The sequence below is a fragment of the Poromitra crassiceps genome (genome assembly GCF_964638095.1).
Source record: "Poromitra crassiceps genome assembly, chromosome: 30".
Classification (NCBI taxonomy): Eukaryota; Metazoa; Chordata; class Actinopteri; order Beryciformes; family Melamphaidae; genus Poromitra; species Poromitra crassiceps.
Window position 1 is genome coordinate 2,062,296 of NC_139652.1, and position 72,089 is coordinate 2,134,384.

Here is a 72,089-nt window from a genome sequence, read left to right on the forward strand (position 1 = left end):
CAAGATAGCAGCAATAGTTTCAACAACACACACAATCAAATATTAAAAAGCACATAGGTCAAAGCATACAGTGACAAACTGCAGACTCAAAAGCCTAAAAGGCAGACAGGAACACACAAACAGCACATAAGGAAACATTAAAACACATAAGTCAAAACATGAAACAAAGCACAATAAAACAAAACTAAAAGTAGCTAAAAGTAGCAGCTCGCAGAATCCTATGACTAGAATTAGAAGGAGAGGGGCTTACCTTTGGAAGCACTCACAACCTCCATTTGAATCTATCAAACCCTTCACTAGATTTTTAAAAGTGCTAATGGGGACCAGCTCAGCTAGCTGCAAGTCTCTCTGCAAGTGGTTCCAAGCTGCAGGGGCAGAGAACATAAAGGCCTGCTTGGTTCCAAGCTGCAGGGGCAGAGAACATAAAGGCCTGCTTGCCAAGCTCAGTGCGAACCTTGGGGACGGACAGTAAGAGGGTGTCACTTGAGCGCAGACAGTAATTACTAGTTTTTGTGGTGATATACCTACAAAGGCAAGAGGGAAGCAGACCAAGGATGGACTTGTAGATAAAAGTGTACCAGTGAGTAAGTCTGCGCAGGGCCAATGAGGGCCACTGAACTCTGGCGTACAGGGTGCAGTGGTGTGTGAGAGCTTTGCAGCCTGTCACAAACCTCAGAGCACTGTGGTACACAGTATCCAGGCGATGCAAGCATTGGGAAGAGGCATGCATGTACAGCAGATCGCCATAGTCAAGCAGGGGAAGAAAAGTAACTTCTATCAGTTTTTTCCTGGCGAAATAGGAAAAACAGGATTTATTTCTAAAATAGAAACCTAGCTTAAGCTTCAGACATTAACTTGTCTGTTAATAAAGTGATGATGATGATGATATTCATGTCTGCATCTGCCAGCGGGCCATCATCATGCAGCCAGTAGGCATATGTGAGTTTGGAATGGGAAATACCATGCAGCTCTGATGACGTGACGTCACCGTCCCAGCTCATGTGACCTTTGAAGTCATAAGATTACCAGTCCCCATTTATAAAGGAATGCATGATTACTATGGCTGAACAAACTGACATTATGCAATTCACACCATAAGCGACTTTGACCGGGGCACGGCATGGTTGTTGGTGCCACCCTTCTGAAACTGCTGATCTCACAACAGCCTCAAGAATTTAAACAGAATGGTGCAAAAACAACAACTTTGGTCAGCAGAAAAGTATCTCAGAATGCAACACGTCAAACCTTAAGGCGTTTGTCACTTTGGTAGTCGGTTAACACCGAGCTGAAAGCTGATACCTAGTACCTACCCAGTATTAGTCTGGTGTTCCAGTAAAGTCCTCAGTGAGTGTAGCTATACTGCCAGGTCAGCTTCTGTTTTGCCCTTGCACATTCATTGCTGTGGACTCCATTGTGTTTTTGAGTTGAGGTTTGCCAAAGTGAAAGGGGTTGGATACTTCAAACAGCACATATTAAAATTTTAATTTTCTAAAAAGTATTTACTACTGGACTGGCTATATTAGTCGTGTAGCTGCTGCTGCTGGTGGTGGTGGTGGGGTGTGTTCAACCACTTCTGTGAGGCACTGTATGCATGTCACATATTGATTAGGGGCTGAGCCCCCCTAGAGGTCTGGAACTACAATCGCCCCTGCTCCTCATAACACAGAGATAAGTCCAGTTACCAGCAGTCTTATTATCAGAGCTCATCTTGACCAGTTACTTCTAACATTAGAAAATTACATCTATAGCCTCAGGCCTCAGCTAATAGCTGAGGCTATAGTTCAGTGATGATGTCATCAGTGATGATGTCATCACTGATGACATACATAGGCATTGTGACATCATTGTGACATCACTAATGATGTCATCAGTGACACACATACACACACACACACACACACACGAGAGAGAGACTGAGGGAGAGGGAGAGAGAGGAGGGGAGAGAGGGAGAGATAGAGGGGGAGAGACAGGGAGAGAGATAGAGGGACTGAGGGAGAGAAAAAGGGAGACATTGCACGTGCCAATAGGGCAGGCGAGGCCACACAGCAGCCGAGCTGCGGGCAAGGGCGCGGCAGCGTGTGTATGCGAGGGGGCCAGCTCGGCGAGCTGCAGGGCAGGCGAGCCTATAGGCCTAGTATTATACATTTCCGGAATCCTTAGTCCTCCTGTGAGCATTCCAGTTTTTGTGTTTTGTGTTTCTGATGTTCCTTGATGCCACAGGGCTAAAAGAAAGTCCTATAGAATTTAGGCGAAGATTATGGAAAAATGTGTGTCATTGACGGTTTGAAGAGCTCTGCCCCACTACTGCCCTTAAATAAAAGCTAAAAAGGTCCCCTTTAAAATAGGTCCAAAACACAATTATAAGACATTGAAAAATGTCTTCTATAAAGTTTTTTCAAAATTATCTCCCCAATTGTACTTGTCCAATTCCCCCTGCTCTGCTGGTCATTGCTCCACCCCCTCTGCTGATCTGGGAAGAGCTGTAGACTAGCACAAGCACATGTGCAGTAGCCATCCGCTTCTTACGTGACAGCGAGGTGTTTCACCGGCAGGATGTAGCACGTGGGAGGATCACACTATTCCCTCCAGTTGTGTTTGTATAGGAACAGCTGACCAAGCTGGAAGTACCACTGCCGGGAATTGAACCCAGGACTTTGCGGTGATTTGACCCCAGACAGTCAGCCTTTTTGACTGAAAAAGACAGACACCTGCCGAAATGTCAGGCACCCCCTACAATAAACCCCCTACAGACTGAGTGCTCCGGGTAGTATGTTTAGCAAATCTAATAAAGTCCCACTCTCTCTCAGGAGGTGAATCTAAAGTTGCAGCATCAGAGTGGCCTTGCTGACTTAAAAGTCAAAGCCATTATATGGGCAAGTTTATATTTGATTCTGTCTGAGTCTATTTGCATCTTCCTGTTTGTCTGTCTATCTATGTAATATTTGTCTGTCTCTGTTTGTCTGTCTGGTTGTCTCTGTTTGTCCACTAGGGATGGGCATTTTAAGTAATATAAATACTCGAGTACTCTCGCTCTATTATGAACGAGTAATCGCATACTCACACGGGGAGGGGGGGTTAACCCCCCCCATGCGGTTGATTAACGATAAGCCGTGTCACACACTCGTTATTACCTGAAATGAAACGATCCCGTCATATTTATTCTCTCCTTTGGATCATTAAATTTAATCTGATGGAATATTTTGTTTGATTCTCTCTGTCTCAGACTAGGATCAGACTGAAGCTGACATGGTTGAGCACAAGGAGGAACTAGTTGAGGGGGGAGAAAGGCGCTGAGGGGGGCATGGACCTGGACCACGGCCCCTCCACCGTGCCGGTACCTGCACCCGACGAGCTGCCACCGGTCAAAAGAAAATGAGGGCGACCCCCAAAGAACCCCCACAAACCTCCCCCCACCAAGTCTGGCAGGGTGACTACCGCCAAGCCCTCCACTATTCGTGGTTCGTACAAAGTCTTGAAAGTTTTGAAAATGCTTAAATATAACAGTCATGTGTTCAAGGTTAGGAATATGCTTGACTTTGAATATGCTCCTTGAAAAGTGCTTGATATTCAACATAATCTGATGTTTCATCTACACAGTCACTCAGTGAACCAAAAATATTTCAATAGTCATAATTTTATTGTCTCCTGGCGGCTCACACAAGACGCAGAGTAGACGCAGAGTAGGCCGGAGCTAGATTGACTGACATGGGCTCCGAAATCAAAAGGAGCATTTTTCCATTCTGCTCAGCTCCACGTCATATGAGGGTGACAATCTTCTCTCAGCACTCTAAAGTGCTTGAATTTTACTCCTAAAAAGCTACGAACCCTGCTGGCATGTAAAATAAGAGGTTGCTTTCATGACTGTGAACATTTACCATAGATAATGTGGTCAACACATTTTTCTGACGTTTACAGACCCATGATGCTACTGCATGTTTCTGCAAATGGTGATGAGATTATCCACACCAGTATGAAGACTGTTTAATAACGATTACTTTTTCTGTTCATCTGACCGCCTGTAGGCAACGTGTACCTTGCCCGATGTTCTGCTTATCTGGCTGCTGTTGAGAGGTCTCTGCCTGCATCACCTGTGGTTCATTGGACTGTGTTGCTGTGAGAGTTCTCCTGCCTGCATCATTCATTGGACTGTTGCTGTGGAGGCCTATGCTAATCTGCTGTTCATCCAGTGGATGTTGAGAGACATTTCATGCCCGTGCTACGCTGCTGATCACTGCCCGTGTGTAAGACATTGAGACGACACAGAGCAAGCTTGCCAACTCACCAGGAAATGACACTGTGAGTCTTCTTTTTGGGGGGGAAATGGTCTGCCATCACTGTAGAAAATGTCTTCAAACCTCTTCGATTGTTGTCTGAGCTTCTCAATTCTGATGTTTAACAATCATGTGCTGTAGTTTCCCCCACTACTGTTTCTATGTTCTAACAGTCTAGGTTTTTCATTTTTTGAAAGGTTATTTTATTTAAAAAGAAAATATGCTCTTGGGTCCATAAGGGAATTGGGCCTCCTTGTTCAGCTGCTAAAATAAAAATAAAAATGCTGAAAATAAGAATGCTTCTGGTGCCTTAATTTAAGACAAATTCACTTATTTTCATTATGCTGTTTGAAGAAATTGTGTCTTATTGTAAGCTTTTTTGAGCTAATTATGCCGCTTAGATTTAAGATAGAAATTCTCAAAGTCAGCTTAATCAAGAAACCAAAAACGCAATTTAAGGAAATCTTTCTTAACTCATTGAGTGCCAATGACGACTTTAGTCGTCAATTGCTTTAGTAACGTTGAGTGCCAAAGACGACTAAAGTCGTCAATTGCGTTTTTTGACGGTGGGACGTGGATCTAAGCCTCTTACATCGCCTCTTACAATATGGGAGCTATTGAATGTGTGTAACCTATTTTACCTTAGGTAAATCATTCAGTATTCATAAACTACTGAGTATGATGCACCACTTTACAATAGGGTACACAAAAAGATTAACTAATGATTAACTAATACATTCACGCACTGACATTTTGGAATCATTAAGTAATGATTAACTACTCTATTCACAAGCTGACATTTAGTAATCATTAGGTAATGATTAACTACTCTATACTCAGGAAATTAGATACTAATCATTAACTAATGACTACCTACTCATTAACTATGATTAACTAGTGATTGACTAATGCCAAATTTTTCATTAGCTACTCATTAACTGGCTATTAGTTAATGGTTAGTTTACTAGTAACTACTATAGTATTTGTGTACGTTATTGTAAAGTGTTACCCCACAAACATTATGGGTCCTATTCTCCCACAGGCCTTCAGCGCTAAAACGGGCCTTAAATGCAAAAAAACGTGCCTTGCGCCTGTTTTGGGACGATATCAATATGGCTTTACGCTGCCAAATGCGCTTTAGGCCGAATGGGCGTGGCGCAGTCCCAGAATGGGCCAGAGTGGGTGTGTCGGCCTTAAATCTCAGCGTAATGATATCTTCCCACCTGGCGTAAATTTAGCGCTTTGCGCTTTTGAAAACCAGGCCTATTCAGTGCGCCAGTTGCAAGGAGCGCTCTTCTGCCTCTCCCCTGTCACCCTTCTCTGTCTCTCTCTGAAACCAGGCCTATTCAGTGCGCCAGTGCTCTTCTGCCTCTTCTCTGTCACCCTTCTCTCTCTCTCTCTGACTCCCTCGCTTAGACAGGCACAACACACTTCCCATATAGGAAAAATAAGTTGTAAGTTGCCTGGCATGTCCCAGCATGCATTGTGCTTCTCCATTTCGCTACTAAATAGCAACCAAATGAGGCGAAATAGATATAAAAGGTCGATCTAAATTAATGTGTAATGGTAACACAACCTGCAATTGTACACATTTCAATATTGGACCAAATGAAACATCGAAATGAATACACCACCCTATGTGAAACATATATGTCCTCCTGGGCCTATATATATCTCTTGTGGAATTAACGTGATTTAGATAAGTGACAGCGGAACGCGCTGCGGAACGCGCTGCGGAACGCGCTTCTACTGTCATGTGCTATACTGTGATGTCCGCTCCAATAACTTGGCCCTACTTCACATTTAGTTTTACAATAAAAACACATTTATGCAATGACTTTACATAATGTAGGGTATATTTATGTGCATCATTCTACCTGCAGCAGGGGAGAGAAAACGATATCTTTCTGGACAAACTTTCACCAATATAAAAGTAATCTCATCATATAGGGATAGGCTATATTTTTCTAGCTGATGCCTTTAGAACATTCTTTTCACTTTGATCTTGCTATAGTGTAGCGTATTTACATGCTTGCAGTATTTAAACTGCAGTTAGATTGGTTTGAGAAGCACCATAATATGGAATAATAGCCGATATATGGAGACAGACAGACGGGATGAAGGGAGGGGGGGGGGAGCAGAGGCTTGGGTTTGTCTGGTTTTACTGGACCACTGGAATTGGAGCTTAAAAGGCAAGCTTGTGGTTCGTTTATTGCACTTATCCAATGAACTGACGGTGCATAATTTTACGCTTAAAAGGCGTGGTTGTAATGCGTTAGGCTGAGTGGAGCGCCAGCACCAAGATATCAAGTGCGCTGGTCCACGCCCACTGATCAGCGCTGCGCCAGGCGCTCGGCCTAGAAACTACGCCGATGCAACGATAGGGGCCCTCGCCTCCAATAATTAGCCTGTAAATCTAATACATCAAAGTAAACAATCAACAAGAGTCAACTTTAAACAGAAAGGTTTACACAATGCTATTGTTTAACCCCAATCCTCACCATGTCAGCCTCTGATGTCACTTTATTTGAAACACTGATGCAAGGATCTGATGCCGTATACATATCGTATGCAACAATTACATGTCTTTTCTGCACCTGCTATACTACAAATAAAAAACATGTCTAGGTCAAACTAAACGTTTTGTGAGCTCTTCCAATAAAAAGGAAGGTCTAAACTAAGTTAGACAAACTCACACTGCCACGGTGTGATTTCTTTCTCACCACAGCTCTCTGTCTGTCTCTTCCTACACAGAGGTTATAAGCTCACTCTGTAGGAAGTGGAACAGTCAGTCAGAAGCAGAGGGACAGAGTGGAGCTGAGCTGGATGTGAGGATGGGGTGCACCTGGTTCTGTGCTGGGCTCCTGTTATTCTGTGAGTACAACACTGACTTTCTGTCTTCCAATGCTGCAGAATAATGACAATGTTGTGCTGAACAGAACACAGCATCAGTGCTTTTTCTCATGTCACTGACAGTTTGAATATTGTTTATTGTTTATTGTGGATCCCCATTAGTCTGCACCAAGGTGAGACTACTCTTCCTGGGGTCCAAACACATAAGATAAAAACATAATACAGTAACATTGTTGATAATTATAACAACAAAGACAAAAAAGAAAGTGAATCAGCTCACTCTATTACATATCATACATTTCAGAAGTTTATGAATTAGTACAGTGTAGTGTTATATAATATAACATAGCATATTGCAGTACAATACAATACAATTCAACATATGTGTACAATAATTAATAACCTAAAGTTATCACATTATTCATCACTGCATGTTTTAACTTTTTTTTTTTTACAAAAATGTGTTACTTGCCACCGTTGTATTACTAGGTAGATTATTCCAATACGCAACTGCTCTATACATTACCCTTCTCTTCAGAGCATTGGTTATTGGTAGAGGTAGAGTGAATTGAGCATCTACTGCCTGTCTTGTAGTATAGCCATGTCTACTCTTAGTGGGATACAGATACATAAAAAAATGGGAAACTGATTTTAGTTCTTTATTTTCTGGAAGTGATTGCCCAGTAGAATGGGATGATTGTTTTCTTGTAGAGAAAGTTGATCTGAAAAATACAATGGAGGCTAATATGAAACAGGATTTTTACTCTGTTAATCAATATTTAAATGTTTGCATTTCTGAAGGGGAAGTCAAAAGTGCAATTGGTAGACTAAAACTGAGGAAAGCAATGGGTGTTGATAACTTGTCAAATTAATTATTGAAACTACCCTGTTTATTTCAAACTTTATGTAATCTGTTTTCTATTTGTTTTGAGTATGGCTCTGTCCCCTCAGTTTGGTGTAAATCCATTATAAAACCAATCCCTAAGTCAAAAAATAATGATCCTAGAGTTCCTTTGAATTATAGGGGGATAAGTCTCCTTAGTTGTGTTCATCAAATTTACTCCAGTATTCTCAATGAGCGATTATCTTGTTATTTGGAAACATTTGGTCTGTTGGCTGATGAACAAAATGGCTTCCGAAAGAAAAGGGCATGTATTGATCATATATATTCTTTATCTACTATAGTTAATGCTAGAATACAAGAAGGGATACCTATTTTTAGTTGTTTTATTGGTTTTCAAAAAGCCTTTGATTGTATTAACCATGATCTTCTCAGTTTTAAGTTACTGAAATCCGGTATAGATGGTAAATTTTATAGTGCCTTAAAAGCCCTTTATCGGACCCCAGTGGCCTGTGTGCAGGTCAATCAGTATAGAACAGGCTGGTTTCCAACTCCATCTGATGTACTCTCTCCCACGCTGTTTGCCGTCTATATAAACGATCTTGTTTTAGAAATTAAGCAAGCAGCTATTGGGGTTAGATTGGGTGACCTTACGGTTGGCTCTCTTCTATACGCAGATGATATAGTCCTCCTTGCCGAGTCTGAAAATGATCTTCAAAGTTTATTAAATGTTGTGTGTAATTGGTGTGGGAGATGGAGGTTGAGGATCAACAAGGATAAAACTCAGGTTATGCATTTTAGGAAGAAGGGACATTTACTTTCTGAGTTTGCTTTTTGTTTTGGTTCCGCACCTTTATTCTACACTGAGCATTACAAATACCTAGGACTCACACTAGATGACCACCTTACCTTTGAAGAAGGGGTAAAAGTTCTGTCGGACTCTGCAGGTAGGGCTCTGGGAGCGATCCTTAATAAGGTTAAGTTATGTAGAGACCTTGGTTATAAAACCTACACTCAATTATTTAATTCTTGTGTTTGTCCCATTTTAGATTATGGTGCAGGGGTTTGGGGTTACTGTAAGCAAATAAAATGTGACACAGTTCAGTACAGAGCTATGCGCTGTTTTCTGGGTGTGCATAAAATGGCCCCTAAACTTGCAGTATATGGTGACATGGGATGGGAGCCATGTGAAGTACGACATAGGGGTGACATGTGCGACTGTGGAATAGATTTATTAATATGCCCGATAACAGACTTACTAAACAAATTTTTCTCTGGGATCTTTCAAATAATTACTCTTGGTCAAGTGCGCTTGAAAATATATTTGATATGTCAGGTCTTCAATATATATAGAAATAAATTATCTTGTTCTGTTAGTCAAATTAAAACAATATTATTTGAAAATTATAAACAGAAATGGTCAGAAGAAGTTCTGTGTAAACCAAAACTGAGAACGTATAGTCTGATTAAACACATTTATCACCCAGAGCACTATGTCACCCTTAACCTGAGCAGAGCTCAGAGGTCAGTTTGTGCCCAGCTGAGATGTGGTATCCTGCCTCTGGCTCTGGAAACCGGGCGCTTCCACTCAAGGACAGAAAATGTCACCTGTGTGATCTGGGAGAGGTTGAAAATGAAATGCACTTTCTGTTCTACTGTCCGTTATATCACAATCTTAGACATAGGCTTTTCTGTAAAATTTCTCTTGATGAAGGTCCTGATTTGTTTTCTATGTCTGATGATTGTAGACTTCAGTACCTGTTTACTGAAAAAGTGTTCCAGGTTGCTCAGTTTGTGTTAAATGCCTACCAACAGCGTAGGATGGTACTTTATGTTTGAGGTATAATCTTTTCTTTCATTGTCTGACATGTTTGGAGATGTATCATATTCTGTTCTTTCATTTTCTTTTTCTTGCTCCTGTATGTTTTGAAACTAGTGTCTTGTAAGCCCATGTGGGCTGGGCACCTTAATGTGTATGACACTTTGAAAAATAAATAACTAACTAACTAACTAACTAACTACAGTTGTGAATGTAAGCCCTGTGGTTTCCCAGTGTTCCAGATGTTAAACAGAAAGGTTACCAAGCTACATGCTATTCTTTGTTCCACTTTGATCCATGACAGTGCGGCATGCATCCCCTCTACACTGCTCCTCATAGAGCAGCGGAGAGTGAGGCGTGCCGCCCTGTTCTGGGCCAGCTGGAGTTTGGCCAGGTCTTGTTTAGAGGCGCTAGACCATACTGTTGGGCAGTAGTCTAGACGGGATAAGACTAAAGATTGTATTACCAGTTTAGCTGTACTACAAGTCAACATCAGATTAGCACACCTTCTGATCATTGAAGTAGTGCTGCTCATTCTAGATACCATGCTATTAATTTGTTTTGAGCAAGAAAGCGTTTCATCAATTACCACCCCCAATAATTTAGCATCTCTGACCTGTTCGATATCATCACTATCCAGAGTAAGATGTAGTTTCGGATGTGTTCTTAATGTGTATTTGATAGAGCAGAGTCTTGTGGCTGTAATCAATATGTTTCAATACATTGATGAAACACAAGCTGTTTTAACTTTGTTGATTGTCATTTTGACAGTTTGATAGTGTCTGATGAGGTTTCAATCTTTATTTCAGTGCTGAGTACACTCCTCTACGCTGGACATGCTCAAGGTGATGACAATTTTCTCTATTCTCTTTCTCTATTCATTCACTCAAGGTCAAATACACAATTTTTGCAACAGGTGGAAATTACACTTTTCCAGGCCTACTGCATGCAAAAAACGGTGTGGTTCTTGCCCAAAACTGATTCAGATGAGCATAAATGTGGCATGTCTGTACAGGGGAGGCTTGTGGGTACCCATATAACCCTTGCTTATTGTTTTTGCACTCATTGTTATATTTGTACTATGTCGTAAACGGAGTCCACAGCACAAGAATTTCACACGTGATACTTGTACCATGGAGTGACAATAAAATCTTGAATCTTGAATCTTGAAAACCCATTTCCATTCACATATATTGAGGTGACAGGTCAAGGGACCATTTGGAATAGGGTGATGGCCGTTTTCCCCTCGCCAAAATGTTGTCTAACTTTAAATCATTAGTTATTTAGCCCCCTTCCTGACAAGCTAGCATGACAAGCTTGGCCCCATTGGAAACCTTAGGTTGTGTAGTTTCAAATGATATCCCTACATTTGACCTCGCTCAGAATTTGAGCATGCCACAGTCTATGAAAGACAGTCTCACCGGCGTTCCCGCCGGCAATCCCGCGGGTCTCATAGGGGTAATAAAACATTGGGGGGAAAAACACATTTTGGACAGGTTTTTTTCTTGGTATTATCAAAATCTTTATTTTAGAGGTCCTATGGATGCCAAAAATCCAGACTAGAAAAAAAAAGGGGGGGGGGGGGGGGGGGGTTGCGCGTGGACCCCTCAAAAAGTGCCCTACTATGAAAAGGGCTAAAGAGTTCCTCGTTATCAGCTGTTGTCATCTCCATTCTTCTCCAAAACTCGTGCACTGTTGTGCTCAGTGTGCTCATCTCTCTCCAAAGCGGAAACCTGACGTGTCATCGCATGTTTTTTCATTGGTCCATTTGCGATCAGTTCATAGCCTTTTGGTTTGCATGTTTGGATTTACATTCATTCAAATTGTACTCAGTACTCAATTATGATTTTATAAGTAATGAAGTAGATTACATAGTGAGAGCCATACTTAAGTAAGAGTAAAATTACAGACTTGAAAAAAGTACTCTTAAAACTACAAGTACCCCCCCCCCCCCCCCCAAAAAAAAAGACTTCATTGTAGTAATTTGAGTAGTTGAAATTAGTTACTTCCACCCCTGGTCAGCTGTTATAGACGGTTTTCACCAGGTGTGTAGTGCTATCTGGAGAACTGGGGGAGCACACCTACATTATATGAGGAACAACCAGGGGTGAAAGTGGTTTGAATTTCTTGCAGGAACTATAGGTTACTACCTCAACCTTCATCGTTTCATATTGTTCTCCTCCCACCCCCATCGCCTGTTCTTTCTTCTGAGGAGGGACCTGCTGCTTCTTGTTGAGTCTCCTCTTCCTCCCTCTGGCCCTCAACTGTTTTAATTAAATTAGAATAACATTTACAACTAAATTCATCAACAGTCTCTGTCTTTGAATTGTCAGAACAGTGGGCAGATAAATTAATGAACAGATTATTAGTAAAATAAAATATCTCAAAATGTATCCTACAATGTGTAGGATACATACAAAATGTTGTACTGTATGCACACAGACTGTGTTCACTTCTGAGTAAGCCACTGTCTAGTTTGCTAGTAAGCTAACTTCATGTCCATTCTCTGGTCTAAATTTGCATAATCACCTGTGTTTGCATCTGGGTGGGTTTTCATTTTGCAGAGGCTCTGCCTCCCCCCTCTGGCCCTCAATTTGCTCTCTTCTTCTAACTTTAGCCACATTATCTGCTTCTTTATCTCTCTCCTTCCTCTTACACATTTGAGTTATTGTTCGTTGCATGTTTCTGCTCCTTTTGTTCTGAAAACAATGGCAAACATGTTGGGCTCGTTTATTATCCATCCTTGCCCGCTGCCCGGTGCAAATTGCATTAATAAAGTAGGTGCATTTGGTCGCAAAATGTCCGGGAACAATAAATCAAACACCTTTATATAACAGTTAGTTCCGGCAGAGTAATTTGATTGGACAAGAGTTGCCTACCGCCATCCATTTCACGTTAACACGCCTGTTAAATCGCGTTAAATCGCTGTCCGTTCTCAAGAGCTATTCAGTTGGTTCATGAAATCGCTGGGCTGCGTGCCCTCCAGTGTTGCTCCTGGCCAATCCCGGCGCCACAGGGCGTGGTTATTGCTTATCCTATGTGGGGTTAGAAATCACGCAGCGCTGGCACTTCACTGTGTGTGTATCACTCGATTTCACTGCGCCTCCTCCAGCCTGCTGTTACTCGCCCCACAATTGCCACAAAGTAAACCCATGCCTTGCGGCACATCGCTGCCTCTCAGTGGTTGGAAATATTACCGTTTCTGCTTGCTTGCTTGCTTGGGAACTACACTCGTGCAATCCTGGGGGAACTTTATTGTTGGCGGAGCGGAGGCAAGCCGCAAGCGAGACCAAAGAACTTTTATGGAAAGAAATGACAGCTCCATATTGCCCCATTGCAACATCAGCGCCCAGCAGCCTCCGCCATTTTTTATTTTTGGAAGCGTGACAGCGCCAAAAGAACCTCGCACAGGCTCGCAGTGGTCAGCTGCGGTAGCGCTGGCCCCTATAATCAGCCTCTCTAAACAGTAACTCAACGGGAGAACACTCTAAACTTTGGGGATTCACATCTTTTCCGGGCGTACTGCAAATCTTGATTGAAGTGGTGTAGTGCAGGGATGTAAAACAACAACCATATTGTGGAAACTAAGCAAAATTTTTCGTTTTCTTTGTTTAGTTTTTTCAAGATAAATACCTAATGAAAAGGACCCGAGGTTCAACTCCCGTTGAGTTACTGTTTAGAGAGGCTGATTATAGGGGCCAGCGCTACCGCAGCTGACCACTGCGAGGCGCATTCTGTTTCCAAAAATGGCCGGAGTGTCGTCTCTTTCCTTCCACGCTCTTTGGCGAGACTAGACTTGACACAGCCCAGTGCAGCAGCAGCAGCGGCATTCAGGAGCTGCGTGCTGGAAGCGCAAATCAGCCTACACAGCATGGATTAAAAACCACTGACAGCCAGGTCTAAAACACAGAACAATTTAGAAGTAATTTATGAGAGAGACTGTTGTTTATTAGTAATGACATAACGCCAGCCATGCATTTCCTTTTTGGAAATTATGGATCGACTGCATTCTGCAGCAATCGGATTTTGATTGACAGGGAGCTGCATGTCTTCCCCCAACGGCGTTCAGGCACCAAAAGTCTTACCGGAACTGCGCACCGGACGGTTCCGGCCCACTTTCACCAGTGGGAACAACCTCCCCCCTATTTTACTATTGTAAAACCAAACCCTTGGAGAAAAAGTATGGGAGCTCTGCTGCCCTGCACTCAGCACTGCCACAGCACTCCTGGTTTTCACGGAATTGTCAGTCCTGCTCTGCTCCTTCTTCTTTTTTTCTGTCCATAGCAAACACTGTAACAGGAAGTGAGCTGGGGTTCAATTTCAAATGTTTTTGTTGTTAAAACCGTCTATAGTGAAAGAAAGAACGTGTGGAGAAAAAACTATTACTATGCAGCACTCTTGCTTTCCTTTCCAGGCTGTGTACAAACATATGAAGCAGACATCTTCTTCCTGATCGACCAGTCAGGAAGCCGGCGCTTTGATTATTATTTCTGGCCTTCAACTTGGCCTCGGTGTCTTAGCTCACCTTTGGCGTAGTCAGACTTGGCACATTGGGAGTGCCACAGAAACACAGGGTGTGCCAGGGGGTGAACCATTTGGTCACCACCCCAAAAAATGTGGGCCTTTTCAAGCCAGATTTAAAGGAATATTAAGATAAGACCATATGACCATAACCATCAATGTTTGCTCCTTTTCACACTCATTATTAGCAGGTAGAAGCACAACCTGTGTTAATATGCCCCCAGTCTCTCAGTCCTGCTTTGTTAAATCTTCCCTCTTCACATCAGTGCTGAAATGGCAGCAAGGCTGGCAAAATACAGCATCGACTTTAATGCTGTACTCTAGCCAACTGTATCTGTTGTTCCATTTAGCTGAAAAACACCTACTTTTTCCGAGTGCTCTAGTCGGAAAATAATGCATGTTTGGTTGTCATGCAAGTTCGTCTACTGCAGAAAGATCTGTAGCGTTAGTGTCCTCTGACTCTGCTGCTGCACAAACCACTGTTGTGTTTTTGGCTGCGTCCCCTGCTGTTAACGTCATTGTTTCGGCTGCATCATCTTCATCATCGTCTGTCTCCACTGTCCACCACCAATACAGTGGCGGGAACGGGTGCACTAAAAGCTGCACTTGTTGAGGGGGAGGGCGACGAGTCTTCTTCCTCGTCAATGCAACGTTTCTTGCCTTTGTCGAAAAAGCTTAAAAGTGAGCTCTGTTTTATGTATTCTTGATTTGACGCTGCGGCTGCATTTGTTTACTTTACTAGACAGCTTAGCTAGTTTCCCATGATGCTCTGGCCACAGAGTCAGCGGACTGTCGGACACTTATGACAGGCTGTGCATGACAGCTGATGTGTTTTGCATACAAACAAACAAAAAACTTTTTCTGGGTGTGCCAGGCCAGCTGCCTGTGTGGGTGGCACTGGCACACCCAGGCACACCTGTAGCTACACCGTTGGCTTTGACTATTTCTGGCCTTCGACCTTGGCCTCGGTGTCTTACGGCAGGCGCTGGTGTCGTTGCTCAACATGTGTTACAGCCGGCGCTTTTTTGGCGTCTTATAGCCGACATTCTCTCTCACACATTCTTCCAACTTTGTTTTCACAGTGTATCCATTTAAAACAAATAGAACATATCTTTTCTTTATTCTTTAGGAGGAATTTTGGTCAATCTCATTATTTCTCAAGCTTCTGATTTGTGACTTCTGATAAAATGTTGGTCATCAATATGTCTGTCTTACTGATGATGCTTTTTGTCAAGCGTGTAACTAATTTCAGCTGTCGCTGATATGTGTTGAATGAACCCTATGAGCAAATGACTCACTGTCACACCACACATCTTGACCAGTAACATACATGTTTTAATCTGTGTCCGTGTTTGAATTTCCAGTACTTGATTTTGAATTGATCAGATGTTATGTCTTTTCAGGTGCATCCTGTGGTGGCTACCTGTCCAACCCCACAGGCAGCTTTAACAGCCCCAACTATCCAGGGAACTACCCAGACTACGCAGACTGTGTATGGTACATCAGACCAAACAGTGAAATTATACAGCTGGATATCTACATTGTGAAGTAAGCATGTTCATCTGGGTGAATATTGCAGAAACGTACAAAGTCTGAAATCCTGTCCCATCTGACTTTAGGAAAGTAGACTTTTGCCATTACAGAACCAGGACCAGTTAACTATAATTAGGACCTTTGTCTTATCTCAAAGGCATTTAGGATTTGGATACTACAGAAGGGTCATGTGTGTGTGTGTGTGTGTGTGTGTGTGTGTGTGTGTGTGTGTGTGTGTGTGTGTGTGTGTGTGTGTGTGTGTGTGTGTGTGTGTGTGTGTGTGTGTGTGTGTGTGTGTGTGTGTGTGTGTGTGTGTGAACTTTAGGACAGCTCAGAACCTGGCCTAAAAATGAAGCATTGCGTTAGTTCATGCAGGACACAGAAGTCATAGGCCTGCGCCCCAGCTGTAATCAGCTGACTGCCGCTGATTGGACCAGTGTTTAATCATTCACCAATCAGTGCCATTCTCACAACAGGGCGCCAATTTAAATATGGCCTCCTTTTACACTGGGATATATCTTCAATCTGCGAAACGGTGTGCACTGTGTGCTACGGTTTTCAAGTTGATGTTTCCTTGAAATGGTGTGCAACGGTGCTTTGAGGCATGTTGTCTCTTGTTGTCTGGCCTGCCAAAAAAAAAAAAAAAAAAAAAAAAATTTGCAGGCCAGGCCAGGCCACTCACTGAACAGCAGGCCAGGCGCCGCCTACTGGTTTACTAGTGGTTTTATTACTTTATTCAGGTTTAAAGTGGGTGCATCTCATTGTAAAATTGGACTTGGCCCAAATTGGGCTTCAAACGGCCCAAATCGGGCTTCAAACGGCCCAAATCTGGCTTTAAACGACCCAAATCTGGCTTCAAACGGCCCAAATTGGGCTTCAAACGGCCCAAATTGAGCTTAAAACGCCCCAAAAGCGCGTCGGCCCGTATCGGCCTGGCCTGCTTGGTATCTAATGCCCGGCCTGAATTATGATCCCAGTCCGCCCCTGGTCAGAGGTGTTACCCAATCAGCAGCCAGGTTTATATAAACCCTGTCGTTTAAAGAGGCACAGTGGATCCAACAGATAGGTGCAATGCTTCACACAACAGGGTGTTCAAAGCACCGCCGTTTTCATTGAAACGGTTTGTTTGCTACGTGTTGTCAGGGCTGAACTCAACCCATCTTTGCTTCACCTATGCTGCCACACATTGCTGCTGCTTTGCCTCCACCTTTCTAGTTGAGTCTTGCATGGCTCAAATGTTCAACATGTATTCGATGTCTTGCTTTGGCCTCACTCCTGTATAGGGAGCCAAAGTGAACGTCACTTCCTGCCTCTCTCAGCGTACCAGCGTCTGAGAAAATAATGGTGGTGAATGGAGATAGACGTGACTCTTTTTGATAGCGTTTGAATTGTGCCACGGGGTACACATATCATGTTTGTCAATGTAAACGATAACTTTGCAAGTCAACAAAGTCACAGTTTGTGGCAAAACTGTAGCACTATAAGTTATAAATCAGAAAGACTACACACAACCAGTGGCATAAATGTCCTCTCTCCCGCCAGCCACATGTTGTTGATAGTGTGGAACCGTAGTCGATTGACAAAACTAAACCTTACGTTTCAGTTTCAGGACAAACTGCGACTTTCTTGACATGGGATCAAAAAGACGCTTTTTCAGCCTAATTACAACTTCCTACCTAGAAATGCCACCTTTAGGCAGCTTCCTTGTGTTTCAGACACAGCGATACAGTGTTTGGTCAGTAACATGGGTCCTCCACTCGGCAGTATACAGAAAATACATTTTCTGCTATCACTTTTATCCAATCAGGAGAGAGGATTGGACAAATGTCTTTTCTGTTGACAGAGCGGAGGGACTGGGAGACACATGTTACTGACTAAACACTCTATATCAGTGATGGCTGTCAAAATGTAGAGCTATAACACTGTGTCTTATTTAAAAAATCACTTACAGCCCCTTTAATGAACCCTGCTGATGACATTAATGTCTCTGCTGACATGCTCTGTGACCTCGGCCCAAAAACTCAGGAATCACGTCACCACTGCTGTCACCAATGCCTCCATCTTGTCCCTTTGAATTGAAAGCAAATTATTCTTTTCTTGTCTTAAAATAACCATATTTTGACAGTTCTGATGCTTCTGTACAGTTAGTTCTGCATAATTCCTGTAGTTTCAGACTAAAATTAATGATGTTGTTTAAGATGATTGCAATAGGACACACAATTACAATGAGTTGGGATTTAGTGTAAGGTCAGGATTATAGGACTTGTTTCTGTGATGGCAAATGAGGATTTGTTCTAAGAGAAATATGATAAGACCAGCAGTTCAGACTGTCTTCTGTAACGTTTTTTTTTTTCCTCCTAGAATGATCAAAGGAGTTATGTGTCATTAACCACCTGGTTCACATTATAAGATGAATGATACCTGTGAAGTAAGATGACAGTGAACCTTCCATGCTATCATGGAATCCCCACAGTCACTGCTACTGTTTCTGTTTCTGTGCTGCTTGAACTTCACCCTCTGTACTTCTTATGCTCTGATCACAGACTTGAAGGCAGCTGTCAATACGATAGCATTTCTGTCTATGATGGCCTCAGCACCAGTTACAGGCTTCTGGGAAAGCTGTGTGATGGGCAGGCCTCCACCTCCACCTTTTACTCCACCGGTAATTCCCTGACTGTGCGCTTCACAAGTGACCGCAGCCTCACCTACCAAGGATTTAATGCCCAGTACCGTGTCGTGGGTAAGTCACTGTGATTATGACAAAATACCATTTCACCATTTCAATGCTCTTTAACAAACTCCATGCCAAAGTTCAGCCTTCTGCTCCTGCCAGCCTGCATTTCCCCCACCCCCCCTCACACACACACACACACACACACACACACACACACACACACACACACACACACACACACACACACACAAGCACGCACGCACGCACACACACACACACACACACACACACACACACACACACACACACACACACATACACACATACACACACACACACACACACACACACACACACACACACACACACACACACACACACACACACACACACACACGTATGACTTATAGGAGCTACAGCTAAAAATAAAGATATAACCCTACATGGTAATAAGGAAGCAGTGTATCATATTGTTATGATTATCAGCAACCAGTCAGTGTGTAGAATTCTTCATAATTTATTTTAATTTATTTCAGAATGCTACAAAGGAAATCCTCCTCATGCTGTAATTGCCGGCACTGAAAAGCAGAAATACAAGAACAACGAGCAGGTCCAGTATTACTGTGTGGGTGATTATACAGGAAGCTTTACTCGTACCTGTGGGAGAGATGGTTGGACCGGGAGTCAGAACTGTAGAGGTAAGAACACAGCAGACAACACATCCAGTTTGTTTGTTACCCTATGGAATCATTCACTGTGTAAAGGGATGAATATTTCCAAATAGTGTGCTAAGTTAAAATAATGACTTTTATCCATATTAGTCATTCATTCATATTGTTGTTCATGCTTTTGTTTAGCACTTTGGTTGGAGAGTGAAGTAGCTGCAGATCTGTTCTCTATTGAATTACAACATATATAATGGTTTCTACCATGGAGATAAAGGGCCCTATCTTCGTACAGGTGATATCCCCTATTAGTGCTTGCACACCTGTTTGCGCGTGTCTTAAAGCAGGGAAGATTGCAGTCCGCTGTCCAGGTGTTATGCCGAGTTTTTGCACCCCTGCCCGGCAGCATCCCCACCTCACGGGAGCATATTGTAAGATTTATACAGAAATGTAACTGTTTAAAAGTGATATAATTGTCTGTGTGGGTAGACGTGACCTCCCTGCAGCCTGTTGCACCAGCTGAACGTAAGTTCTGTCTTAAGTTAGGGTGTAAAGTCCACACTAACTGCTACGTTCAAACTAGTTAGTTTGACACTAAAGTTGTGTCTTTGTTGAGTTGCACCACGGAGACGTAAGATACATCTTAACTAGTAGTCCTTAAACCTCACACTAGCCAAAATAGTGTCGCAGAAAATGACGTGTACAGTATCTGTGACCAATCGGTGAAAAGCACGGTGGAAACGGTGTTTATTTACTGTTGTTTAAGTAAGTGGAGTGAAAACAGGACATGTTGCCCCCCGCAAATTAGTGCTTTCATATTTCATCAACACTAACCAAATGAGGACGTTATTGAGTAACGTTCGTTTAGGTTCATATTACTGTTAACGTTTATCTGTGAGCTCTTAATCAGTATTGTAGGCTAATTTACCACCATCCTGCCTCGCTAAATTGTTGCGGTTATTTTAATTTGTATGCAGTGCTGCAGCTTGTGGGAAACAAAAGCGTGAGTCATAAATATCAAAGGGTGTAATCATTTATCACGGAGAACACGTTACCGACACAAAACAACGATGCGCCACGGTGCCAAGTTGCAATTTGTGCCAACTGCTATTTTACGGAGGACTTTACACCTAGTAAGACGTAGGTGTAAATTTTAAGTTCTAACTTATGCCTACGTTGTAACTATTTCACTTGGTGCAACCCAAATATTTTTAGTAGTGCGTAAACTCGGACTTAGTGAGACTTTACGTTCAAACTAGCTTACGTTTCAACTTACGCACAGCTGGTGCAACCCACTGCTGATTTCTAAGTTAAAACAGCCCCGAAATATGTTGGGGATGCAATTCTCGGCGGGGATGCGGAAACGATCACGGCACGTGTCGCAAGTGCAAATTGGAGCCGTGCCAAAATCATCTGCGCCCCCAAATGCCTGCGCAAACGGGATTTGGGCGGTCTTAACTACCAGAATTATTCAGGGGTGTGGCCAGGCAATGCTGGGCATTACGTCAATCAAAACCAATCAGATTCCCGTCTCGCAATGGCTGTTTGCGCAAGGCATGCAATATGCTGTAATTCTCTCCATGCATAATAGAGTGTACTCACTCGTGCGAGGACAGAGAGAGCTTATTGACAGATCGTCTGTGGTGCCAACGACCCTCCGGGTTATGGAGGTAAATAACCTATGTCCATTGTCCAACAAGTTTTCCCAATTAATTTCCCTCTTTGCGATGTGATAAAAGTTTCTCCATGAGTTATAGTTGATTGCCTCACTGAATTATCTGCTAATACCCAATTTTAGCAGCATAATTTGATGTCTAGGCGTGGCAAGGCTGTGCGTAATGACAGATCCAAAAGGAATTATTTTTTGCACTGCGCTGCGCTGCACGGAGATTACGGTGCGCTCCCAGCGCAGCGAGGTATTTGCTCGTAAGAGGTCCTTTTCAAAGCTCTTAGCGCAAAGTAATTGCGCTCTGCTACTGTATTGATAGGATAATGCCATCTATCCCCACATTTTAATGCTGAAACGCCTTCTTTGGCATGTGGCATGCCTATGCCCATGTACAATTATAACAAGCATGCGCTTGTGCCCGCCCCCAATTTGCATTGCGCACGGCGTTAGACGAGTGCAAACGCTAAATTAGTGCTTTTGGGCAGATAGGGCCCATAGAATTATAGCTACTCATGACGAGTCACTGCTGAAACTGGATAATTCACTCAGTACGTTTACATGCACTTAAAAAATCGAATTATTGCGTTAGTCCGCCTAAAGCCGGACTTTTGAAATGCATGTAAATAGCTCGACTGAAATCAAAGTTATAAAAGTCCGACTAACACACCCAGATAATGCGATTGGGAGTCGATTTACTCCTGCATGTATACAGGCCAGTCGGACTGGAACTGGACGAGGCGATCAGCGCATGCGCTAAAGTTCTTTGACCTGGAAGTCAAACGTGTAAAACTGTTATGTTAGCGGCCATCGAGCGATTAGCTAAAGCTAAATGTGAAGTTTGTTGATGTAGTAGCTAAATCCGTGTCAAGGGGCAGCTTTGTGTTACGTGACCATCCCTGCGTTTGAACGGTTTATCGGCGCTCTCTCTCTCCACATAAACACAACCTCGCTCGACCACATGAACACAGAACACAGAAAAACAATGTCCGATCACTAAAATACACACAGGGCGAAACGTCTCTCAACATAAACACACTGCCACACTATTATATGAGCCAGAAGTGATCGTTTTGACGCGAAACGTTTGTATAATTATCATCTTTTTTTAATGAAATAGCTGCATTATTAAGAGACTTGCTGCTACCAGTTGTTAGAATTGGCGGAGCCTGCGCGGAAAGAGTGCATATCGCCACCTATTGTAGCGGAGTCAACATGATTCCATCAAAAAAATCGATTTCCCACCCGTCCTTGTATACTGGGACAAGACAGTAGTCTGAGTAAATAGCCTAATCAAGCTATAAGCATAGCTCGACTTAACTGTGCATGTAAACGTACTGACTGCCTCTGCCATCCTGCATTTCATCCCCCCCTACACACACACACACACACACACACACACACACACACACACACACACACACACACACACACACACACACAGACAACGTATAGGACTGCTGGCCACAGCTAAAAATAAAGATATAACCCTACATGGTCATAAGGAAGCAGTGTATCACTGTTATGATTATCAGCAGCCAATCAGTGTGTAGAATTCTTCATAATTGATTTTATTATATTTCAGAGATAACATGCCAGAAGCGAGATGTCACTCATGCTGTAATTGTCAGCACTAAAAAGTGGACATACAAGAACAACGAGCAGGTCCAGTATAACTGTGTGGGTGATTATACAGGAAGCTTTACTCTTACCTGTGGGAGAGATGGTTGGACCGGGACTCAGAACTGTAGAGGTAAGAACACAGCAGACAACACATCCAGTTTGTTTGTTACCCTATGGAATCATTCACTGTGTAAAGGGATGAATATTTCCAAATAGAGTGCTAAGTTAAAATAATGACTTTCATCCATATTAGTCATTCATTCATATTATTGTTCATGCTTTTGTTTAGCACTTTGGTTGGAGAGTGAAGTAGCTGCAGATCTGTTCTCTAGTCTATTGAATTACAACATATATAATGGTTTCTACCATGGAGATATGGAATTATAGCTACTCATGACGAGTCACTGAAACTGGACCATTCAGCCCGTTCTCATTCCAAACCCATCAGAGCCCCTCTTTGGTACTGTAAGTGACCTCCATAACGTTATGCGGAGCCTATAGTGTTTTATGGAACGCAAAAAGCGCTCTGCAGCTGTGGGTTCATGGAAAGATCAAACATGCCCTCAGGCTCGCTTTGCCTGTGTGTCTCTCCAACCATTCATGTTAATCCTCATGTTAATCCAGGCTCGTCGTCCAGGACGAGTTGGGAAATATGGTAGTACCGCCCAGGGGACGGTACTACCACCCTGGTTTTGAGTTAGGGGTTTGTGGCTGGAAGAACTTTCGGCTCCCAGCTCATTGTGGATGACGAGCCCTTGATCATTCCCACCACAGACGCTTGACAAAGCGATTCTGTGAGATGAGTTCAGAGTGAGAACATGTGCCATAATTCCTTGAAGTTGCTTTTAAGATGTGAAATATGTGGTTGACATCCATCAGAACAGTAATATCAATACAGCTTAAAGAGCACGGTGCAGGTTACAAAATAATCTGAATGTACATTTTGGGCTCATGATTACAGTGAAAATACTAAAAAAAAAGACAGTGTGTAGAATGGCTCATAATTTGAATTAATTTTATTTCAGAGATAACATGCAACAAACAAGATGTCACTCATGCTGTAATTGTCAGCACTGAAAAGCAGAAATACAAGAACAACGAGCAGGTCCAGTATAACTGTGTGGGTGATTATACAGGAAGATTTACTTGTACCTGTGGGAGATATGGTTGGACCGGGACTCAGAACTGTAGAGGTAATGGTAACATTTTAACAAGGGTAAAGTGTAATGGTAACACTTTACAATAAGGTACACAACATTTTCAGTAGTTACTAGGGAACTAATAAGGAAGGAATGAGGAACTAATGATCAGTTAATGCCAGTTTGTGTCTATAGTAGTTAATCATTAGTTAATGATTGGTCAGTTCCTGATTAGAGTAGTGAATTATTAGTTGATGGTTAGTTAACTATTAATTAACGAATAGTTAATGATGAGTTAAATTCAGTTTGCGAGTATAGTAGTTAATCATTAGTTAATCATTAGTTAATGATTAGTGGGTCAGTTCCTGAGTAGAGTAGTTAATCATTAGTTATTAATGGTTAGTTAATGGTCAGTTTGTGAGTATGGTAGTTAATCATTACTTAATTATTACCTGTCCATAGTTACTCTTTTTGTGTACCATATTGTAAAGTGATGCATCATACTGAGTAGCAATCTGTGTATCATTCATTCTTTTGATATTTAATAAAATACTCCAAAAAAAAGACAGTGTGTAGAATGGCTCATAATTTGAATTTATTTTATTTCAGAGATAACATGCAACAAACAAGATGTCACTCATGCTGTAATTGTCGGCACTGAAAAGCAGAAATACAAGAACAACGAGCAGGTCCAGTATGACTGTGTGGGTGGTTATACAGGAAACTTTACTCGTACCTGTGGGAGAGATGGTTGGACCGGGACTCAGAACTGTACAGGTAATGGTAACATTTTAACAAGGGTAAAGTGTAATGGTAACACTTTACAATAAGGTACACAACATTTTCAGTAGTTACTAGGGAACTAATGAGGAAGGAATGAGGAACTAATGATCAGTTAATGCCAGTTTGTGACTATAGTAGTTAATCATTAGTTAATGATTGGTCAGTTCCTGATTAGAGTAGTGAATTATTAGTTGATGGTTAGTTAACTATTAATTAACGAATAGTTAATGATGAGTTAAATTCAGTTTGCGAGTATAGTAGTTAATCATTAGTTAATCATTAGTTAATGATTAGTGGGTCAGTTCCTGAGTAGAGTAGTTAATCATTAGTTATTAATGGTTAGTTAATGGTCAGTTTGTGAGTATGGTAGTTAATCATTACTTAATTATTACCTGTAAAGATATAACCCTGCATAGTAATAAGGAAGCAGTGTATCATATTGTTATGATTATCACCAGCCAATCAGTGTGTAGAATTCTTCATAATTGAATTGAATTTATTTCAGAGATAACATGCCAGAAACGAGATGAAACTCATGCTGTAATTGTCGGCACTGAAAAGCAGAAATACAAGAACAATGAGCACGTCCACTATAACTGTGTGGGTCATTATACAGGAAGCTGCGGTGACCCCCTCGGTGCAGTCAGCGCCAGCGATTTCGCTCAAGCATAATTTGCGCTTTAGGTACACAAAATGTACAGTAGAGGAACGAATGAGGAACTATTAGTTAATGATTAGGTAATGCCAGTTTGTGAGTATAGTCATTAGTTAATTGTGATTAGATTAGTTAATCATTAGTTAGGGTTGCTGCTGCCCATTGTCACAAATCCAATCTATCTATATAAAATGGCGCATGTGGGCAATGTTTCTGTTTGTTTAAAATGTCTAGTCTGTCTAGTCTTAATCTAGTCTGATTTAGTCTGTGGGCCTAGATGGATAAATGCGTATTGATCCAAGGAATCCCTGAGAAGTGAAATTTTGAGTATAGGACACACGGTTCAGAAGATATGGACCATAACGCGAAATGGTCTGTTATAGCGCCACCATCTGGCCAATATGGGTAATTTTTTGTTTCTGAGTAGTGAGGCACATTTCCAATCTATGTGCCCAGTCTGGCTACTCTAAGCATTACAGTTTCTGCTGTACATACAGTTTTACCGGAGAAGAATAATAAAAAAAATAATCGGAACAGATACAATAGGGATCCACGCACTTCGTGCTTGGACCCCTAATAAATATAGCCGCAAGCGGCGATGCGGGGTCCAAGCTTCCGGTGACTTGGGGGGTATATGTCAGATAGTGCACATTTATTTAGTTTGGTTGAGATCCGGTGACCTGATGGTTTCCAAGCAGTACTAGTAGTAGTAGTAGTAGTAGCAGTAGTAGTAATAGTAGTAGTAGTAGTGTTGGTAGTAGTGGGAGTGGTAGCAGTAGTAGCAGCAGAAGTACTAAGAATAGTAGTAGTAGTAGTGGTGGTTGGCTGTTATAGCGCCACCATCTGGTGGATTGGTGTAATTTTTTCCTCTGAGTAGTGGGTGATGTCTTGAAACTATGTGGAAAGGTGGGTGATGTGGGGCGTATGGTTTCTGAGATCCACACACTTTTAGGGCAGGAAAAGAACAAAAGCAAATACACACAAGTTTAGACATTTATCATTTCAAAACGGTTTCACGTATCCAAAATCCTTTAATAACTTTAGGTCGGGGTAGTCCATAGATGACCCAGAAAAAGTTTCGTGTGATTTGGCCAAACGGTCTAGGAGGAGCTCGCAAAAGTAGGTTTTTGATCAAATTCAAAATGGCGGAAAATCTAATAGACAGAAATGGGCGTGGCCTAGTAGGTTAGATGCATGATGCTCCAGGGAAACCAGTAGATGTGGAATTTTGATTCTACGGCTCGTGGTTCAGAAATTATGGACCAAAAAACGTGAAATTGGCTGTTATAGCGCCACCATCTGGTGGATTGGTGTAATTTTTTTACTCTGAGTAGTGGGTGATGTCGTGAACCTGTGTGGAAATTTTGGGTGATGGGGGGGGGTATGGTTTCTGAGAGGGCTTTTTAGGGCAGGAAAAGAACAAAAGCAAATACACAAAAGTTTAGACATTTAGTATTTCAAAACGGTTTCACGTATCCAAAATCCTTTAATAACTTTAGGTCTGGGTAGTCCATAGATGACCCAGAAGAATTTCTGTGTGATTTGGCCAAACGGTCTAGGAGGAGTTCGCAAAAGTAGGTTTTTGATAAAATTCAAAATGGCAGAAAATCTAGGCACACGCAAATGGGTGGGGCCTACATGGATAGATGCGTATTGATCCAAGGAATCCCTGAGAAGTTAAATTTTGAGTATAGGACACACGGTTCAGAAGATATGGACCATAACGCAAAATGGACTGTTATAGCGCCACCATCTGGCCGATATGGGTCATTTTTTGTTTCTGAGTAGTGAGGCACATATACAATCTATGTGCCCAGTCTGGCTACGCTGAGCATTACAGTTTCTGCTGTACATACAGTTTTACCGGAGAAGAAGAATAAAAAATATATAGCCGCAAGCGGCGATGCGGGGTACAAGCTTCCGGTGACTTGGGGGGTATATGTCAGATAGTGCACATTTATTCAGACTTGGTATGTGCACAAGTAAACAAAGTTTGGTTGAGATCCGGTGACCTGACGGTTTCCAAGCAGTACTAGTAGTAGTAGTAGTAGTAGCAGTACTAGTAATAGTAGTAGTAGTAGTGTTGGTAGTAGTGGGAGTGATAGCAGTAGTAGCAGCAGCAGCAATAGTAGTGGTGGTTGGCTGTTATAGCGCCACCATCTGGTGGATTGGTGTATTTTTTTCCTCTGAGTAGTGGGTGATGTCTTGAAACTATGTGGAAAGGTGGGTGATGTGGGGCGTATGATTTCTGAGATCCACACACTTTTAGGGCAGGAAAAGAACAAAAGCAAATACACACAAGTTTAGACATTTATCATTTCAAAACGGTTTCACGTATCCAAAATCCTTTAATAACTTTAGGTCGGGGTAGTCCATAGATGACCCAGAAAAAGTTTCGTGTGATTTGGCCAAACGGTCTAGGAGGAGCTCGCAAAAGTAGGTTTTTGATCCAATTCAAAATGGCGGACATCTACCTGACAGAAATGGGCGTGGCCTAGTAGGTTACATGCATGATGCTCCAGGGAAACCGGTAGATGTGGAATTTTGATTCTACAGCTCGTGGTTCAGAAGTTATTGACCGACAAATGTGAAATTGGCTGTTATAGCGCCACAACTGGTGGATTGGTGTAATTTTTTTACTCTGAGTAGTGGGTGATGTCGTGAACCTGTGTGGAAAGTTTGGGTGATGGGGGGTGTATGGTTTCGGACATCCACACACTTTTAGGGCAGGAAAAGAACAAAAGCAAATACACAAAAGTTTAGACATTTATAATTTCAAAACGGTTTCACGTATCCAAAATCCTTTAATAACTTTAGGTCGGGGTAGTCCATAGATGACCCAGAAGAATTTCCGTGTGATTTGGCCAAACGGTCCCCGCCCGGCAGCAGCTAAACGCATCCCCACCTCACTGGAGCATATTGTAATGATTTATACAGAAACATAACTGTTTAGAAATTATATAATTGTTTGGGTAGACGTGACCTCCCTGTTTTTAAGTTAAAACAGACCCAAAATTTCGCCATGCGTAATTTGGATAGGTGTAGGCCTATTGACTGTATATATTATCCCTCTCTCATAACGACACCATCACTATACCTCTGTGTTTTGATGCAATTTGGGTTATTTTGTTGACTGGGGTGTGACAATACAAATGTGTTTGCAGCGGGTAAACGGCGCAGACAAAAGAAAAGATTGGAATATTTACAGTGGACTCAATTAAAACAGTCTTGTAACGACTCATCCCGAGGACAGAGAGAGATGGAGAGAGCTTGTGACAGATCGTCTGTGGTGCCAATGACCCTCCGGGTTATGGGATAGCAGTAGGTGAATAGACTATTGCAAGTAGGCTACAATGTACAAGTCTTCTCAATTCATTTACCATAACCCCTCCTTGCGATATGATAAAAGTTTCTCAGTGAATTATAGTTGATTGCCTCACCGAATAATCTACTGGTTACTCAATTTTAGGAGCAGAATTTGATGTCCTGGCGTGGCACATCTGTGTGTAATGACGTTTCAGCGTGGAGATTATGGTGCAATCAAGCACAGCGAGTGTTTTAGCGCCTAAGAGATGCTTTTCAAAGCTCTTAGCGCAAAGTAATTGCGCGCTGCTGACGATAGGATAATGTCATCTATCCCCATATTTTAGCGCTGAAACGCCTGCTTTCTCATCTGGCATGCCTATGCCCAGTACAATTATAACAAGCATGCGCTTGTGCTGCGTTAAACGAGCGCAAACGCTGAATTACCGAAGATAGGGAGGGGCCTCAGTTATTATTCTGGCCTTAATTGTGTGCATGTGCGGTGTGAGGGGGGGGCCTCACACCGCGACTTGCATCGATAAACTTTGGAGGATTTTTGGATCATCACATCAGCAGTTTGAACTCAATCAACTTACCTCTGGTCTCCATTCAATAAATGAAAACAAGTCGTGGTAATCAGAGCCAGCCTTCTTTGTGAGAAGATTGTCTGGTTCAATCAGACAATCAGACTGATTGCATGTCTTCTTCGAAATGTCCGTTATTATTAAATTATTTATTAATATTTTATTCCTGGTAGATAGATAGATAGATTTATTGTTGTCACTCCATGGTACAAGTATCATGTGTGAAATTCTGCTTGGTTCGCTCTCAGAGTCGGAGAGCAAAACTGGGACGCCATAGAACGGCGTCAGCATTGGACAAAGCATTTAAATGAAATACACTCAGAAAATTCACATTATTACTAATTTGAAAAGTAATAAAGGCACACTTCAATATTATACAATACAAATACATTTGTTGTAAATGTACAGGATTATCAGCAAAGACAACACCACCACACCAAGGAGGCTGCCATTTCAGCGCCAGTTTGGTTCGTGGGAGGGAAGGGGGTTGGGGGGGGGTTTGCGAAAGCGGGGGGAAGTTGCTGAAGGCGGGGGGTGGGGTTTAGGGGAGGGGGGGCGGGGTTTGGGGGAGTGCGTGCGTGACCATGTGTGTTGGCCTATGAGTCCTTGAGGGTCCATATGTGTATATGTGTGTGTAAGTCTGAGCCCCCTCCTGGCTGAAACACAGCGGTTGCTGTGGAGATGGCCTCAGTCTTTCCAGTCCAAAAGTCAGGTAGGACATATAGCCTCTGTCTCGGCTAATCCTCGTCTCCGTGATAGTAGCCTAATAGCAGGGTCTTTGATCTTCTATCTCCAAATTCCCGATAGCCTAAATAAATACATAGGCTTACATAGGCTACATAGCCTACATTAATAAATAAATAAAGAACTTTCTCCCTCTCTCTCTCTCCCTCCCTCTTTCTTTCTCTCTCTCTCTCTCCTCGCACGGCGCACACCTGACATAGCCTACAATGTAGGTCTAACAAAACGCATTCTTATAATCATAATAGGAAAATCTCTGGGAATTATTTTTTCCATCCCGAGAGGCTATTAGCCTATCAGAGTGTCTGCTGGCCAGTCCAGGAAGTTTGACAATACTATTTGGAGCGTTTGATTTGTGGCTGTGTGAACACAAACGAACCAAGGCACAAATGCAACAATTGTATCAATTAAGTACCTGAATCGGAACAAAGCAAACGACCTACAGGTGTGAATACACCCTTAATCTCTGAAGTATTTTCATGCAACTGTTGATTTCTGTGGTGCCCGTCTTTCTTTCCACATTCCTCTTTCTGTGCTTTTGCTCTTAGATGTTGATGAATGTGATTTGGAGGTTAACCTATGTGGGGAGAATGCAGTCTGTTTGAATACGATGGGCAACTTCTACTGCAAGTGTGAAGATGGTTACATATCATCACAGAATGAGACATTTTCAGGCAGCTCACAAGCAACATGTGGAGGTAACTGACCTTGTCATTTTTCATCACTAACTGCAGAGACTGATCCATACATTTGGTCTGTGTTTCCTCCAAATATGAAATGCCTGCTGTCCTTATCTTTGGCATTAAGATATCAATGAGTGTATCTCCGGAGACATCTGTGGACCTAATGCCATCTGTCACAATGAAATACCATTCTACTCCTGCACTTGTGAGGCCGGCTTCATCTCCAGTAGTGGAGCACAGAGTTTTCGCAGGACTGACAATGTTACATGTATAGGTAAGATGCCAAGGAACACCCACTGCTCTTTACACAGTCAGCACAAATAGCAAGGTCATGTTTCAATGAGGCAGCGCTCTCCTCAACAGCTGCCAGGTTCTGCAGCGAAAGTTGGGGGGGGGTTTGGGGGAGTGCGTGCGTGACCATGTGTGTTGGCCTATGAGTCCTTGAGGGTCCATATGTGTATATGTGTTGTAGAAGGAGACCCCCCGCGAGTTGACCTTTCAGGTCGCTTATGGAATATTTTAAAATATCAAAATATATCAAATCAATAATATATTAAAGCGATACCAAAATATTATCTCCTCAAGCAATCTATGATGCCTGACGAGAAAGCTCTCAGCCGGTATGCAAGAGCCCCTCAGCGAACCATATATTCTGTCACTCCGGCGTTTTGACCTTATATCTTTATTTATATACCCCTGCTTACCGCTAGCTCGACACGGTCAAAAGTAGTCTCCATCTTTACTAGCCTACGTAAGTACAGTGGGTCAGAGTACAGATAGTCTTTCTATTCCTAAATTAATATTCAGCAATAGCAGTGCTCTAATTACTCTAGTTCTCTTGCTGATAACACAACAATTAGTTTGATTAGCAATCACCAGTTTTGTTTTGGCCTGAGCTCTGTAGTAGGAGTTTATTCAAAGACAAACTATGTAATGGCCATGTCACATGTCACAACCAGAACCACTCTGATAGTCGTGTCATACGCACATGACCCCACATAGCACGCCTGCTTGAGCGTGGCAACCAGGTATCAGCTGGTTTCCACCGTCAGAGGCTAGGACCGTTCTACACTTAAATCGGGTGGGAAGGCGCTACGTCCGCCTGCATCCACTGGAATTACTCACGCTCATCCAACACAACCAAAGCTGAGGGAGGGGGCCGCTCTAACGCGCACCCGCGACCCCTATGGGCCAGGTATTATAATAAAGGCCTAAATGTGCCTCTTGTGGAATACTCACTTCCTTTGAAGAAAGGCTTGGAGCAGAAGAACCTCAAAAGGGCTGTCCAGATGAAGGCAGGAAAAACGTGCAAATAGGTTTAAAAAATATTTATTTTCAAATAAAATAAAAGGTGTTCAAATGATCTACAAAGTTCTCAACAAGCTTTTCTCTGTGCAACAGAGTATTTCTTAAATGCAAAACTGCCCCAAGTTGAAGTAACGTCCTCAATGCTGCTTCCCCAAAGGAGATGTGAAAAGTCAAAGATCCAAATATTCTTCTAAGTTCCAACAGTGGCTGGGTGCTGTATTTATACCCCCCCGAGACACCTCCTATAGCTCTAAACACCTCCCAAATTTATGCAGTCACATGCATGCAAAGTCATTGTTTATAATGTTGGAAGGCACCCCGCAAGTCAACTAGTTAGGGGAATCCAGGTTTACTGAACTATTCCTCCCGCCTCCCTGTACTCCTGATGAAGCAGAAAGGTGGGGGCCCTTGTCACATAGTTTATTTTAGCGAATGGCTTTTCAGTCAAATTTTCCTGGAAAGCACCCAAGTTCTCAGTCAGGTGTTCTTTCTCCAAGACGCTCTCTAGATGCATAGAATGGCCTTGGCCTGGGAACGAGTTCAGTACTCCTCATTGCTACCCCGCCCCCACCTGCTTCGAGCAGAGAATTAACCCTTTGAGTCCACCCTTGGAGGTGGACGGAGAAAGCGCAGTTTCCCCCGCTTTTGGTAATAAACAGTTCTTTTCTTTTAAAATTATGCTGGGCCGCACTGCACAGGTGTTCTCTGTCATACTCCCCCCCTTCCCCCTGGCACGATGCCTGGAGAAGGGATGGCAGACAGAGCCCCCCCTCAAGCAGACCATAGCTGAAACCTGATCTCCCCCTCAAAGCCCCACTCGAAGATCATCGTTAAAACCGAAAGTGATTCATATCGAAACTTAACTTTGTCAGTGGTGCTGAGGCCTGCATTATATGTGAGAGAGAAACAGCTCCGCTCTACTTCTAACATAGAGTTTAACATAGTCTAACATAGAGTAACATTAGGGTTGTGCTACAACCCAGGTTTTACGAGTGAGAACGAGAGCTCTCACGAATGAAATGACAGCCTCTGAAAGAAGAGCACTTTCAAGGGTTTTCTGCTGTCTTTTTTTACTTTTCAAGATAAAGTCACTTTTATGAATACTTTTTGCACTCTAATTTCAAGCACATTCACTGACTCTAGCTACTATTTTCTGATGTAGTGACATGGTGTAGTTCTGTGCAGCCTGCGTGCCCCGCCCCCCTCTCCCCCCCTCTCCACCCCTGAGCTGCGGGCTCCTCCCCACACGCACACAGTCTGTTTTCTCAGCCTCCGTTTTTGCCCGGATCCCAGCGCAACAAGGAAATGCCAAACGGGACTGAAGGAAAAGGTTTGGCCGTTCGGCTTCGGGTGCTGCCTTTCTGGCAGGGAATCGTGTGGAGAAACTATATGCAGACAGATAGACAGAAGCAGAAGAGCTCAGTTGTGGGCGCGGATGCAGCCAACTGTCAGCTGCAGACAGAGCAATCTATATGGCTCTGGCTGCAGCATGCATCGGTTTCGCTTTGATCACGGCTTTCTCCGCTTTCTCCTGCACAAAGTAAAGGATCTGAGGTGGGTGGCGCAGCTCCCGTGTAGATGTTTAAGGTGGCGCCGTGTGATCCCTTGAAGGGATTCATGCTCACTGGCTGGGTACGACCTTAAACAGCAGAATTATGGAATAATATGAATTATGATTTTAGGACGTCCACAGACGTCCTTGGCACTCCTCGTTACTTTTTTTTAGGACGTCCACAGACGTCCTTGGCACTCAATGTGTTAAAACCTGACCACCCACCTTTAGGTGGCATGGTGCCCCCCTGGGGCTGACTTGGCCACCCACCTCACCCACGTGACTACGTCACGTCCTGTCAGCCCCAGGGTCTGCCACTCATTTCTTCCAGCTAGCTGAGATCCGACGCACCCCGTGACACATCGACGCAGCAAGGCTGGGTAGTGAGAGCTCTCGTTCTCACTCGTAAAACCTGGGTTGTAGCACAACCCTAATGTTTTACTTCGTTTCGAACTCAAGCTCTCACTAGTGCCTTAATTCAACCGACCTTGCTGCCAGGAGCACCCCACAGGGCGACCCGAAAGGAACCGGTGAACCACAGCCATATGGCAACGTTCATGCCTGACCGTCTGACATATTAGAGTGGCAACGATACTACTTTCTTGCCACCGACAGCACCGCATGCGCGAATTGCGAACCGGACACGTCGAGACTGTAGTACCTGACAAAAGTGTGATGAGAGGACCATGAGGCCGCGGCACACATGTCCTCCACCGAAACACCATGCAACAACGCAGAGGATGCCGCAACACCTCGCGTAGAATGCGCCCTGATACCCTCTGGGGGAACCTTGCCCCCGGCAGAGTAAGCCAACGCGATCGCCTCCACTATCCAGTGTGATAAGCGATCCTTGGAAAGGGCCCCGCCCTGGGCTCTTTGCCCAAAGCAGACCAACAACTGGTCTGTAACGCGTAATGAACGCGTCCTGGCCACATAGGCCGAGAGCGCCCTTACGGGGCACAGCATGTGCAAGCGTCTCTCCTCACCCGAACTGAACGGCGGGGGACAGAATGCTGATAAGTCTATGACCATAGACCTATAGCTGGCATTAATATTCTTGGGTTGGTAAGCCGGGTTAGGTCGCAACGTAACCCTGCGCCCATCATCCCCAAAAACCATACAGGCCTGCTGCACCGAGAGGGCGATCAGGTCACCGACTCTCTTACCTGACGATAAGGCCAGCAGCAGCGCGGTCTTTAAGGACAGAAACTTTAAATCGGCGGAGTCCAAGGGCTCAAACGGATGACCCGTTAGCGCGTCCAGCACCGTAACCAGGTCCCATTTGGGAAAAACGCACCGTGACGGCGGGCGCAGTTTACGCGCCCCCTTCATGAATCGCGAGACCAAAGGGCAAGCCCCAACGGGGCTCCCTTCAATTCCCATGTGGCAAGCCGAGATCGCGGCTACGTACACCTTAAGTGACTGCGGGGACTGACCCGCGTCAAGCAAGCTTTGAAGAAAACAGAGAACTGGTCGTACACCGCAGTTCACTGGATTCACCCCTTCACTTGTGCACCAGCGTGAAAAGACCCGCCACTTGTACGCGTACTGAGCGCGGGTCGAAGCAGCCCTAGCACTCTGAATAGTGCGCACCACATTATCGGGCAAGCCCTGAGCTAGCAACTGGTCCCGTTCAGGAGCCAGACTGCTAGCTTCCACCTGCCTGGGGAGGGGTGGAACACCTCCCCCTCCGCTTGGGATAGGAGATCGGTCCTCACCGGCAACGCCCAAGGCGGACCCTGCGCCAGGGAGACCAGGTCCGCAAACCATGTCTGCCTGGGCCAGAACGGAGCCACTAGGACAAGCCGGAGGCGCTGTTCCTTCACCCTGTCCAACACCTGACGGATCAGGGGGATGGGTGGAAACGCATAGAGCCCCTCCCGTGGCCACACGTTCGCTAACGCGTCGTGTCCCAATGGGGGGTTGTCCTCCTGGATCGAGAACCACAATGGGCAGTGCGTCGCGCGCCGCGATGCGAAGAGATCGACGCGGGCACGACCGAATCTGGCCCAAATCTGTTCCACCACCTGAGGGTGGAGGCACCACTCCGTATGACGGGGGTAACCTCGAGACAGCAGGTCGGCGCCGTAATTCAGCCGTCCCGGCAGATAGACCGCCGACACTGACAGGAGACGGGGATACGCCCACAGGTGAATCCCCGCCGCTAACTGGTTCAGCGCCCTCGACCGCACACCGCCCTGTTTGTTCAGGTGGGCGATCGGCGCCATGTTGTCGGAGTGAATCAGCACATGGCGTCCATGTATGATCCGCTGGAAGTGAGGCAGAGCGAGGCGGATCGCCTCCAGCTCCAGCACATTTATGTGGCGAAGCTCCTGAGCCTCCCACCGGCCGTTTGCCGACAAATGCCCGCACACCGCACCCCAACCCCAGAGGGAGGCATCGGTGCGAATCACTAACCTGAGCGGGACCGGGCCCAATCGAGTGCCCGTCGAGAGGTACTGGGGGTCTGCCCATATGACCAACGCCTGGCATGCCTGGTCTGTCATAGGAACCCTGCGATGACGGTCCCTGGCCGGATCCATGCGTAGCCTGAGGAACCAGATCTGGAACGGCCGCATGTGTAGCCTCCCCAGAGGGAGCACATGCAGTGCCGAGGCCATCAGGCCCAACATGACTGTGCACTGATGTACTGACACCGAGGAGCAAAGACTTAATGCCCTCGCTGTCCGCACCGTGCGAGCCTGTCGCTCCAGTGACAGGCGGGCTCGCATAGCCCTGGAGTTCAACTCGAGCCCCAGGAAGGTAGCCGTCTGCTCTGGGGCGAGGCAGCTCTTTTTCCAGTTCACCAAGAACCCCAAGGTTTGTAGGTGATAGGTCACCACCCTGGTATGTTTCGTGGCACCAGCCCTCGAGTCTGCTACGATAAGAGCATCGTCGAGATAGAGGAAGATGCGAATCCCCCTCACGCGGAGGGGGGCCAAGGCCGTCTCCACGCATGCCGTGAAGGTTCGCGGGCTCAAAGACATGCCGAAAGGCAAGACACAGAACTCGTAAGCCTTCCCCAGGAAGGAGAACCTCAGGTATTTCCTGTGCCTCTTGACCACGTGGACATGGAAGAACGCATCTTTCAGGTCCACGGAAATAAAGAAGTCCCCCTGTCTCAATGCGTTGAACAGGTGGGAAAGAGAGAGCATTCGGAACGGGAGCTTCCTCAGCGTCTTGTTGAGACGCCGAAGGTCCAGGATTGGGCGCATGGAGCCGTCCTTTTTGGGCATGACAAAGTACCTGTGGTAGAAACCTGAGCGCACCTCTGCCTTGGGGACCGAGCAGATCGCCCCTTTGGCGAGGAGTGAAATAACCTCTTGTGGAGTATGTCCCTGGACTCCCCTTCCACGACCGTATCGTGGGTCCCGTCGAACCTGGGCGGGGGCCTGGCAAATTGCAGGGCGTATCCCTTCTGGAGCGTACGCCGTAACCAAGGGGACGGGGAACACAGACGTTCCCAGGCATCGAGCCTGCTGGAAAGTAAATTGTTGGGTACCGGGTTCTGACCCGGTATCTTGGTTGGGGAAGAAAATGGGGGGGGCCGGACAGGAAAGGCTATGCCCCCCTGCCGGTTTTTTACGCGGGCTCCGCCTACTGACGTGCCCTGTGAGCGTGTTGAACCGGCGAAATCCCCCCGCCGTGCGGCTTTTGCAGGCTGGGGGGACCAAGGAGGCAAAGCTCTCTTTCGACCGCCGCGTGCGGACTTGTCCGCTCGTGTGGTCCCCTGGAGAGCTCCCAACCGACAATGTGCGCCTGGCGCCAGTGCTGGTGGGCTTGTCCTGCGGGCCTCTTGACGGTGGGTAAGAGACCCTGGGAGAGCTCCTGACCAAACTCGGGCCGTGGGCACCGAGGACGGTGGGCTTGTCCCTATAGCTGCAAACCGAGGGCTGGCCCTGAAGCCAAGCCCTGGCGAGCTGCCGTCCCCGCCGGGCGTAAGGCACCGGTGAGTGACGGTTTGGGTAGGCCCTTGCTGAGTCCCGGACCGAAGTTGAGCGCTGAGCTCCAACGACGGTGGGCTCATAGCCCCCCCCCTTCCCCCGGGAGGAGACTAAGTGTGGGACTGGTTACCGGCTCCCCGGGCACCCCCCCGCTTTGGGGGGCGGGGGCCGCGTCGCCTGGTCTGCCGTGGGACCCAGGAGGGGCCCACTGCGGCTGGGTGGGGCGCATCCAACGGAGGTGCCCTAGATGGTGCCCGTACCCGCGGGCGTGGGGCGGTGCGCTGCGCCGGAGGCCCCGGAGGGCGACTCTGCGCGCGCGCCTGCACCTGGAACCGGCGGTCCTCCCCCCTGCGTCTAGGCAAGAGGGTACTGACCGCCACGGAGTCCTGCTGCTGCTTCTCTAACCGCTGCGCCAGATCCTCCACGGAGGGACCGAAGAGTCCCTCTGGGGAGATCTGGACGCCTAGCAGCCTCCTCTTATCCTGCTCCGGGAGCTGGGTGAGGTTCAGCCACAGGTGACGGTGAGTCATAACGGAGAAGGCCATCACCTTCCCGCTATTCTGCGCTAAGCAGTCTACCATACGCAGGGCGTAGTCTGTGGCCATCCTGAGCTCTGTAAATAGCTCGGGGGCGGGGTCACCCTGCATCTCCCGCAGGAGTACCGCCTGGTAGCCCTGCAGGATCGCCAGGTTATTGGACATGGCGGCGGGCCAGTCCGCCGCCATGTCCAATAACCTGGCAAGTATGACTTCTCGGCCAGCTTGGCTGTAAGCTGGCACGCCCTTGAGGGCAAGGTGGGCCTAGCGAGGTTGGGGGCCAGGTGTCTGGCCACCATCTCCTCGAGGGGAGGCATCGCGGCGAACGCGAGCTTACCCCCCCTTCTAAGGCTGACCAAGGAGCCATGCCCCCGCAGAGCGGCTTGGCCTCCTGAGGCTTGTCCCATGCCGTCTTCACCGCGCGAACCACGTCTATGCAGACAGGTAAGAGGGGCTTCGGGCGGGGTGCCTGAGGCGCCTGGCGCGGCTGGAAGTAACAACCCAGCAGCACTGACTCGGGGGGCGGAGGTGGTTCGGCCCGCGCGATGCCGAGCTTCGCTTCGGCCCTAGCCATCACCCCTTGAAACTGCCTCTGGTAGGGCTTGTTGACACTTGTCTCCGAGCGGGCCCCCGCCAGAGAGGTGACAGTGGTTGCACCGTCCCATTCCTCCCCGCCTGACATCTCCTCTTGGGGGGTGTCTAGGGGGGGGAAAGGCGACTATGGGGTCGTAGGGAAAGAACCCACCCCGTTCTAACGCGGGATCGATGGGCTCATCCCCCCAACTCAGAGCCGAGCTACGCTGCGTCAGCTGCTCAGGTTGGAGCGGAGAGACCTGCTCGTCAGGCAGCTCCCCTTCGACCGAGCGGTCTGACTCAGCGGTAGCGCCTCCCTCGGGAGGTGCATGGCTGATGGCTGGTCCGGCCTGGACGAAGAGCAACGCTCTATCGCGCAGGTCGCCCAGGGCGAAGCCGCTGCAGATCTGACAGAAGTCAGCCTTGAGCAGGGCATCGGTAGCATGGTTGTGCCCGAGGCAGAACACACACTCCCTGTGACGGTCGAAACTCGCCAGAGTAGCGTCACAGCTAACACAGGTTCTTACTGTCCCCCCCTTTCTCATGGTGGCCGATCGGTCCATGCGCGAGTTAAGCGAAGCTAACTCGCAACAAGCCCGCCGACTAAACCAGGAATTAGCGGGAGTGCACCGCGTAAGCTTTAACTTTTAACAGTAGCTTACGACGGTGAAGATAGCTGGGATGCTACAAGCTAGTCGAAGCTAACTGCACTAAGCACTAGCTAACTAGTCTAGTGCCACTCCTTGGACTAACGTGCGCGCTTTGACAACAAAGCCGCCTAAAGAACAGAACAACGGAAGCTAACCACACGGGTGCGATCTATGCTATCCGCAAGAACCAGGCTATCTCTTGCTAGCCTACGTTCTAATGCTAACTGTAAGCTAACAGCAAGTATGCAAGCTAGCCTAACAGTATTTGAGAGCGGACCTGAGTCAGCCCTCAATGATAACGCTGCCCCAGCCGGGGGAGCGAAGCAAAGCTACTCGGCGGCAGCAATAACCACTACACGGAGGTAGCAGGCAAGCTACATGGCGGTAGCAACAACAGTTAACAAAGAAGATACTCTTAGCTTTTTGATGACTTGTCCGACGCCGCTGGTGGAGAGAACAGGATCGGGTCCCCGAAGCCTGCTTTACCTCGTTCCACGCAAACCTATTAGGTGGGCTAATAAGACGGAACGAGTCTAGTAACTAAAGCTATAAGTTTTAGAGCTATCTCAGAGCTAACCGCGGAGCTTTCAAAAACACGTCTTCTCAGTAGCTGGAAGAAACGAAGAGTGACAGACCCTGGGGCTGACAGGACGTGACGTAGTCACGTGGGTGAGGTGGGTGGCCAAGTCAGCCCCAGGGGGGCACCACGCCACCTAAAGGTGGGTGGTCAGGTTTTAATGAAAAATAATTTTGGAGCAAAATTACAGTCTTCCATAGTGCTGCGTGCGCAGCGAATAAGGCACTAGTGAGAGCTTGAGTTCGAAACAAAGTAAAACATACAGTTTCAATGTGTTGATTTAATATACATTTTACCAGTTTTGACAGCAATATGCATACTTAAATCTTCTCGGCCTATTATGTTGTGAACTCACAAACCACCACAGCATGATATTTGAATGTCATTATAGAAAAGCCAATGCTATTTTCTCAGCTCCAAAATCATAAGCACAACACAGCATAAATGCACGCCAAAATATAGAATGAGTAAAATGAGAGTAACATAAAAGATAAAACAAGCCTGGTTATATCTCTACCTCTCGGGTACTAAATGAGTGCAGGGCGCATTGATTTAAAATAACTTTGGACCATAACAAGCGTTTAACGAGTCATCATGTCAAAACACTACCAAGGGCTGCCATAGTAACCAAATACCACAAAATACATCAGTGTGTGTAAGTCTGAGCCCCCTCCTGGCTGAAACACAGCGGTTGCTGTGGAGATGGCCTCAGTCTTTCCAGTCCAAAAGTCAGGTAGGACATATAGCCTCTGTCTCAGCTAATCCTCGTCTCCGTGATAGTAGCCTAATAGCAGGGTCTTTGATCTTCTATCTCCAAATTCCCGATAGCCTAAATAAATACATAGGTTTACATAGGCTACATAGCCTACATTAATAAATAAATAAAGAACTTTCTCCCTCTCTCTCTCTCCCTCCCTCTTTCTTTCTCTCTCTCTCTCTCTCTCTCTCCTCGCACGGCGCACGCCTGACATAGCCTACAATGTAGGTCTAACAAAACGCATTCTTATAATCATAATAGGAAAATCTCTGGGAATTATTTTTTCCATCCCGAGAGGCTATTAGCCTATCAGAGTGTCTGCTGGCCAGTCCAGGAAGTTTGACAATACTATTTGGAGCGTTTGATTTGTGGCTGTGTGAACACAAACGAACCAAGGCACAAATGCAACAATTGTATCAATTAAGTACCTGAATCGGAACAAAGCAAACGACCTACAGGTGTGAATACACCCTTAATCTCTGAAGTATTTTCACGCAAGTATTGATTTCTGTGGTGCCCGTCTTTCTTTCCACATTCCTCTTTCTGTGCTTTTGCTCTTAGATGTTGATGAATGTGATTCGGAGGTTAACCTATGTGGGGAGAATGCAGTCTGTTTGAATACGATGGGCAACTTCTACTGCAAGTGTGAAGATGGTTACATATCATCACAGAATGAGACATTTTCAGGCAGCTCACAAGCAACATGTCGAGGTAACTGACCTTGTCATTTTTCATCACTAACTGCAGAGACTGCTCCATACATTTGGTCTGTGTTTCCTCCAAATATGAAATGCCTGCTGTCCTTATCTTTGGCATTAAGATATCAATGAGTGTATCTCCGGAGACATCTGTGGACCTAATGCCATCTGTCACAATGAAATACCATTCTACTCCTGCACTTGTGAGGCCGGCTTCATCTCCAGTAGTGGAGCACAGAGTTTTCGCAGGACTGACAATGTTACATGTATAGGTAAGATGCCAAGGAACACCCACTGCTCTTTACACAGTCAGCACAAATAGCAAGGTCATGTTTCAATGAGGCAGCGCTCTCCTCAACAGCTGCCAGGTTCTGCAGCGAAAGTTCAACTATAATGAACTTTGACCCAAATATGCTGACGTCTTCGAGGTGCGTCCAGTGGCATTCTGGAATTTTACAAGAGCTAGGTTGTGTTGATAGGAGAAGGGGGGGGGGGGGGGGGGGGAGTGTCGTCGTGGTAACAGTGACCTCCGTAATTACATCTAGGCTAACTAGGAGTGAAGTAAGGTTGCTTTAGAATACAGCCACCGCCCCTGTATTTACCCTGTATAATAGGCACCCGATAGTTACGGAATAACTACAGTATAGGGTCTTCTAAATTGAAATGAAATTGAAATGATTATTTCTCACAGGTCATACGTACCCTGTAACAACAGAATACTGTAGGTAAAAAATAGCTATGGTATTATAACAGAATAGGTACCCGATAGTTACAAAAATAGGTACGGTATAAGTTCTTTATAAGTCCCCATTTATTACTAACCTGATGCTGCCAGATGGACGGTTTAGCTTCACATTACGTTTCACTAAACCAGTCCATCTGGGAATGGGTGCGTGTTAACTTCAACCAATCAGATCGCCATGCCTCTGACGTAACGTTTGCGACCGGAGGACTAATAAACACATATGGGGCCTCGTTCGGGGGTATGAGCCTGTTGAAATGTTTGTTGCTAATTAGCGGCTAACAGCAGCCAGGAGTGTTTGGCTACGCACAGCGAATTGACGAGTGGCCGTCCCTTGCGCTATTAATAGTTCATTGATGAAAACGGAGCGCAGTGCCACGTGTATTTATTTACAATGCTGCCTCGCTATCTCCGTATAAGAACGTAAAGCGCTTTTGCACAGCTTTGTGTGTGTGTTTTGTGGAAGCTAATGTAGGCTAACATGTGCTCTGGCTAGAGTGATGTGGGCTGGGGCCAGAGTTATGATTATTGCACGGGAATTTCCACAAACTAACACATGAGCCATTAATAATTGGATTGGATTAATAAACGTTTTGATATTTTGGAAATGCTGTCCAGTTGAGAAATAACTGAAGTTATTGCTGCATCTACGATAGCCTCGCTAGCTTTCGCTTCCGCGGCGGCAGCCATGTTGACGAGTGAAAAGAACTACAAAGACCATGTACCCACTACTTGCCCAGACGCTTCTCAGTAGCGTCACACAGAAAGCCCGCCTAAGGCTGCCTCTGATTCGACGAGCCGGCCATGGTTCGGGTTTCTAAGCCAATCATCTTAACTGCCTGTGCATATCAAGATGGATTACGTCGAGAGAATCTCTTTTGATCTCGCGAGGTTATCCATCTTGCAAGCAAGGTTAATTTATTACCTCCTCATTCCATAAATTCTGATTTTGTTACCCTGTACTTACCCTGTAAATTCTGATTTTGTTACCCTACTTACCCTGTAAATTCAGATTTTGTTACCCTACTTACCCTGTAAATTCAGATTTTGTTACCCTACTTACCCTGTAAATTCAGATTTTGTTACCCTGTACTTACCCTGTAAGTAATCTAAAGCGTTACCAAAAGTTGCATAGTGTACCTTTAATCTTTTAATTAAACATGCCTTTTTCTCTTAGAAAATTTCTGCCAGGCAAACAAAATCTACGGATTCAACTTCCCACTCACCCCTATCGGCTTGTTTGGATATGCTGAGGAAGTTTGTCCTAAAGGAACAAATAGTGGCAAGTTTATCTCAACCATGACACTGTAGAGAGCTACTATCCATCTACTGTATATATACAGAAGATCTACCATCTATTTACCTACCTACCCACCTACCCACTTATCTATCTAGAAACAGTTGAAGTGACTGGAGCACACAAAATCACTGGCAAACGAAATTTTATGAGGTGCAAAAACGAACGTTTCGACGCGAGCAGCGGCTTCTTCGAGTCGGACCCTCTAGAGTTAGAGTCTAACCCTAACCCTCTGACTCTGAAGAAGACGCTGCTCGCATCAAAAAGGTGCAAAAAAGGTGCAAAAAGTCTTTGCACCTTATTAAATTTTGTTTGTTTGTTTCTAGTATTCTGTCCTCCTCTGAGAGCACCGACCTCTGTAGGCTGTAGCACAAGAGATTCCTTCCACTTATCTATAAGTGGATTATCTTAACTATCTATCCATAAATAGTTTTACTTTTCAGATCTTCTCTGCTGAAATGATGATTTGTTTAGAATATCAGGTTCTTTTACCCATATTGATGATTAATTGGCATGTCTTTGTGTCCAACACGTCACCTTCCTATCTAGCTGGCACACCGAAGGCCTCAGCAAGATGTTCACACCAGAGAGGATTACAGAGTTTCGATGAGCTACAAGTTCTTCAGTGTAACCTGACGCTCAGTGACCTACAACAAGCTGTGAGAACACAGGCTCTCCTCCCTTAAAACCTCAAATACCATCTTGCTTAACCTGTACTGTTACTGGCCATCTACTGGCAAAAGCAAATGTCTTTTTTAGGTTTTAAGGAAAATGTGATTTTAAGATTCAATACGAGAATACATCACTTGTTAAGAAGGGTAATTTTTGCACATCTCTAAATAAAACAAATATCGTTCATCTCTCAGCTTACCAGCCCAGCTGATTTTGAGATGTTAGCGGCCAGCACTCAAATCCTGACCTCCAGACCTGATAAACTGATGGCAGAAGACGTCATCGCTGCAGTCGAGATCGCCAACACACTCCTCCTGTCTCCTAACGCCACACAGGTATGAAACACCTCTTCCACCACTGCATCAAACAAGTGGCAGACACCTGCACATTATTAGGGGTTCAAGAGCGGCTAACTCCTAGCCTGACAACTCCTACAGTAGTGCTAGCCTGACATCGCCAGACCAATTCGCAAATGCAAATCCATCTGCCAGAGCAAATACAGAATGAGCTTGCAGATTCGTCAGGTTCCCAGGCTACCATGGTGCTGGAACCCTATTGTATTTGTTAGGATTATTTTTCTCCGCTAAAAGTATTTGCACCTCAGAAACCGTGAGCCCCAGAGCAACCACGTTCGGCAGGTGGGTTCCTATGGCCCCCCAATACTCAGGTAAGGCCAGAGCCCCCATGCAATGTCGACCCGATGGTGGCGCTATTGCAACATATCATGTAACACCATCTGCTGGGGAAACATTTATTTCACTTTGCCTGCATCTATTACGCAATTTGGATTTGAATTGTGTTACAAGACCAAGCTTCCTAAAGGATAACACTTTTACAGCCTGAATTCTCAATTTCAGAGATGCCGACTTGATCAAGTAATAGTTTTTTAAGCTGATATTGGTTTGGAAATGAACTCTTCAACTGTATTTTTATGAGACTACAGTTCTTTCTATCTGTTCTGATCTATCTTCCTATGCTAATGGTTGTGTTACAGAGAGTTAGGGTGGCAGCAATAGCTATAGTCAGCCAGTTGCTGGATTCCAGTCTACCGCCTGCGCTTGAAAATCACAGGTACGAGTCGAGCTAGGCTAGGGTTTAAAATGATTTTGAACTTTGGTAGTATCTTGGTTTGCGTAACTTTATCCGTGATAAAACCATAGACATAAATAATATGGATGTAGCTATCCCATTAAATTTCTTCTCCCTGGCGGAGTTCAAACGTTGGCCGTCACCATCTTGATTTTATCACTGGACAGGCGATCTGTCAATCACCCCCTTTTCTATTATCTATTTTACTCCAAACGGGCGGGTTATATAAAGAATGACCCACCTACACTTGTTATGAAAAGGTGACATTAGCTATATAGACCAAAACTGTGTTTTGCCCCTCACTGGAAAGATGTTTAACCCTTTTACAAAGTCTGACATTTTAACATGGGGGGAATGCCTACTGCCCCCCGATTCCTAGTGGCCATTCGAGGAACTACAGCTTTTCAATTCACTTCTGCGTCATCAGAGGAAAGGGGGTGGGCTTGTCCACTAGATAAAACGTTAGGGTTGTGCAACAACGCAGGTTTTATGAGTGATAACGAGGGTTCTCACCTTATGCTAAAAGCTGCTCAGAGCAGCGTCAATCTGAATGGCAGGTGATTGGCGCTCCGCCCATGACTTGTCACTATATATATAAGATAGGCCAAAGTTCAACACCACTTTAAATTTCAGGCCTGTGCAGACATTTAGTAGGCAATAATTCAAACATTACATTTAATTTTGTGATAAAGACCACGCCATGTCTGTGTGCGCCTCTATTATGTGTCTTATGCATGTGTCCACTATTCCCGTCCAGCCTCACATTGACGCTGGACCAGCTCTCTGTGAAGCAAAGTGTGGATCTGAACACGTCTCAGTCTCAGGTGGTCCAGCCCAACCTGGTCATCCAGTCGGCCCAAATCCCTGCTGAAAACACAGAGGGAGTCCAGTTCACTTCGTTCAAAGGTGAGCTAACTGTCCTATAGCAGCCAATCACATCACACTTAAGTCTCTCAAAAGACTTAGCAGATCAGACTGTGGTTGTACTGGTCAGCTTCCAGGTATGAATGTGTGTGTGAATGTGAACAGGGCACTCCTGAAAAAGAGACTCCATCAAGTTCCCTGTTTATATATATGTTGGGTTAGGTGTTACACCCAGGGGAGTAGTGGTAAATACAGGAGAGGAAACTATCCAAGGTGAGTAGTTTACCCACCTTGTTTCCCCTCATTGATTGATACAGTTGATCTCAAAATGCTGTAGGTGAGTAAAGTCTTTCAAAGAGGTGGGTAAACCGTGTTTTCTTGCATTGACCCTCCACTACGCCCCTTACACCTGGACCCTTCTTGAAGTAACGCTTCCCGAACTAACCTATCTTCTTACACTTCAAAATCAACAAATGCTACTTATTCCTTTTGAAAGTCTTAGGTGAAGAAGCCTGTGATGCAGTTAGTTTAACTACTGTACTGTTGACAAAATGTACTACTGTAAGTGCTTTGGACAAAAGCGTTAGCTAAATGATGTAATGCAGTAATATTCAACTGGCAGCCCGGGGGCCAGATGCGGCCCGCGATAGGGTGCAGAGTGGCCCCCCGGCCATTTTCTAATTCACAATGAAAACTAATGTTAAATCAAGTTTGACTGGGGTCCTGCTAAATTGTCAAATATTGCCACCTACTCACCGCCCAGGCACTTGTATGTACTTAACTAACTTAACCTAACAAACTATCCTTAAAGGCCATTTAACTATCCTGTGTGTGCTTAAAATTGTCAGACTAACCCCCGGCTGATTTATGTTTTACGGTATTAATAGACAGATATTTATAAATACCTTCCAAAATAGGCTATATATCATGATTTATTTGGAGAAACCAAGGAATTCTATGGAAAATCAAACATCCAGCCCCCCATATAGCCAGAATGGAATGCTTCTGGTTTCATAACCACACGATTCGACTGTGAGATTGGCCGTCGAATCAGGCTCCTTAGAATAAAGTGTTGAATCATCGACTATTCGGGGTCACTCCTAGTAATGTAATATAAATAAAGGTTATCGTAATAATAATACTAATTCTGATTCCCAATGTTTAGGAACGACTTGCAGTTTTGTGGCAGACCGAATTCAGCTCAACACCAATACTTCAGAAATTGTGGTGGAAACTGGGTCCGTAGCCGACGTCCTGGTATACATGCGATTCCCCCCCGGTGAGTTTTCCCTCTATTTTCAAGTCGAAAAAGTCACAACTTTATCATTACATTACATTACATTACATTACGTCATTTGGCAGACGCTTTTATCCAAAGCGACTTACAGTAACACACTTTTTGTCAGCAATAGAGCAATCAACTATGGAGCACAGTCTATGACAACTACAAATCCTGAAGGAACAGTGGTACGAGTTTTAGTTTAGGATTTTTTATTTTTATTTTTTTTTATATTAAATAAAGAGAGAGAAAGAAGAGAGAGAAAGAAGTTAGATCAAGAAGGGCCCAGGTGGAGCCTGAAAAGGTGAGTCTTTAGTCTTTTCCGAAAGATCGGCAGTGATTCAGCAGTCCTGACCGAAGGTGGCAGCTCGTTCCACCATTGGGGTGCCAGGGAGGAGAAGAGTCGAGATCGGGATGAGCGACTTTTGAGCGCCCGTAGCGAAGGAGGAGCGAGGCGCCCTGCACTGGTAGAGGAGCGAAGGGAGCGGTGAGAGGTTTGGAACCTGACCATAGATTGCAGGTACAGGGGAGCTGACTGGTGTACTGCCCTGTAGGCCAGTACCAGTGTCTTGAATTTGATGCGAGCTGAGATGGGAAGCCAGTGGAGGTCCCGGAAGAGGGGAGTGACATGAGAGAATTTGGGTTGGTTGAATACCAGACGGGCTGCAGCGTTCTGAATGAGCTGAAGCGGTCGGATGTCGGTGGCAGGTAGGCCAGCCAGGAGCACGTTGCAGTAGTCCAGGCGAGGGACGATAAGTGACTGGACCAGGAGTTGAGTCGCTTCTCTTGTGAGGAAGGGACGGATTTTGCGGATGTTGTAGAGGGAGAACCTACAGGAGCGTGCTGTCGCAGCTATGTTGGCAGAGCAAGACAGCTGGTTGTCGAGGATCACCCCAAGGTTCTTAGCTGTTTGTTATCATCCACATTGCACAAACCATCCTCCCACTGCAAAAAATACACTTCAGACTTTAACAAGGGCAAATTCAGTTCAGGACCACATATGAGGCGACCTCATGCAACTCAAGCCCATTCGAGGAAACTACATCTTTCAACAGCCCAAGTTTGGCAGGTTTAAAGATGTTTTCGATATCTTCAATCTATGGCAGATGTTCGGCTGTGTAACACTGGAACAGAACAATTACCAAGGCAACGACAGAACATAAATAAAACATAGACAACCGTTTGTCCATTTTTGCATACATAGTTCAGGTCAATTGTCACAGGGAAACAAAAAGAAAACGTAATGATTGATTGGCCCATGAGGTCCCAAAGACTAAGGCTCAGGTCTGCCGTCAACTTAAAGTCGAACTGAACCCGTTCGTCATGTGCGTCGCAGTCCGTTTCAGACTGAAAACATAACTTGTCTGAGATCACAGGTTGAGAGGCGGGTCAGAGTAATATGTCGATGATTTTATTTGAGAATTCTGGGGACTGGATTGGGCTTTGGCCAATCCTGGCCTGTTCCGCCTCCAAATCGAGTGGGATTCAGCGTGTTGTGGCGCTCTCCTCGGGAAGAGCCTGCTGACGCGAGGTTAGTGGCTGAGTGGAGCTTAGCGAGCTGCAGAGCGCGTGCCTTTATCGCTGCTGTAAATACGATATTCCTGGAATGTGCGTTTTAACGAGCCAGTTACATTTCTTTGCATTCTTAGACATTACCGTTTTAGTTTTTTGTTCATGTTTCATACAATTGGCCAAGTTAGTAGTTATTTTATGGGATAGGAATTCTGCCAGATGACACAATTGGCAGCACCTGTGTCGGCCTGATAGATGTGGGCGGGGCGCAGCGAGCTTGAGAAACGAGAGAGATCTTCACTGTCAAGAAACAAGCAGCACACAGCTCTAACGTTAGACAGAAACAAGCAGCACACAGCTCTAACGTTAGACAGAAACCAGCAGCACACAGCTCTAACGTTAGACAGAAACCAGCAGCACACAGCTCTAACGTTAGACAGAAACCAGCAGCACACAGCTCTAACGTTAGACAGAAACAAGCAGCACACAGCTCTAACGTTAGACAGAAACCAGCAGCACACAGCTCTAACGTTAGACAGAAACAAGCAGCACACAGCGCTAACGTTAGACAGAAACCAGCAGCACACAGCTCTAACGTTAGACAGAAACAAGCAGCACACAGCTCTAACGTTAGACAGAAACAAGCAGCACACAGCTCTAACGTTAGACAGAAACAAGCAGCACACAGCTCTAACGTTAGACAGAAACAAGCAGCACACAGCTCTAACGTTAGACAGAAACAAGCAGCACACAGCTCTAACGTTAGACAGAAACCAGCAGCACACAGCTCTAACGTTAGACAGAAACAAGCAGCACACAGCGCTAACGTTAGACAGAAACCAGCAGCACACAGCTCTAACGTTAGACAGAAACAAGCAGCACACAGCTCTAATGTTAGATAGAAACCAGCAGCACACAGCTCTAACGTTAGACAGAAACCAGCAGCACACAGCTCTACGTTAGACAGAAACAAGCAGCACACAGCTCTAATGTTAGATAGAAACCAGCAGCACACAGCTCTAACGTTAGACAGAAACCAGCAGCACACAGCTCTAACGTTAGACAGAAACCAGCAGCACACAGCTCTAACGTTAGACAGAAACAAGCAGCACACAGCTCTAACGTTAGACAGAAACCAGCAGCACACAGCTCTAACGTTAGACAGAAACCAGCAGCACACAGCTCTAACGTTAGACAGAAACCAGCAGCACACAGCTCTAACGTTAGACAGAAACCAGCAGCACACAGCTCTAACGTTAGACAGAAACCAGCAGCACACAGCTCTAACGTTAGACAGAAACCAGCAGCACACAGCTCTAACGTTAAACAGGATGAAAACGCAAACAACACCACTGTGTTTAATCCCCCCGATGCAAGAATGAATAAATACTCTGGGGTTACGGCAGCCAATCAGCGTTAAGCAGCAAGCGACTGTTGGGTTAAGGCAGCCAATCAGCGTTAAGCAGCAAGCGACTGTTGGCAGCGAAATTTCTCTCGAGTTGGGATATTTCATCTCGGGCTCTGTCTCTGTCGCTCGGACGCCCAGCGATTTTTCTCCCGGGCGAATATACGCTCAATCGCTCGTTTGCATTGACTTTGTATGTAAACTCGATGCCAGCGAAAAACTTTAATAGGTCGGTGTGAACGCACCTTCAGTCAAAGTGACGTGTTGTGAAACTTTGTACACATGTGTATCTGATCATGAACAATTTGGGCTCTAGCATAACTTCCACATAAAAAAAAATAATGGTGTCCACCATTTGGTATTTTGTTTTGTTTTGAAAACCTTCAAACATCATTCAGAATGACACCAAATTCAGTATGCAGGCTTCTTGGACTTATGTACCCTTTACATTAAAAGCTTCTTGGACTTATGTACCCTTTACTTTAAAAGCAGCTCAGGAATCTGCTTGCAATATTATGACAACCACGACCACTACAGCTACAACATCAACTATCACTACTATTACTTACTACTACAAATACTACTGTACTAATAATAATTTACATTTCTTTCTCTCTGTCTGATTTCTTGCATCTGAAGATGCTGTGGCTGGACAGCGAAAGCCATCAAACATCTCCGTGGGTTTTGTTCTCTACCAGAACGATGGTTTCTTCAGGTCCCGGCTCTACAGGAGGCAGAAGTCCACCTCCATCAGGGTCCTGTCGGCCAGTGTCAAAGGTCACGACCGTGCTGTGGTGCTACAACATGTGGAAATGCTGTTCACACCCACAGTAAGATAACTAAGCTGTCAGCACATTTACATCATGACAATTTGTATATTTTATGATTACATCATCTGAGCCTTACCAACGTTTACGGCCTTGACCTGGTCTGTACACTGCTCATTCATATAACTTGCCGTCAGGTTTAGCGTGATGTATGGGCAGATACCATCACAGTAGTGTTTTCAAATTCATAAATGTGAAATAATACCTGTACTGTACATTATTAGCGTTACACAAATTTGAAGAGGGATGGTGGGATCTTATGGAGGCAAACAATTTGATAGTGTCAAAGATAGCGTGGAGTTTACTACTACCATGAAGTTTTCATTGAAGGTTGTATCAGTGAGTTTCATCTCAAATGTCTGAGCCTTCCTTGAGTTGATCTTGCACGTTTGCTGCCACATGAATCTCAAAGATTATTATTTTTTGGACATTCTTGTTAGTAAATTTGCTTTGTTCCTTTTATGTTGCAGAACTCGACAACATTTATTTATTGTTGTTGTTGATGTTTTAGATCATCACCAATGCAAAGCTGTATGACTACGCCTGTGTGTTCTGGGACTACAGCCTGGGTGACTGGAGCACTCATGGCTGCACCAAGGGCAACACAGTGGGTGGAGTTCTGCGATGTTTCTGTAACCACACCACTAACTTCGCTGCACTCATGGTAAAGTGCTGTGGCTCTATTGTGGCAATTTCTTTCAAAATGAGGTTAAAATGTGTTTGTTTTTGTTTTATTTTTTCTTTAAAAAAAACAACAACGTTACAGATAGGACAACCATAAACTGAGAAATACGATTTTGTTTTAATACTGGAATGCTGGTAATGGGAAAAAAGTGAAGTCTGTCTGAAACAAAAATAAATTTGTTATTAACCACCCAGCCAAATTTGAACTATTAAAAGTTCAACTCGGCAAGTTGTCGAAGGTGCAGTATCAAGGTGCGGACATGTCTGCCCTGCACATCTTACAAGCACCGCTCCCATTAAGGAAGCGGTCAGGGAAATGGAGGTTCACTTCACCGCCCAAAGTAAAGTCCCACCTCAACGAGATTCCAGTCTTCATCCCTTCCTCAAACATTTCGCCTTTCGGCCTCTCTTCTCAAACACCTTTCAAATGGTGACTCTTTGGAATCTGGAACCTGGGACTTTTTCTCCATCTTCCTCCACTCATCCATGACCACAATCATTCTTCTCTCCTCTCATCCTCCGTTCTTCTGGTGGAGGAGATCGTCTCGGTCGTGCCGTATTAGTGACCCTCTCATCTCCAGCCCTCCATCTCCCCGATCGCTTCCTTATCGGAAGCCGTTACCTTTAAGGTTTGCAGGACAGCAGAAGATGTGGACTAAGCATTACCTGACTGACTGACTGACTGACTGACTGACTGACTGACTGACTGACTGACTGACTGTCTGCCTGCCTGCCTGACCCGAATTTAGCTTGCGATGAAAAATGGGATTTTGACAAATTCAAAAGAAACATTAATGTGTACAGAAATCACTGTTTTATTCTGTCCTCTGGGTTTGTTTCTCCAACAGATATTCAGGGAGAATGACAAATATGCAGAAGCCCTGAGCTTTATCTCCATCATTGGACTATCTTTCTCTATCATTGGCTTGACAATAACAATCATTCACCGCATTACGGAAAGGTAAGACAGGACACACCTTCTTTTCCTCCACATGCACAAATGTGATTACATTGTGTCACTGCCTGCCTGGTGTTGCACAACGCTGGATCTGCACAAAATGGCCCTCATTTCTCAAACAAGTGTAGAAACCAGAGCAGATCTGAAGGCAGAAATCATCTTACGACATGGTTCCCGTGTGATTTTACGAACCAACCAGTGTTATGCCAAACTCTGCATGTTTTTATTGGGGGGGTTCATGTTGATGTTATGGCGGAAACCCCAGGAGAGCATGGGGAGAGCATGCAAACTCCACACACAAAGGGCCTTGAAGTTTGCGTTGGTTCCTATGGTTGGTTCAGGGGGTGCACAGAACCCCCTAGTGGCCATAGCCAAAAATGAAGTTATATTTTATTGTAATGCCTTGCTCTAGAAGGGTAGAATAATTGTGTGACTGTGATTATTTTCAATGTTTATTATAAAACATAATATTATGCTGGTCTATCTATGAGCCATATCTGAGCGGCATAACCTTGATGTAAACAACAGATAAAACGTGTGCGTAATGACGTCTCCATGCCGTGGAGAGTGTGTGTGTTCGCACTTCATACCTTCACCAGTCTCCTTCCCTCCCTCTGAAACGTGTCATTCTGTGTGTTTAAATTGTGTTTTCTGAATTCCTATGGAATGATGGTATTTATTGAAGTTATAGGCTATCTGTCGTGAGAATGAGCCACCGTGACACCTTTTTTGCCATTTTGGGTGTGTAGTAGACAGCAGCGTTCCTGACAAAATGGAGCTACGTAAAGCTCACTACAGTGAAGCAAGTTACAAAATGTTCAAGACATCATAAAGACAATCTTTATGATGCTAAATGATAGCTAAATAAGAGCCAGGTTCAAAGTAAACAGAAATAGCCTTTAAGGATTGCTTTTCAACTTCTTTTAGTTTTCAAGGAAAAGGTCGAAAGCAGAACTCCACTATTGTGCTGGTGAGTATCTGCATCAGTCTGCTGGCCTTCAGCATCATCTTCCTCTCTGGAGTCAACAACCCCAACGAAGCCAGCAGCACCCAGGTGGAAGCCACCAACACCCAAACCACCGTCCCTGATTCAGACGTCCATGTTGAGCCAGATGAGGGACCCTGCACGGCAGTGACGGCTCTTCTCCACTTCTTCCTGCTGGCGACCTTTGTGTGGAACGCTGTGTTCGGCACACAGTTGATGTTTCTCATCCACAAAATACGCCGGGGTCTTCCACCTGCCTTCACCCCCCTCAGCATTACGATTGGATGGGGTAAGAGATTCAACATTCAAATATTTAAAAGGATTGAAGTTTAAGCGCACAGTGGTACCGCAGAAAACAATCAATTGGTGTGTTTTTCTTTTGACAATAATGTGTTTCTGTGTGAAATGAAAGCTTTTATTCAAAATAAAAAAATGTTAATAAGAAGAAAAGAAATTAATGCTTTTAATTTTTGCATTCTCAACAGAGATGCATTAATGCATAAAAAACTGATTGTTGTAGCTAGATACAATCAAGTACCGGTAGTTTATTCCTCAACCTCAGGAGCCACAATGGCAGATCATTTTTCCGTTTTCAAACTAGAACGACATCCGTCTGTCCAGACTTGTGCAGAAATTCCGTCAAGGCGTTACTGAGATATGGCATTACCGAGCTTGAAAATGGCGTTCGTGAGGTCACAGTGACCTTGACCTTTGACCACCAAAATGTAATCAGTTCATCCTTGAGTCCAAGTGGACTTTTGAGCCAAATGAGCCGAAATCCCATCAAGGCGTTCCTGAGATATCGCGTTAACGAGCAAGAAAATGCATATTTGTGAGGTCAGAGTGACTTTGAAGTGACCTTGAGATATATCGCGTTAATGAGCATAAAATTAGAGGTCGTGAGGTCACAGTGACCTTGAACTTTGACCACCAAAATCTAATCAGTTCATCCTTGAGTAGAAGTGGAAGTTTGAGGCAAATTTGAAGAAATTCCATCAAGGTGTTCCTGAGATATCGCGATAACGAACATCAGACTTTTATGGTTTCGGACAACTTTTATGGTTTCGGACAACCCGAAACCATAATGCCTCCGGCCTGGCTATCGCCGGCGGAGGCATAAAAACTATAACTATAAACTATAACTCTTTCTTCTTCAGCACAATTAATTACATTTTATTGTTTTGTCATATCAACTAGTGTGCAAATAAACTGAAACTGAAACAAGAATGTTGGCAATTCCCCTTGTTTCAAGTAACTGTTATACTGTATATAAAACCTGCATTGAAAAGTGAATACTGTGAAGGTGAGCAAGACTCATGGGGCCATTTCTTGGTTTCTTGCTTCCCTTGACAGAATACAGAGCATACAGTAGTACAATGTAACACGCATGAAAACACACTGATACTTTATAGGTTGTTTATTTAAAAAGTAGCTTGTTGAAGCTTCACACACTTTGGTGTTCACGTGTGTGAAACATGCTCCAACTTCAAGTTGCTTATTTTATTTAGAGAATATAAGAATTGTTTTTTTTATATATATATTTAATTCAAGCCACATGTAACTTGTTTGATTTCCTTGCTGTGTTATTTTAGGAGTACCAGCCGTCATCGTGGCGATCACACTAGGAGCTACCTACAGGGTCGACGCGCCTTTGGGATACAGACGAGAGGAATTGTGAGTCAATGACAGTCTTTTATTGTCTCTCTGCACTCGTCTCTTCTGTTCTAACAAATAGCTTCTTAGCTTTGGACACATCAAGCGTTGCCAAAAAGGGCCTTAAAAGTGCTAAAAGTGCAAATATTTGCCTTTATTATAGATGTTGGTATGTTTTCCTTTTCACTTTGTGATTTTAAAGATGTCCAGATATTTCCAGCAGCTACAGTGGAGTTTGATATGAGAAAAATGTTTCGGGATTTAAAACATCAGCTGTAAACGTCAGATTTTGGTGTCGCTCACTCAGAATCATAGAACTTGTACTAATTGTACAGTACTGTTACTATTTTATTTCTGTACCCTCAAGTTGCTGGCTTGCAGCTCTGGACAGCGACGGGCGGTTTGACTTTGGGAAACCAATGTTTTGGGGGTTCGTCCTTCCAGTTGGCCTGGTCCTCATCTACAATGCTGTACTCTTGTGTTTCTTTGCAATAAAGACATGCAGAACAAACCCCACCCTAAACAGGTAATGTTGGAGCTTAAAGTTTAACTGCAACTTTTGTACTCCTGCAACCATTTTTAAATTGACTGATCTTACACACTCTTGTGCACTTATTGCTACTGTGACGGGTCTGGTTCTCAAAATAGGATCAAGCTCGTGTCTAGTCAATCCAAACCTCGCCACAACAACACAGAACTGACGGAGCAACAGGGTATCTTACAGGAAATCGATAATAGGTTAGGGGACGCTAATATAAAGAATATATCAAACACACAGTCACATCCATACGTGAAATCAGAGGGAAAATGACTAGAGAATGGGGCAACAGGGAATCCATGGCTTTCTTCAAAACACCAGCTAAGAGAGAGCCTGCGCACCTGAAATGCCACGGCTATAAACCCTAAGCCAACTCCCACTTCCTGTCTACCCCGGTGCTCCGTCACAAGTCACATGACACAATTAATTAGGGGGTATCTGACAATACATCTCTATCACATATCACCCTGTGACACTACTCTGCACTATTGTGCCATTGGTGAAGCCTTCGCGTGCCAAAGATGTGTGCCGTAGACTTTGCAGAGATACTGCTATACTGCTACACAAGGAGGGCCACTGTTTGTCCCTTGGCCAACCCAACATTATGCATGCATGTGTTCCAATGAGCTGAAGACTGACTGTATTTAGACCTAAGCCTATTAAACTGGAAAAGATCATACAGAGTCCAGTTAGACACAAGGTTATGCACACAAACTTAGACAGCAAATCAAGTGTTTATAGTCAGAAGTTACACAAAAGATTAAAAAATGTGCTGTATCAGACAAATTAATCGCATAGCCTACAGGCACTTACTATATTAATCGCGAAATGTCTGTCTGTCTGTCCATCTGTTCGTTTGAGCACATTTATCTTCCTAGCCGTTGCTCCAATCGCCTCCAAAATTTGCCAAAACACTTTACAGGGGTCTGGATTGACTCTGGTGCAAAAAAGGAGAAGAAAATCTGCTCACAGAGGGTCTTCTTCTTTTTGGTGTTTTATGGCAGCTGGCAACCGCCACATTACCTCACCGCCTCCCTCTGGATTCATCCACCCACTGTCTCCCCACATTCCTGCCCTTCTGGTCCTCTTAGGTCTATTCTTCTTCTTGCTCCTCTTCTTCCCATCGTCTTACGACGAGAGCATCCAGCTTATCGGAGCATTAACGCCACATTCTGCTCCCAGTATAGATCAGACAATCAACTTACAATCTAAACCCCTAACACACACTCGCACAACCACACACACACACACCTAAACTACCTCACGCCCTACTAAACACCCCTGCCTTCACAACTCTCCGCTCGAGAGCATGATGTGTGTGTGTGTGTGGGAGGGAAGGGAAGGGGCACTACACTAGTTATATTAATGTGTCACACATTGAACATGAAAAAGGAAGGCCACAGTAAGTAACTGTCGCTAGTCATGTAGTCATAGTTTTAGTATTTTTCATTCAGTATTATTGTTAATAGCCATCATACAGTATCAACCTTTACATGTATTTATCTGCAATGTTTTACTCCAGAGAATAACGTCCAATCACATACTCTTTCTGTTGTGCAGTACAAAGCAGACGTCTTTGGGGAAGAAGTTCCTCATTAGTTTCTCAGTGGCTGTGTTACTGGGCCTTTCCTGGATACTGGGCTACATGGTGCTCAGTACCAGCAGCCACGAGCAGGGAGTGGCCCATCTCATCTTAAGCATCGTCTTCTGCCTCTGTACCACCACACAGGTAGGTTACAAGAACACAGCCACTTTGTGCTACAAGGTTACTTACCTCGCATTGGCTTCTGGTTAGTTTTAGAATTGATTTTAAGATTTTATTGATTACTTATAAAATGCTAAATGGCCTTGCGATATTCTGGAAATATCACAATTTTGGAAAAAAAATCTATGGCTGTAACGTGCTCAGTTTTAAAGCCAGAGTGAAGTTTCTGGTATGAAGACCTAAGGTATCACTTGGTGGTGCCAACCATGTCATGCTAGGAAGGTGGCAACAAGTCAGAAAAAAACACATTTTCAAAGGGATCCTCTTTTTCACAGAATAGAGAAAAAGCCAGAACTCCAAATGTCCCTTCACAGGTTTTAATAGTTCCTCAAACCGGGCAGCAGCAACGAACGTTTCAGCCAAAGGCCTTCCTCAGGCCTTCCTCAGGCCTCCCTCAGGCCTCCCTCAGGCCTCCCTCAGGCCTCCCTCAGGCCTTCCTCAGGCCTCCCTCAGGCCTCCCTCAGGCCTCCCTCAGGCCTCCCTCAGGCCTCCCTCAGGCCTCCCTCAGGCCTTCCTCAGGCCTTCCTCAGGCGTTGTGCTGAGTCAGGCACCTGTAAAAGGACATTTGGAGTGCTGGATTTTTCTCTATTCACCAAACTCTTTGCTTGCACCGCACCCAGTGAGTTTTTAATCCATTTTGAGTGTGCTCGCTACCGGTGAGTTTTCTATTGTCATCTTTTTCACAGCCTAATGTTGGCAGGCCTGTGTGTGTATGTATGTGTGTATGTGTGTGTGTGTGTGTGTGTGTGTGTGTGTGTGTGTGTGTGTGTGTGTGTGTGTGTGTGTGTGTGTGTGTGTGTGTGTGTGTGTGTGTGTGTGTGTGTGTGTGTGTGTGTGTGTGTGTGTCTGTGTGTGTGTTAGCCTTTTTGATGCTATTGGTTAACATCAGCTAATTTTATTTCATGGTAGAAAAAGGGAAGTGGTCCCTGGGAAATTTGGTTTGGTACATACCGCCCCCTTCTGGCAGCAGTGTCAGGTTAGCATAGTGGTATGGTCTGAAAAGTTTGGGAACCCCTGAATGACAGCAATAATAAAATAAGAGTGGGTCTAACCAATTTCTTCCCGCTCACTCTCCAGGGTTTTCAGATATTCATCTTCTTCACAGCAAGATCACCGACCTTCAGGAAAGCCTTCTGCAAGCTCATCAGGCATATCTCTTCTGCCACCACCCAGAGCAAAGAAAGCAAAGAACAGGGAACGCAAAGCACTGGCATTAACTTAAGTCAAATCAACTCTCAACTAGAAGTGAACTCAGTGACACGTGCGTCTTGCCCACCCAATCAAAAGGAAGGGAAGGAAGGAGGAAAAAAAAGTTTTTTGTTCAGCCAATTGGAAAAATAGCACAGAAAATGCCAGTATCATTATACCTTCTGATTGGGTGGCCTATACAGACCCCGCCTCCTCCCATCCGCTGCTGCACACAGATAGGAGAATGATCTATATGCCAGATGCTATTGCCATATTGCCTGGCAATATTGCCTATACATTTACATACATATAACAACATTGCCTATACATTTACATACATATAACAACATTGCCTATACATTTACATACATATAACAACATTGCCTATACATTTACATACATATAACAACATTGCCTATACATTTACATACATATAACAACATTGCCTATACAATTGCCATATTGTTCTGCTGGCATTGTTCTGCCAGCAGAACATCATTTGGACAAATAGAGAGAATCTGTTGGGTCTCCATTAGATGGGATGGGACACTGTGTTCTCTTGCAGCACCGTGCAGGGTGGATTATTTTGTACATAAAATATTTTCTAGTGCAGCTTTACATGTAAGTCAGCATCTTAGGGTGTGCTCTCTCACTGGCGCCCAGGTACCGTTCCCGAGCACACTTGTCCCCAAATTGACCCCAGTTTCGGAACATTTGACGAGTGTGAACGTTCTGTTCCACGCCCGGGGCGCGCAACAGGGAACCGTGACAGGATCCACTTGAAAAGGTGGTCTGGGCAGCGTGGTCCCGGGCACGGAACACTTGCGAGTGTGAAAGCCAACCTTTCCGAACCTCATAGACAACACACGGGAGAGGATAAACTCCAGGCATACTGTAGTTGATGACGCGAGTGCACTCTGTTCCGTTTCCGAGCGCGGAAGAAATGTTGTAATGTGAAAGCTGACCAGCGGGGGAGAGGGGAGGGGGGGCAATTGTTCACGTTTGCGGAACGGAACGGAACGAAAGCAATCGTTCCCAGTGAGAAAGCAGCTTATTCAGTGTTAGGTGTGAAAGTTGTACTGAATTTGTCTTTTTTTGTAATGCATTGATTTCAATGAGAACATTGTGATTTTAACAGAAGTTTGACTTCTTCTCACTCCTTTTCGAATATGTATATATTCTATTTTTCTTTGTTTCTGAAATGGCTTTTATTTTATTATTTTGCTTTCATATTCGAAATAAACACTTCAATCAATCAATCAAACCCTGTTCTTTAGATAGATGAGTACTTTATTTAGACTTCATATTGTATCTTTTAAAGCTTGGTCTTTTACCAGTTTATGCAACAATAAACATTGAATTTCTTCAGCAAGCTGTCAGTCGTGTTTTTAGTATTGATATGATGTCTCCTTCCAACCATGTTTAATCTGTTCTATAATTCTCTCTGTATTATTGAGCAGTTGAGTATTTGGTCCCTTGAGAGGCAGGCTGACACTACTGCAGAATCCATGATTGGTTCTGAGACGTCACAGATGCTACAGATGAAGTACTCAGATCTCAGCTCTCTATTGTGTCTCTGACACCAGCAGGTGGTGCTGTTTCATCATTTCTCAGCACCAGAGCCTACTGAGCTTCTCTCTCTCAGCGAGCAGTATTCAACAGATCAAGAGAAGAGAGAAGAGAGGAGAACAGAACATAGGAGTTGCAAAATCCCATTTCATCACATTTGTTGTTTTTAATTAAACAGAAATATTAATATTATGAATCTTTTGTGTTGTATATGGTTGTTTATGTTGTGTTTCTAGATTGCTAGTTTCCTATGGCACATGAACGCACCAGAGAGACATGTGGGGTGGTATTCTCTTCAGGGGTTTGGTTGAGGGAAGGGAAGCTATTTTGGAGGTGTGTGTGTAACGTAGAGAGAACGTGAGTCTGCTAGGAGCGTGCCGATGGATGGCTGCTGTGTAGAATAGCTCTCCTGAATGGCGTGGGTTACAGCCACTAGTAACCTGGTGTGATGGAATCAACGCACAGAATTGCAAGTGAAGTATTTGCCTCATTCCTCCTTGATCACGGTCCCGGCGTGGATCATTACATTGGTGTCAGAAGTGGTTAAACTTGGACTGAAGGACCGGAGGTTCCAGCCAGCTGTGGGCTAACTAGCTAGATTTCCCCTGAGGTGCTAGCTGAGTGCTAACGTTAGCGTCTGGACGCGGAGGCCGTGCTAGGAAGAGAAAGGGACAGAGGTCTGCTCGTGACAGAGATGTCAGGGCCGGGAGCGAGCATCTGAAACGGCCAGGCCTCTGTGGAAACATCAAAGCTGATAAGAGGGAGCAGCGGGGCGTTTGAGATAAGCAAGCGTGGCACTGGACACGTGCACAGACCAGCAGAGTCTGACGGAGATGAGCAAGCGTGGCACTGGACACGTGCACAGACCAGCAGAGCCTGATGGAGATGACGAGCAGGCTGTTGCCGGGGATAGAGGTACACACCACGGCGGGAGGCCCGAGTACACACTGAAGTACACACTGAAGTACACACTGAAGTACACACTGAAGTACACACTGAAGTACACACTGAAGTACTCCAGTATCGGAGAAAACTGGTACTTTTGTGAGCAGGATGAAAAACAGCTGATGGAAGAGGAGTTGAGCAGAGTGACCCAGAGTGTGCTAGCGTTGGAGAAGTTGAATTAATTGAACTAATGGCGGTGCTGACTCGTGCCGTGGCGCTGCGGTCTCCACCCCGCCCAGGCCCCATGCGCTGTTGGGGGTGTGGGCGGCCCGGACATCGCCGCATGGAGTCCCGCCACCGGTCACAGGTGTTGAACAACCATTTAGATCACCTTTTTCTCCATATTCCTGTTTTTTTGTTGTTGTTTTTTTGGGGGGGGGAGGGGTTTAGGTGGCTAAAATAGGTTTTGCTGCCGGCCCCTCTCACAGCAGTACATTGCTTTGCTTCTGTGTGCTGTAGTACTCCAAACTGGGGGCGTGTAGGTAATGCACTGACTACCTCATACAACCCCCCTTACAAATAATCTGAACTATCCCTTTAGATGATTACAAACCCCTGCACAGTATAGGCCTACTGCTATTAGCCAGTCATCTTTGTCACACCTACTGGTCCAGCATGCTGGAGCTAGACTAGGAAAAGGGATATCAGCCTTATTCTGGCCTTTCTCCACTGGGTTCCAGTGTGGGGTACTAAATCTCTCCTTTCACAATGTTCCTCTCCTCCTTTCTAACCCTAAAGCTTTCTTTATCATTAGAGGAGATCATTCAGGGTTCATACAATGTAGGATGAAAAAGATCAATAGAAACTTGACATTAATGGACAACATAGATATATCTCAACTTACAGATATGAGCTGCTCATGCATGGATTCTAGTATGACATACAAGTGTTTCTGGTGACATTGCCACATCAGTCCATCAGAGTAGTCCATCAGGTACCGTAGAAAGAACAGCTTGAATAGGAATTCAGTCAAGCCTTTCCGCACCTGGATAATATTTGTATTATTACAAATTATTTAGGCTATATTTTAAAACTACTATTGTACAAAACAAATGTGTACATCTCATGGGTTTGCTGAGAACCACAGTGTTAACGCATCAAAGAAGTGTCACTATCAGGGTTATACAAAGACTCCTCAGCTGAGGTGATATCTGAAGCATCACTGCTTCAAATGTGATGCAGATGCATCTTCTCAGTGTTTAAAAACAAGCACAAACCTTTCACCTCTTACCTAGAGAGAAGAACCTGATGTCATATGGAACTACAAGACCTAACACATTGACATGCTGTCATGCTGGCTTGTTGGGAAGGGGGCTATCACAATACAATAGAAGTGACATAGCCTATGTACTGTAAGTGTCACAAACATATGTGCCTTCTCCATCAGTCATTCTCAAGTACCCTTTAGTAAAGTGAAATATCTGACGTACCTACTATTTCCTTATATACCGCAGAGGGAGTATAGTAATAATAGTAGTAGTAGTAATAATAATAATACTACAGTAATAATGCTAATACTACTACTAATAATAATAGTAACAATAATACAACAGTAATAATAAAATAATAATAATGAGTAAGGTGCATGTAAAGTTAACAGTATCAGTGTGCATTTTTGATTATTGCACAAATTGTGGTAATTTGTAGTTATTGCACATTGAGTTTTATAGCACATCAGGTATACATTATCCAAGTTGATGATGATGATGTGATGACAGAAGAGCCGCTGTATGATTGCGGTGCTGATCCATTACTGATTCCATAACGTAGCACCAACTAGCAAACACTAATGTATCCAGCTGCAATAAAGAATTCAGACCAACTTCCCATGCTAGCTCTCCTATAACAAGCAATAAATATCCATTCTTTTCATTATTTTAATACAAATGATGTAAAAGCACAGGAATGTGTGCTGTAGCGTACATCTTAATATAACATCTTAATATAACACAAGATTATTATTTGTTTTACATTCTGTGGAATTCATGAGTGCAAAAAGAGGCAAGCTGAAAACATTGGCATTCCCTCGCCCCAAGAGCAGCCTCTGACAGGGCAGACATATGCTTGTAAATAAATTTAATTTAATATTTGTTCAGTTAATAATTATGTCTGTTCTATTTTCTTACACAAATAAATATTTTAGAAGTTGAGTATAGTATACTAGTAGCTTAGTAATCTCTCAAGACAGATTTTAAAACACATTTATTTTTAACCAATGCATTCCCAGATTGGTATGGTAGATAAATAAACAGTTCTACATAAAGTGGTAACATGCAGGTATATAAGCAGACTTAATCATGTGGTGGATAACAAAATGTACAGCCCAACGTAAGATTTAACTCCCAAATGTATACATTTCCCATATAAGCATTATTGAGAGAAATTACAGAAGACAACTTTTTTTTTAATATGATCTACCGTATTTTCTTAACTGACCATTATTATAAAAGCAAATCTCATCAAATGAGTGGATAAGGCTAGGAGTTGGGAGTTTATGGTCATATCAATATTTTTTATTGTTAGATTCTTTTATTTTTTTTTACCAGAATTCCACATATTGTGGCAGTGAATATATCACAAGTCGTTCTTCTACATTCTGTAATTGCTCTTGTAAATGAAATAATGAAGTTTAGCAATTCGTCAGCTGGTCTCCCCTACATCACTGATTAACCTGCAAATCATATTTGATTTTGTTCATTTTGTCACATTTTTAGTACTTTTCAGGGATGGTTCACTTCAAAACAGAATAAAAGCATCCAGACGAATGCTGTGTATCCATAAGCAACAAGCAGCTGTTCCAACAGCCGTACATTCACACAAGGCCTCATGCATATTTTCCAACATCTTGCTGGCTCAGCCAAGAGTCGTTTGATGCCTGAGGTGGGAACTGACAGCATTTTTCAAGGAAATGTACATCTTATCAGCAGGCAGAAAAGACAGGCAGAACAGGTGGGTCTTATCAGCAGGCAGAGCAGACAAGCAGAACAGGTGGGACTATAAATGGGGGTTCCAGCATGGTCCAGACATTAACTGTGTACGTTGTTAACATGACTGCCTTGAAGCTCACTCTGGGCCTTGTGGCCCTCCTTGTCGTCTGTGCGTGGGCTGAGGAGGAGGTGAGCATCTTCCTGTGTGTGTGTGTGTGTGTGTGTGTGTGTGTGTGTGTGTGTGCGTGCGTGTGCGTGTGTCTGTGTGTGTGTGTGTGTGTGTGTGCGTGTGCGTGCGTGTGTGTGTGTGTGTGTGTGTGTGCGGGGGGGGGGGGGGGGGGGTGGTGCTGAAGATTTGAAGACTTGACATGAACATGATGTGAACATTTGATTTGTATTTACCGTCATGTCTACCGCCATGCTAACTTGACTCTACTGCCCCCGTCTGGCAGAGTCAGGTTACCACCATGCAGTAACATGTTTATTCTCTGTCCCCCCCCCCCCCCCCCCCCCCCATTTTGCTGTGTGATATCTGGATGATTCTGTGAGTTTGAACACACTTTATCAGCTATAAAACACAATAAACCATCACTTATTGTTTGAATAGAGAGTGGGCCTATCATGCTGGACGAGTGGATTACTTTCACTGTCACAGATCCTGAAAACAAGAAGGATCTGGTTTTGATGATATTACAAGTCAGAAACAGAATAACTGTAATAGCCATAAACAGCACTGTATATTTCAATGTACTGTGTGTACTGTACATGGCACAAGGTCCGACAGTACAACCCCACATATAGTGCAGAGGAAAAGTGTGAGATATATGATAAAAAAAAACACCATTACAGTCTGCATGAATACATTTAACATTGGTGATTTGTTACTAATAAATTGTGTAACTTCCCTAAATTCAGGTTGGTCAGTCTGTCTCCGAGCGCCTGTGGAAGGCCAACAAGGATGTTGGTAAGACAAAACACATTTTCACTCCTTTTGGGCAAAATCCTCCTACAGTATCTGCAGCTCTTTTCTTTTGCTCGCTTGAATTGAAAGTTGACATTCATTCATGTGTTGAGTCAGTTTCATGACCGTCAGACATCTTCAAAATCCCTTTGTACAAATTCCAAATATATCAATAAGCATTCCTACTCCTGATGCCTGCAAACGTTGGAAACAGTGTTTTTAGTTTGAGTTTTTACTTGTCAAGCCTTCCTGAAATATATTGTTGCATACAGATTTATATAGCACCATTCAAACATAGAACGCAACTCAAAGTGCTTTACGTAAAATATATTCACACAATAGATTAAAAACTGGAAATGGACCAGTACACAAGGGAGCTGGAAGGTGGGTGCTGAGGGTGCTGCAGCACCCCCTGGTGGCAAGAGATGGGATTTTTTAAATTGTTGGATTTGGCTGTCTTGTGTTTATACCACCAACAAAATGCATTAAAAAACAGTTTGTGCTTCCCAGCTCTAATCTTATTTAATACGCTCTCTCTTCAAAAGTGTTTGATTTTCATCATAATCTGGTTTTCCAATAATAATAATAAGTTCAGTGTTTCTGCCTGTGTTGCTGTCTGTTGTAGTGTAAAACGACTAAAGGGAGAGCAGGTGCTTACATGAAAGTGAGTGAGAAAACGAGAAGATACTGAATAATGACATCACAACAGTATAATCCTAATGTTAATTTAAAATTAAATATTTTTCTAAATATGGATGAAAGTCCAAAAAACGTCAAATTTTCATCGGTGCTGCCCGAGAGTCCCCACTTTAGAGCACCCCCTACCTAAAAGTACTTCCAGCGCCACTGCCAGACAGTACATTACACATTTTAACTTCCATTTTAAATGTCAAAATCAAAAAGTAGTCCAGCATGAGCCTCTATGCCAGCATGAGCCTTTACAACAGCAATTCCAATGTGATCAAGTCATAAAGTGATAAGACAAGCAAAGGTAAAAACAGAAGAATAACTTACAAGGGTTGAAGGGAATGTTAATTAAAATCTACGTTTGCCTGTTTCGTTGTTGGCAGAGTTTTCCACATTTTGGGGGCATGATTGGTGCATGCCCAGTCTTTTTATGACTGCAGACGTGCATTGAACATGCCTCTGATGAACATGCCTCTGATGAACATGCCTCTGATGAACATGCCTCTGATGAACATGCCTCTGATGAACATGCCTCTCATGAACCCTACAGAGCACACAGAGGAGGAGCCCTACGTCGTGGACGACATCGCTTATGACAATGAAAATGAGAGGAACGCTGACCCCTGCACCTCCCGCGGCTGCATGTGGGGCAAGTCCAACGACGGCAAGGTCTACGTGCCTTACACCATCGCCAACCAGTACTGTAAGTAGCTTTAACACCATCACCAACCAGTTCTGTAAGTAGCTTTAACACCATCGCAAACCAGTACTGTAAGTAGCTTCAACACCATCACTAACCAGTACTGTAAGTAGCTTTAACACCATCACTAACCAGTACTGTAAGTAGCTTCAACACCATCACTAACCAGTACTGTAAGTAGCTTTAACACCATCACTAACCAGTACTGTAAGTAGCTTTAATACCATCACTAACCAGTACTGTAAGTAGCTTTAACACCATCACTAACCAGTACTGTAAGTAGCTTTAACACCATCACTAACCAGTACTGTAAGTAGCTTCAACACCATCACTAACCAGTACTGTAAGTAGCTTTAACACCATCACTAACCAGTACTGTAAGTAGCTTTAACACCATCACTAACCAGTACTGTAAGTAGCTTTAACACCATCACTAACCAGTACTGTAAGTAGCTTTAACACCATCGCTAACCAGTACTGTAAGTAGCTTTAACACCATCACTAACCAGTACTGTAAGTAGCTTTAACACCATCACTAACCAGTACTGTAAGTAGCTTTAACACCATCACTAACCAGTACTGTAAGTAGCTTTAACTGTAGTACAACCAGTTCTTTCTCAGCACAATTCATGCTGTTCCTCATATTAGCTCTGGAAAGTTGGATTAAGGAATGCAAGGTCAATGGGGTCACGCTCATGTATGTACAGGCTGACGCTCCCTGAAATGTACTTTGTGTGACTGTGTGTGTGTGTGTGTGTGTGTGTGTGTGTGTGTGTGTGTGTGTGTGTGTGTGTACTGTGGATGATATTTTAGTGAGCCTCAGTCATCTTGTTTGATGAACAGGATGGAGGATAGTGCTGAGATATAACTCAATCAAAATCATTATTGGTACGTAGCAATAGCAAAATAGGGCTAGACTTAAATAACAAATAGTGAACTATCCCTTTAACACCATCGCCAACCAGTACTGTAAGTAGCGTTAACAGAAGATCGTCCTGAGATTTGCCTTTACATTTTCATATAAAATGGTAAATGGACTGTATTTACTGTATATAGCGCTTTGCTAGTCTAGCCACCACTCAAAACGTTTTACCACACTTGCTTATATTCACCTATTCACATACACATTCACACCGATGGCATCAGTGGCTACCACACAGGGTGCTGGCACAGCCATTGGGAGCAATTTGGGCTTCTGTGTGTCACGGTCAGATACAAAATTGGACCCAAAAGCACGACCAAGAGGCAAGGTGTAACAATCAGACTGTTTACTGAAGTCTAAAAAGCAGAGAACAAAACAGGACAGGATAGCTGGATGTGACTGGCATGAAAGACAATTACAATCTGGCAGAGAAGCAGTGGAATGGGCCTGTAGATATGCTGGGGAGCTGATTAGGGAATGAGGAGCAGGTGAGTGGGATAATTAACAGCCAGGTGAAACTACTGAGGGGAAGACAGGCAGGTGGGAGTGGCCGGGTCTGAAATGACAGCAGAGTTAGAACAGAAACAATAATAAATGAATGTCTGAATGCAAAACATCACAAAAAATAATTATTAAATCCAAAACCATGACACTGTGTCTTGCCCAAGGACACTTCCTCATGCGGACTAGAGGAACCAGGGATCGAACCATGCACATTTAGTGGATGACCCGCTCTACCTCCTGAGTCACAACTGCCCCAGATACAGTAAACAAATGATGAATGTCAAAACGCAACCAACCAACCAACCAACCAACCAACCAACCGACCAACTGACCAACCAACCAATTTGTTAAATTTGACACTTACTCTGACAACAATGACTGTTGGCTTGAACGTAAAATCCAGCTATTGTTGTCAGCCGTCTGAAACTGTCTAGAGAACTGTAACATTTTAGAAGATGTACAGGTAATCATATATTTTTGATAAACTGAGCATTCAATATTGGTCACTTTCTTTTCATATTTGTATTTCTTCAAAACAAACATTTCCAGAAAAACATTTCTGGAATGAAACTTTCAAGCCAAATAGTTTAACATCTCCATGGACACGTTATTATGTTAATTTTTATGTTGTGTCTTCTCAGCCTCCCGTGAGCTGTCAATCATCGAGCGCGGCCTGCAGTCCTTCTCCAGCTTCTCCTGCATCCGCTTCGTCAGACGCACCAGCCAGAGAGACTACCTGAGCATCCAGTCCCTCAACGGGTGTGTGTGTGTGTGTGTGTGTGTGTGCGTGTGTGTGTGTGTGTGTGTCTGTGTCTGTGTGTCTGTGTGTGTGTGTGTTATGGGCAATGGCTTCCACAGTTTAAACCCCTGTACAGAAAGCTGTTTGTCCAAGGGAGGTTTTGCGAAAAGGCACTTTGCATTTCCCTGCAACAGCACCCCTAGTGGTTGTGCCAGAAACCCCAAAGGGCTTTCACTGGCCTATATATCACCACCTGATTATCAATATATTTATGGATAAGTTTTATGTTAGTGAAGGCTCAGAAATGCACGGCTTCACTACCACTCGGGCTATCGGGCTGGCCCTTTAGCTTGAGGGGTTGAGCAGTGCATGGTTCTGTGCCAGAGGTCCCAGGTTCGTATACGGCCTGACGCTACATTGGTGGCAGCGGTGGGATTTCTACAGTATGCCTTGGGGAAAGCATGGCGCCCCATATTTGCGGTCCTCCCCAGGAGTCCCCCCAAGACGGCGTGCGTTCCTGAGCGAGCGGATCCTGGCATGTGGACGCGCTTCTAGAAAGACATGATGACTGTAGGCTCAGAAATGCACGGCTTCACTACCACTTGGGCTATCGGGCTGGCCCTTTAGCTTGAGTGGTTATGGTGTTGAGCAGTGCATGGTTCTGTGCCAGAGGTCCCAGGTTCATATACGGCCTGACGCTACATTAGCCAATTTTTAATAAAATGATCAAAACTTAAAATATTTAATTTTTCAATGACACGGCGATGGTGAAACCTACTTGGCTTCCTGTCACGAATTTGTATTGCAGGATTGTATCTTATGATTTTAGCCTTGCTGGTAACAATACATAGATAGCTTCACTTCATCACTATGACAGTGAACCTGTTTGTTGGTGTTTGTCTGGCTGCAGATGCTATTCGTACGTGGGTCGCCGTGGAAACACCCAGACGTTGTCTCTGAGCCGTCAGGGCTGCATCTACCACAACACGGTGCAGCACGAGCTGCTGCATGCCCTGGGCTTCAACCACGAGCAGACCCGCTCCGACCGCGACCGATACATCAGAGTCCTGCTGCAGAACGTCCAGTCCGGTCAGCACGCACACACGCACACACGCACGCACGCACACACACACACACACACACACACACACACACACACACACACACACACACACACACACACACACACACAGTTTATCATATCTTCTTAATATTATTTTTCTTACCCTCCAGGCATGGAGCACAACTTCAACAAGATCAACACTCTGAACCAGGGCACGTCCTACGACTACAACTCTGTCATGCAGTACCACAGGTCTTCTTATTTCTTTATTCACATAACCATTCACTGATTTTATAATACTCATTTGTTATGTTCATTTAACTATGCTCATTCTTGGGAATAACATCCACTATTGATTAATGTATGTATGTATTTATTTTTGTATTTATTTATGTATTTATGTATTTATGTATTTATTTATGTATTTATTTATGTATTTATTTATTATAATTATTTTCAGTTTGTGTCTTAACTACGTTTAGTACAACTTTCCCGCCTCATTTAATTGTAAAGCACTTTGTAACTGTGTTTTGAAAAGTGATATACATTAAGTGTATTGTTATCATGTGAAATGACTGATTCTCTGTAAACAACAACAAAACACTTACATGTATTCTGTTATCCCAGGTACGCCTTCTCCAAGAACAACCAGCCTACCATGGTTCCCATCCCCAACCAGAACGTTGAGATCGGCAAGGCCACCCAGATGAGCCAGAACGACATCACCAGGCTCAACAGGCTGTACAAGTGTTAAACAGTAAGGCGAACCTGACACCTGGCATCAACCCTGCTGCACTACATTTCCCCTGGATGAAGATCTGGGGTTAGAAAATGCATGAATGACCATCTGGGTAGTGTAGAGCTATGGCTTTCACCGTGGAGACCCGGGTTCAACTCCCGGTAGTGGTACTTCCAGCTTGGTCAGACGTTCCTACAGACACAATTGGCCGTGTCTGTGGGTGGGAAGCCGGTGGAGTATGAGTCCTGGTTGCTGCACCACCGCCTCCTCTGGTCGGTCGGGGCGTCGATCTGTTCAGGGGGGAGGGGAACGGGGGAATAACGTGATCCTCCCATGCGCTACATCCCTGCCAGTGAAACTCCTCACTGTCAGGTGAAAAGCGGCGGCTAGCGACGGCACATTTATCAGTGGGAAGCACGTGCTAGTTTACAACTCTCCCCAGATCGGCAGAGGGGGTGGAGCAATGGCAGCAGGGGGAATTGGGGGGAGATGGGAGTACAATCTTATATGACTTTTAACATGAGACATTTCTGTTTCTTTTCTCCTTCAGGTGACCCAACTGGCAAAACGGTGCCGACTGAGAAAGATCACCTGACTGTTTAAAACTCTGAGCTTGTTTTTCTCTCTCTTAACACTGTTTTGTGACAGCCACTAATAAAGCATTTATACAATATGTCAAGGTGTGTGTGCTCTTTCTTCACTTTAACAGACACAAAAAAAGAACAGCGACAAAGTGAAAAAAGGGCACCCCTCTCATAATTATGTATTAAAAATAAAGTCACAAAGAGTCAGGCCCGGATTAAGTACAGTGTGGTGCCCCTGGGTGACCACACTTGAAGGGCCCGCCTCCTTCCAATTCTCATGTAAAAAAATTAAAAAAATGACTATGGCAATAAAGACCACAGATTTGCATGAACGTATTGCTAGAGTACAGGCTCAACACACATACTACAGAAACATGTAAGACACAATGTACAAAATAAAAAATTGTCATTTTATGCAGTGAGGTCAAGTTTCAAAAAATGGTCTCACTACAATGAAATGGCTAAGGTTGAGACAAATTATGTAATTCCAAGATTTTTTAGGGACCCCAGACAGGGCTGGTAGCAATGTATGTTTCTTCACTCTAGCTTTAAAAATTAGTCTGCTACAGCCTCTGAAACACAGTGATGTTGTCTATAATATTAATATTAATATTAATATTAATATTAATATTATAGTATTACTGTGTGAGGATGTTGGCCGCGGACGTGTCTTCCAAAAAAGGCACTTACCATTCAAGATTCAAGGTTCACTTTATTTGTCTCCCATGGGAGAAATGTGTCTTGGAGTAGAAGAGTAAAAATGCTGCAGTACACACAGACAGACAGTACATTAAAAACACTGTAAATGGTGAAACATGTGTAAACACTTAGCAAGTTGAGGTAGTCAGTCATTCATCACAGTCATTTATACTCATTGCCTTTCAGGCATACCTCTCAGGCCATAAGCATCAGGCAATAACACAGTGCAATTCTGCAAAGTACAAAATATTCTAGTGCAATCAGTTACAACGATACTAGTAAATCACATACATTACAGGCAAGCAAACAAGTGATTGTTAGACTTACTGTACATGTTAGCAAACAAGCAAATGTTAAAACTATACATAGGCAAGCAGGCAGATATTAGAGCCTGTGAAATTATCTCAGAGCCTTTTCTGTCTGACCTCAAGGGGGAGCCCATTGATCAGTTTAACTGATAGAGGAACAAATGAGTTGTATGGATCTGTTGTGCTCACAGAGAGGGACCCTGTATCTCCTACCATTCAGAGGGCAAAAGGGCAGGTGCTTGGGCACCACCTGGGGTCTCTCTGTGCACGGCCCTGGAACAGATGGTAACGTGCACGCAGGTCAATGAGTCTCATGCTTACCATACCTTTTTGTT

The 72,089-nt window shown here is 44.4% G+C and overlaps 3 protein-coding genes across 3 annotated transcripts; all 3 read left to right on the plus strand.

The window, feature by feature from the left end:
- Positions 1 to 23,570: 23,570 nt before the first annotated feature.
- On the plus strand, positions 23,571 to 43,002 carry LOC310800649 (adhesion G protein-coupled receptor E2-like; the record flags this gene model as incomplete). Its single annotated transcript, XM_083663270.1, has 7 exons — positions 23,571 to 23,659; positions 24,215 to 24,382; positions 30,220 to 30,369; positions 30,479 to 30,628; positions 40,813 to 40,962; positions 41,072 to 41,221; positions 42,869 to 43,002. The coding sequence occupies exons 3-7, from the start codon at positions 30,282 to 30,284 to the stop codon at positions 43,000 to 43,002; spliced, it is 672 nt and encodes a 223-aa protein (XP_083519396.1). The 5' UTR covers positions 23,571 to 23,659; positions 24,215 to 24,382; positions 30,220 to 30,281.
- Positions 43,003 to 50,091: 7,089 nt separating this feature from the next.
- LOC310800650 (adhesion G-protein coupled receptor G7-like) lies at positions 50,092 to 59,616 on the plus strand (the record flags this gene model as incomplete). Its single annotated transcript, XM_083663271.1, has 9 exons — positions 50,092 to 50,095; positions 50,449 to 50,639; positions 51,148 to 51,300; positions 52,169 to 52,281; positions 53,206 to 53,552; positions 54,856 to 54,937; positions 55,284 to 55,442; positions 57,015 to 57,183; positions 58,297 to 59,616. The coding sequence occupies 9 exons, from the start codon at positions 50,092 to 50,094 to the stop codon at positions 58,558 to 58,560; spliced, it is 1,482 nt and encodes a 493-aa protein (XP_083519397.1). The 3' UTR covers positions 58,561 to 59,616.
- A 4,352-nt stretch (positions 59,617 to 63,968) lies between these two features.
- Positions 63,969 to 70,178, plus strand: LOC310800370 (high choriolytic enzyme 2-like; the record flags this gene model as incomplete). Its single annotated transcript, XM_083662979.1, has 7 exons — positions 63,969 to 64,037; positions 64,773 to 64,812; positions 66,047 to 66,199; positions 68,264 to 68,381; positions 69,272 to 69,450; positions 69,595 to 69,676; positions 70,052 to 70,178. The coding sequence occupies 7 exons, from the start codon at positions 63,969 to 63,971 to the stop codon at positions 70,176 to 70,178; spliced, it is 768 nt and encodes a 255-aa protein (XP_083519105.1).
- Between the last annotated feature and the right edge of the window lie 1,911 nt (positions 70,179 to 72,089).